Consider the following 72,089-nt stretch of genomic DNA (forward strand, 5'->3'; position numbering starts at 1 on the left):
GCAAATGCGTTCTTTACCAGTATTGCATATACCTTCCATCCAACAATAAGACTTGGTTGAATAGTTTCTCAAATTATAAAGTTTTTGACTGTTGTTAGAGCTCAGCAAAAGCAAAACGCGCTCTGTGCGTTGTGAAAATGTAATCTTCGAGGAATAAGATTGAGAGAACTCGAGAGAACCTTGTAAACACTTGTTACGTAGCTTGTTCATTATGAACTGTAACGTCGTCACGATAGACAATGAAAGTTGTGAGAACCTTGTTTACTAAAAATATATAAGTTAAAATGTTATCTCGTAGTAGTAAACTCATTATGCTATGAAATTGTTATGTAAATCAAGTTAAAACATACGTGGCAACTTTCGTTGCATGCTATCGATCAATTATTTTAAATAAATTCTACTATAAGAAATATGTGTTCCTGGGAAAATATATGTTCCTTAGAGTTTCTGGCATTGGCAGCCATGCTTGTAAAGCCTCCTAAACCGAAGAAAGCAAAAAAAAAATTGAAAAAATTTTTTCCAGGCAAACATATTTAAAATAGAAACAACAAACACAGTAAATTGAATTTAAGGCAATGACGAATAAAATTATAAATAGAATAGTGATGAATGTAAGAAGCTTGCTGCGAAAATGGAGTATTTACGTTTAACAAATGAAATATAATACAATGATTGAAAAATATTCCATTCAGATTTTTAAATTATTCGACAACCAAGTCAATTCATCGCTCAAAACAAACTTTAGTTTTCTAGAGTTAAAATTTCAGCTTCATCAACTAATTCGAACGAAAAATTTTTTCAACTAATTCTGTCAAATTGATGGATGAGGAATGGGCATTTGCAATCAGAAATGTTGCCATAACAACGTTTGTAGTTACGTGCTTCCTATAATTTTTCCTAATTACATGTGCATGCAATTCATTATTGGATTTTTTAAAAACAGGTGGTTTGTCAGTTTTTGTTTGATGAAAAAATTTAACATATGAGACCTGTCGTGTTAAAGTAAGAATTTGTTCGAACTAGTCGAACGACGTATGTAAATATTTGGTGATGTGTCGAAAATGAAAGCTATTAATTATAGAGATCGTAAGCTCTATTTAATGTATTATTTGGCCGTCACTAAAATATCTATACAAATTCATACCAACGGTAGATGTCATGTCGTTTTGAAATGAGCGATTTACAATTAGTATCATGCGATGTCTATTCATAAACGGCTTTAATTTTTTTTTAATTTCACAAAAAGCTCATTTGAAAGTTGTGTTAGCAATTGGTTTTCATCTTATTAGATTCTTTTAAAGAAGTTTAGCTTTTAAGCAGATCACTGTTTTGGCTATTGACAGGTTAAAACGTGCTTTGAATAACAGGTATCACTGAATTTCGGAAAAACGAGAAGAATAGTAAAGAAACACAGCGGAGGCTCCAAAGTTTCTTATAATTTCATCCATGTTGGGGATGTTAGGATCAACAACACCTAAGAAACAATTCTTCTTATGATTTCGCAGATCATTAACAGTCGTATGGAGGGATGCTGGATTCCACCATGACAGATAAACGTATACGTCCCCATTGCTCGTCTCGTTAATCTTCTTTTCCCCGCCTTTAAACCCGTTAGATCCAATTATGCCGCCCTTATTTGATGTGCAATGTACCAGGTTTTTGATTGGGATTCTATATCCTTGCTGTTTAGCACCCAGCAAAATATTTCATTTGTCTTTGTGAAGCTCACTGAGAGTTGGCTCTTAGATCTCATCTGGATAAGAAAAAGGCGATTCGTAGTCTGAGACGTAGATATGCCTTTCACTTTTCCAACTTCATATTCAGGATTCTTCCACTCGCTTTGCTTAACGTGATTTCCTGGGCAAATAAGTTCTTTACCATGCTTGCTTATACCGTTTTTTCATGTTTTTTTCCTGATTCTGCCATGGCTGAATGGATTTCAATGCTCTCTCAGTATAAAAGAAAATGCGAGTCAAAGAAGATTGGGTAAAATATATTATAATCCCTAATTTTAAATTCAAAGTACCTTTACAACTATGCCATTAGTTATGAATTTAGTAAGAAAAAGATTTGACCAATTGATGAGTTGTGTTCTAATTTATTTTGCTTAGTGAATGCAAATGCAATACGACAAATAAGAGTTTTGTTTGCGTGCTTCTAAAAATATAGTCATTGAGGAGTGAGGTAGAGCGATTAAAAGAGGATGTACTTTTAAACTAATATGTACACAATAGGTTTGCATTAAAGATGTATTATAGGATGTACAAATCAAATCCTTAAGAAGCTTTTATAGTGCTCTTCAAGCCTAATTTTATTTAAGATTGATCACTGCATACAGCAAACTACTTCTTATTTTTAACCCAGGAGAAATAGTTGTTTATAGCGAAATGTTGCTGAGCTTGGCGAATTTTTTTTGCGTGACAAATGTTTACTTATTGACTAACAGCAGCCAGTATACTGATTGGCTTCTGCTCACACGGAAATAATGTACGTCGTCTTTCAGAGTTTCACGTATATAGTCAGGCATAAACTGTAACGACGTACTCGTGAGAAGAGATCATGCCTTTATTTATAGTTGGTATTCAGGGCAACTTCAACTGATTCAAATGCGTGTAAATGTCATCTGTTGTTCTAAGAAAGTAGGTAATAGTTTCATGCATTTTTATTTACGTATATAAAAAATCAGACAGTGTTTTATACCTGGTAAATGATGAAACAAAACTATTGTTGAAGAGCAGTATGGATGAATATGTTTCATTTTGGCAGATAAATGTTTCATTTTGGCAGAAACACATTGGTAAGCAGACTCCATCCTGTCACGACAGGTATAGTTTATATAATAGAACCTTTTGATCTCATTATTTATTTGATTTATTACGGATGAAAGAGAACTTTCTTGAAAAGCGACTTCTCAACGATTATTTTACAGCTTTCATTTATTTTTTCACGCTTACGTGAAACATGCGTGTAACGTGTCACACTTGTTATTCTGTTGCAACAAATTGTTGCGTCAAATGTTTTTAGATGAGGACTCTTTTAAAAAGCTTTTACTTAGCTGCATGAGCTGTACCCGTACGGTTTAATGACACTTTTAATCATGATGCAGCTAATACTTCTTTGTTGCATATATATAATTGTTGCTTCTTTTTAACTACTGCATCTGCTAAAAGATCTCATTTTATGGAAAGGTTTCTCACAAGTTATTTTATATTATTACCTTTTGCTCGATGTGCACAAACAAATTAAGGAATTCGATTTGGCATTTGGCAGAAAAATTTTTTAAAACGTGGATAAGTCTTTTCAATATTTATAAGACAAAGGATATGTATCATTGGTTTCTATGAGTCATTAGCATAGTAAGGTATTTTAACAATAGAAAATAATTCACACCAACGTTGTATGCCCTTTTCACTAGACAAGTGCCCTAGAAGTTTTTGCCTCCTCCTGCAACTTAAACGGGTTTCCTGTGCCCTTGGCAGAATGTTTAAATGACGTAGTAAATTAAACGTGAAAGTAAACGCATCTAATTTGTTTCGTATGCTGACATTACAGAACGTTTAAAATTCCTCGGAAACTGGATGGTTTCCGCATTCATTAATTGGAAAATTTAGTACAGCTGTAAAAACATAGTATAAACGATGAGGCACACTCCGAACGTTGTAGGTGTATAGATATCAGACATGCACTCACGTCTTCCCAAGCTTCTGGTTGTTATTGCGACTTTCCTTCTCCAAAATATATAAAAAACGAAAGCTAAATTGATCATATAAACCATGTGCTTGATTCCATTTATTAAATTGCTAGTGAAATTTCTAAAATATTGAAATACTTGTTTGAAGTTCCTGTTGTAAGTTAAGCAGTCTATACATTATAGAAATCATGCGTTGCTCATGCAATGGCGATGTGTGGCGGTCTGAGTTTGTCTTTGTCACTGAGATTATATTTCATCCAACGTGTGCGCATTTTCTACACGTTATAACAAACCAAGTGTATATTAGCAATATTTATAAACTGTCAAACATACATATGATGTGTTTTCTGGATCTAAAGAAAATATTATAACGTACGCTTCTCAACGAGTTGATGTGTACAAATTTTAATTTTCACAGACCTTTATTACCTACAAATGATGATTACTCAGTATACTTTGTGAATGTTTGTGCTTCTTTTTTGTCTCTTTCGTGTTTCTACTTATCCCACGTCATACCATCTTATCCCATATTTCCTATCACTATTTCATCCCACCATGTAATTTAATATTATGTAAATAGCTATTATATATATATATCCCTCTATACTTGTAAGTTAATACTGTCTGATGATGTCTTCAGAGTCAAGACGAAACGTTACACTTATAAATAAATATTTTTTATATGTTATTTTGTATTAAATGGCTCTTTTAAAAGCACTTTGCTGGGCTCTGATATTTATATTAAGAATTCGCTTTCCGCCCGGTATATCCCTGGTCACAAGGATGATTAACTTTAAAAATTCGTAGGTCGCTTGGAAATGTTCTACTATCATTAAGGTTTATTCAGCTGATTTCTCAATTTTTGTTCACAATTTACGAAGCGATCACTGTAAAATCTTGATCAGAATTGTGTCTTTGAACTTAAAGATTTCTTCCGCACATCATTTGTGTGTAAATAGATTATTGTTTTGCATAGGAACGTGATGAAGCTTGCTTTGAATCACTGGAAAGTTTCGATTATATTTCATGTAAATGTGTTCCCAAGTTATTGATATAAAATATCTCTTCTTCTCGCACATGAAAGGCAAAAGACAAACAATCATAACGTCTATACTTGGGGAAAATCTTCCTGCTATCAAAACGCTTGATTTCATCCTTTCCTGTCGCCTGTGGATACCACTTCCATTTGCCTTCGTTATCTCTCTTTATCTCTCTTGTATGTGTGGGTATTGAGAAAATTCATTCTTCCCCGCGCTTTCACTGCATACTAGAACGTTGTATTCTACTTTTGTTGTGTATGTAAAGGTTCCCAATATTCGAAACTCCATCTTCTCATCGCCAATGTAATCTTGATAATATTCAAGCAAATCGTCGATTGAATATTGAAAGTAATAGCTACATTCTTTGCCTTGTCTGTTCTTAGAATACACGTGAAATGCATAGGAGATTCCAAACTGATCTTTAATGTCATTCCTTATGTTGATATCGTGATCAAAGGCAGTTAAGAAACAATTTTCCATGTGATCTCGCAAATCATTGACATCATCTTCTTCAATGCGTGGAGCCCACCAACACAGATCAACATAGACGTCCTCGTCGTTAGTCTCGTTGATCTTTTTTTCTCCTCCTATAAAGCCGTTAGAGGTAATTACACCATCCTTATTATTTGTGCAATGTACCAGATTTTTGATTGCGATTGCATATCCTTGCTGTTTGAAAGACTGCAAAATATTCAGTTCTTCTTTGCTGAGCTCGTCGAGATTTTGCTCATGGTTACCATTTGGCCATGGGTAAGAAAAAGGGCATTCGTAGTCTGATATGTAGTAGTATGTCAATCGTCCATCAAATCCTTGATTCCATTCAGGATTCTTCCACTCTTTTTGTTGTACGTGTCGTTTTGAACAAATACGCTCTATACCGCCACTGTTGCACACACGTCAATCCATTCTATCTGTGACATTGCCATGGCTAAACTATTTCACAATGTTCAATGCTCTTGTGTTAATACAAATTCCTAAACAAGCTACGTGCATCCTTAAAATATAATCCTCGAGGAGTGTTGTTTAGAGAAAAAGAGAAAATTTTATGAACTATAGGACGTACTAACCAATTCTTTTAGAAGTCTTTCACAATGTTTTTCCACTCACACATTTTAAATTTATTAATACTTGCACTGATCTAATCTTATTTAATACAAGTTTTTTTTTCAAGACATTTAACTCCGAATGGAAAATAATAGTTTCGTATTTTGTCTCTAACTGACAATCATTGCTTAGCACCACAAAAATGTTTGAATATATTGTGTTTTATACATAGGTTAATCTATTTTACGTTGATGCAAAGTTCAAAATTACTTTTTGCTTTCGAAAAGGTCTTGACTCTTACAATACATAAAAATGTAAATTTTCGCCTTCCTATAAGAATTGAATGTTTATTCTAATGTTTTGGGCGAGAAGTAGCTAATAACTAAAATTAGTATTTGCAGCTATGAAATTCTGAGAAATTCAATTGTTAAAGCAATGATCTTGCCGTCCTGACCAACTTTCTTGGAAATTAATACAAACATGTAAAGTTGCACTGTTTTGTATTTAAAACGTAGCAGCTTGTTCTAATATTGTGGTAACATGAAAGCGAAAGTGAAAGTGAACGCAAATGGTTTTGTTTTGTTTGTATGTTAAGTAACAGACGTTACATGTCAAAATTAGTATACATTTTGAACATCATATAGTAAATTAAATACTTTAAATTTTATGAATTTAAATTTTTAATACATATAAAGAAGTGCTATAGAAAAGCTCGACTGGATTAAATAGTCATGAAAATAACGCTACAACCGCTTACTACAAAAGAAACTCTTACAAATATCTTAATCCTGAGTACCTTTGAATAACTTTTTTTAGTTTTAATGTAAAATCTATGCCGAAAGCCTGATGTTATCAAAATTACACCATTAGACACCGGTTGTATTTAAATATTGCTGGACATGAGACGGCTTTTAGTTGCTGAATATATATATGTGCACATATTTATATTTGTGTGTTATTATGATGATGCTATACAATATTTGTATATTACAGGGGTTTTTGTAATGTTTGATAGCACTGAAATTGGTCTTCATCAAAAAACAATTTCGTTGATATGCATGCATCGAACGGAAAAAGTATTGTAATTTTATTGTTGTAAGGATAGTTTTATGTTTCCTGAGTGAGACATCAAACGTTGCTGTAAATGAGAAAACTTCTTTCTTGCATTTATGAATCTTTCATAAGATTTGGCAAATTTCACCGTATTCAGCTGTTGTACTCTCTGTGATGTTTAACAACAAACGCATTATGTTTAAAATTTTGTGCTCAATTAAGTTGAATGGCATTTGAAGTCCTACTGCTATTGGATTTTTTATAGGTTAACAATCTATTTATTTTTATATATAACCGTATCCTCAATCAAATTAACGCTTTTTGTCACCTCTTGTTCTCTGTGATTCCTAAAATTTTAAAACGTTCCTATTTTCCTCGAAGAAATAATTGGTCGACAATTTTTTGTTTTGCATGGTTTTCCTACCTAGCTTACCATTGAAGCTTTCCAAAAATTTGGACAGTAGCTTGCTCAAGCGATCTTGTAGTTTATCAGGATCGAAATTGCCAAGAAGCTTTCTTTTCAATGGAAAGAAACTCCACTTAATATTTATTGTCTATATACGTTAAACGCGTAATGATTCCAATCATTATGACAGGTGCAATGCATTATGCAAATTTTTAAAAGCAGTTGGTTTGTCGGTTTTTCGTTCGCTTGTCTATCTTTGAGACATATTTTAATACGGAAATTGCGTTGTACTTTACTTTTTTCTTTAATGCAAAAGTCCCGATATTCTGAACTCTATCTTCTCATCGCCAATATGATCTTCATTAAGTTGAATCAGTCTCGTCGATAGAGTATGACATGTAATGGGTACTTATGCTTAAATGCGAGAAGAATAGTCAAGAAGTGTATCGGAGGTTTCAAAGTTGTTTTTTGTTTGCTTGTCCATTATTTGAGTAAAATTTTAAATAGAAAGTTGCGTATGAAAATATTGTGTTTTATACATAGGTTAATCTATTTTACGTTTATACAAAAGTTCAAAATTACATTTTGCTATCGAGATGGTCTTGACCCCTTATAATATATAATGATTTTGGGCGAGATGTAATAAATAAAATTAGTATTTTCAACTATGAAACTCTAACAACTTTAATTGTTAATGCAATGAGCTTGTCGTCCTAACCAACATTCTTGGAAATTAATACTAACTTGAAAAATTGCACTGTTTTGTGTTTAAAACATTACAGCATGTTCGAATATCGTGACAACATAAAAGCGAAAGTGAAAGAGAACGCAAATGGGTTTGTTTTGTTCGTATGTTAAATAACAGACGTTGCATGACAAAATTAGCACACATTTTGAGCATGATGATGTTTAAGATCTATTAGAATACAATATTTAACACATGAATTCCTTCACCTTCATGTTAAAGTTACATGTGTTCGTGCGTTACAAATTGTATGTCTGTAGTAAGCGGAGAACGAAAGCCAGTTGATTCAATGACTGAGATATCGCTTTTCCTAGACAATTCCTAGAAGTCTTTGTCATTTTGAGTTATAATAATTTACTTTTGAAATCATACGATGTCAATCAAAAACAGCTTCATGTATTTTTAAACGGAAACTGTAAAAATCTTGATAGAATCATTGCTTTCAAGATAAAGGTTTCTTTGGCATCCATTTGCACGTAAATAGACCATTGTTTAGAGATAAACGGGAGAAAAATGATTCTTTGAACTACTGAAGTGGTCAATTGTGAAGTTTCTTTGAATGTTTATCGACATCATTGGTCTTAAATATTTCTCCGTGTCGCACATGAAATGCAAAAGATATACAATCATAACGTCTATACATAGGGAAAATCTTCCTGCTATCAAAACGCTTTATTTTTGTTCCTGTTGCCTGTGGATACCACATCCATTTTCCTTCGTTATCTCTCGTCACGACGCTGTTTCTTTGCGGTATAAGTGGGTATTTTGAAAATTCATCCTTCCCTGCGCTTTCACTGCATACTAGAACGGTGTGCATTACTTTTACCGTATATGCAAAAGTTCTCAATATTCTAAACTAGATTTTCTCGGCCCTGCCAAAATGTCCTTGATAGGACTCAATTAGCTTATGAATTGAGTAAATAAAGCTTTGGGAACATTTTTGACCTTGACTGCGAATAGTATATGGCAAGAATGCATCAGATGTTCCAAACTGATTCTTAATCACATCTATGTCATGCAGATTATTCTTTTCCAAGAAACAATTTTTCATGTGATCTTGCAGATTACGGACAGCATTTTTGTCGAATATTGGACTCCACCAGGAGAGATAAGCATATACGCTCTCTTCACTTGTCTCGTTGATCTTCTTTTTTCCGCCCAGAAATCCTTTCGATCTAATTATATCAGCTTCTTTACTTGTGTGATGTGCTAGGTTTTTTATTGGGATTGCGTATCCTTGCTGTTTGGCAGACTCCAAAACTATCCGTTTGTTTGAACTAAGTATTCTGAGATCAGACTTATGTTTTGAGAAAGGAAAAGGACATTCATAGTCAGAGATGTGGTCGTAAGTTTTGCGTCTACCAAATTCTTCATTCCATTTAGGCTGCCACTCTTGTTGTTGAATGTGACGTCCTGGACAAATGCGTTCTTTACCAGTATTTCTTATACCTTCCAACCAATTTATAGTCTTGGATGAATGGTTTCTAGACGTGTAAACTTTTTGACTGTAGTTAGAGGTCGGCAAAAGCAAAACACGCTGTGTACTTTGTGAAAATGTTATCTTCGAGGAATAAGATTGAGAGAACTCGAGATAAACTTGTAAACACTTGTTACGTAGCTTGTTCATTATGAACTGTAACGTCGTCATGAAAGACAAAGAATGTTGTGAGAACGTTGTGTACTAAAAAATGTTGTCTCGTAGTAGTAAACTCATTATGCTGTGAAATTGTTATTAAAATTAAGTCAAATCTACTTGGCAACTATTGTTTCATTCTATCGATATTCGATGACATTCCAAGTAGATTCTACAATAAGAAATATAGGTTCGTTATAGTTTCGGAACTAGCAACCAAGGTTGTTAAGTCTTCTTAACTGAAGAAGTAAAAAAAATCAGATTTGAGGCAGACAAATTAAAAAATGCAATCAACAAACACAGTAAATTGAAATAATGTAGATGAACACTTATAAATAGAAAGTTGACGAATGAAATAAGCTTGCTGCGAAAATCGAGTATTTACGTTTCAACAAATAAAACACCACACGCTGCAGACGTGAGCGTTCTACTCTACTATTTTTCTAAAATGCCAAATTCCCAATATTTTGAACTCTATCTTTTATCGCCAATATGATCTTGATTAAGTTGGATCAGTCTCGTCGATTGAGTACGGCATGTAATGGGTACTTATCCTGGAGTGCGAGAAGAATAGTCAAGAAATGCATCGGAGGTTTCAAAGTTGTTTATAACTTTTGCATCTTGAAGATGTTAGGATCAATAGCTTCTAAGAAAAAAAAAACTCATATGATATTGCAAATTTTGAGCAATTTTCGCAAGGAATATTGGTCTACACCAAGACAGATAGCTATACGTTCCCGACCTACTCAACGTGCCTCTCGTTGATCATCTCTGTCCCGTGTTTAAACCTGTTAGATCCAATTATGCCGTCCTTGTTTAATGTGCAATGTACCAGATTTTTGACATGGATTTGATATCCTCGCTGTTTGGCATCCAGCAAAACTTCTGTTTGTCTTGAGGAAGTTGGCTGAGATTTGGTTCGTCACTGTCATCTGGATAAGAAAAAAGAATTTGTAATCTGAGATGTGGGATGTGCTTCCACATTCCATTGAATCCCTAATTCCATTCGGGATTCTATCACTTGTTTTGCTGAACGTGTCTTCATTGGAAAATACGTTTTTTACCCTTCTTCCTTATATCGTCTTTCCATCACACGAACCCTTTTCTCTCGCACTTCCCGGGACTTTGATCATTTTAAGATGGAGATTTCAGTACTCAATGATAAGAAAGAAACAAACGTGCCAAATAAGAACAAGCAACGCCCTGAACAAGAGAAAGTAAGAACAAAAACGAAAGACCGACATTTCGCCTGCCCTATCATGCGAATACAACCTGAAAACGACTGCTTCCCTCTTAAATGATGAAACATTGTAACAAAAATCAAATCAATCTTACTGCTATCATTAAAATTAAGTTAAAATAAGCAAACCTGTCTGGGTGCGCTTTTGTAAAGAAAACAATATTTCGTTCCACAAATGGAAAGGAACGGTTGTTGTGGGCACAAACACCATTAAGGGTGGAATGTAAGGCAGTGGGATCAAGTTTTATTGTATGATATGATGAGTTAAAATTTTGTTTGCTGTAAATGGAAGATTTTTGTATAAAGAATGCCAGGTAAACGAATTTGGTGACTGCTGGGTGGTTCTGTGATGGTATAAAGAAGTGGCAATTTCGACTCCACCAAGACTGGAGCACTACAGTCCTATTGAAATGGACAGATATGAAGATGACGGATTTCTTGCAGGAAAAGAGAAAAAAACCATGGACTGAACTTAGTAAAGAAGACAAAATTGCCAGTAAGTTGTTGATATTTTATCTGATCAATTTAAATTCTCTTTCACTTGAAAACGCCAAAATATTTTGCCTTTTTGTGGGAGAGATCAAAATAGTTCAAAGTTCATACACAGGATGCTTAAAGTTTTAAATATTCAGTTTTATTGATTTTAGTATACAGAGCCTCGTTTCCTTACACAATCGAGGCAATGAACAACACAGGAGAGTCTTATACCAAAGAAATTGTTGGTGCTGTTGCCATGTTGTTGGCATTATCAATGTCATTTTTCTTGTTTCTGCGGAAATATGGTAAGAAAACCACATATAGTTTTTTCTGGTTGATGTTCATATTTTATATTGTTGACATCATTAGGTTTGATGTTTGTGTTTCTGTATGAAAAGGACTAGATGGAAAATTTTTTTGATTCACATTGATAGAAGGGATGTCAATTTGTTTTTAATGACAAAAGCCAAACTAGAATGAGGTGTCTTGAAGTAAAACCCATTCAAGTGTAATGTTTAGCACTTAACCAAGTCATCGTTTAAGATATACACTTCAATACACAACATTACCTAATCATCTTCTAAGATATACACTTAATTATACAACATTACTGTCATGACACATTTCTCGACATGTACATTAAAGTTGCATTTCTTTTGTTTGTCAAAAGTGTGAAATTTTTACATGTGAAAGCAATGTTTTGAATGTGACTTCATAAATTTAAACATTAATGGTTCTCAATGCATTTGAATTTTATAACTGGGAATTGTAAAACATACTACAACAATGTTTGTTGCGATTCAATAATGAAATTCTCTTCCTCCCAAGAACCCTACTGTGCTTACTCATAGGCCTTTTGTACTTTGAAAATTCTGAGTGCTAGCAAATAACTTGATGTTATAGTTCTTACCTGATAGTTGCAATTGACTTAACTGCAAGCATATCAATACACATGTAAGAAGAAGGACCCAAGAATCTGATGACTTTATCTTTTTTAGTATCAGCAGAAACTCCAAGAACTGTGAATGAAGAATGGGCAAAGATTACAGTTGAGAAACTTAAGAATATCAGGCCAATCCAATTACTGGCATTTCCTCCAAATAAGATCTTCGAGATGTACACTGTCATTAGTTAAGAAGAAGATGGTGCTTGAATATCTTTGTGATAATTCACATTGACTTGTTAAGCTTAGAATTACTATTGCGACATAAAAAATATTACTTTCCCATTAATTTTCAATTTTATTTTTTTGTTATTGTTTTCAATTTCTTTGTCTTAGATGGGTTAGTACAGAACGTGAATGTCCTTGAATTTAAGTTGAAAAATTCAAAGCCTTAAAAGTACTTCAATTCAATAAGATGTGCTTGAAAGTGCTCGAGTTCAAACATTTTTCTCAGTACCGGTACTTTCTTTTCAAAAGTTTAGTTGAAATTGTATTTTAAACCCTTTATTGCAAAAAATAACTATTGTGCTAAAGGGTTAAAGTGAGTAGTTTGAAGTAATCTACCAACATAGCAGTTTTCAAGTCATGAAAACACACCATTTGCTCTTGATTCATTGCAAAAAGTTCTTTTGTTTTAATTTCGATCATGGTTTTAATGATTTCTTTCAAACTCTGAGTGTGACGCTTATGAGATTACCATACTGGCTACCATTCGTTTTTAATTTCTCACCTTCGTACACAGTCGTATAGGAACTCTGGCATTACGTCCATTACTAATTTATTAATACTGTGATATGTTTCTGTGCGTCAAAAATCACACAATTCTATCGTATTTGGAAGAAATAAATTAACAACTCGGTATTTGTTATCTACTATCCTTTTTGAAAAAGAGATTATTATAAAGTGCACAATTGCCCTTTTAAATCGATTTTAAACACGTCGTTTGGACGCAGATAGAATGCAAAAGCCACGTTTTCCCAGAGAGCATGCTCTACATCATCCTCATCAATTTTGGAGAATCTTTTGAATCGTTTGATTTTCTTTCTGGTCGTTGCCTGTGGATACCACATCCAACGACCATTATCATCTCTTGTTATGATGCTCTCTTTCTCTGGTATTACTGGATATCTGGAAAATTGCTCATGACCTTCTATTGCTTTGCTCCATACTAGGACGGCGTGCATTATTTCTTTTTCGTAGAGGAAGGTCCCAAGGATGCTGAACTGGACATCGTTTTCCAGTCCTATGTAATTTCTATAGTGACGTAAAATTGATTGGATGGGAAATTGAAAGTAACATTTCCTATGGCATTTTTTTCTTGTTCGAAACGCTTGGGATGTTGCAAACTGACTTCTTATGCTATCAAAATGGTCCACCCCTGTCTCAGCAAACTTGGACAAGTGTTTAATTAAGTGGTCTTGTAGCTTTTCGGGGACATCGTCAGGGAAAACTGGACTCCACCATGACAGGTTGGCAATCACATCTCGCTTTCTTTTCATGTTTATTTTCTTCTCTTGAGCTTGAAAACCTCCGTCTTCAATGATCGAATTCGAAATGTTTTCACTCGTGAAATGCGCCAATTTCTCAATGGGAATACCATAGCCTTGCTGTTTTGCTTTCTGCAAGGCGTTCCACTGCGTTTGACAAACGCCTTTTTTCCATAATTTTGTCATATTGATGGGATGAGGAAAAGGACATTCATAATCAGAAATATAGTCATAACGACGTTTTTTCTTGCTTCGTAAGTCTTTGGTCAAAGTAGGACACCATTCTGCTTGGGTCACATGTCTCTCTAGGCAAATTAGTTCTTCACCTTTCTCATTTTTTCCCCAATTAACCACTTTTTCATTGTGCCGTGCTTTCTTTTCATTGTAAAGAAGTCATGCGCAGAAACGTCTCTGCTTTCAATAACGGCAAACCTTTAAAAGCAGACAATAACATCAAATTTATCGTTAGTTTGACGTAACTCGAGTTTATGACTTTACAACCATGTTCATTCAAATAACCGTAGCGAACGTATCAACTCAGAATGATGATCATATAAATTACGAAAGTAATTTGTGTTGTTCAAATTTGTGTTATGACGTCAGTTTTCCTTAACTTTACATGACGATTTTTATTTGGGGACAAGACGAAACAGCTCTAGATCTTATTTTTAATGTTGTATTCTGGAAACCGATATATAGGCTATAATAATTTAATATAATATATTTATAACGATAATGAAACCTGTGACTTTCATGTTTAGTATGACTCTGTGGTGAGTGTGGTTGTAAATGTAAAAGGTACTCGTATTTGTGGAGTGTACATGGACATGTACAAGTTTGCAAGATTGTTTTGAAGTTTGGAAATTAATATGAATTTTGTTGCCACTATCGGAAATTCACTGGTGTAAACCTTGCAACTCAGCAACCAACCTCAGAAAATTTGGCAAAATTTGTGTGAAATCAACTGTAAAGCGGCCATTATTATGCACATTAGGACTATAGACATACCTCAAATTAAACGACTATGATCGTAACAATTTCCTTACAATTTTAAGTTAGAGTCATGGAGGGAATTTTAGAGTCGTCAGAATGTTACCGAGTTTGTAGAAGCAGAAATATTGTCGTTAATTAGGTTAATGAATGGAATTTATTTGTCTTTGTTACGTTGACATGCACTTCTTATGTCAGACGTCATTTAGTTCTTTACCGAGACTTTTATCTTTGAGCTGGTTTGTTTTGTTGCTGTTTACTGTTTAGTTTTCTGTTTGGGTGATCTTAATTTTCGGCGATTATTGCGAATGAGTCTGTTTTCTCATAGTGCAATGAAAGCTTTATTTACTTGAATTTTTTTAAAAAAACTTCAAAGGAAATCGCGTAAAATGCTCTTGGATCGTTCATAGTATAAATTATATTGTTACCGGAACATACCTTTGAAATTGAGTAATCCTCGAAATTATTTCACGAGCAATAGATATAGGCCAGTTATTGCTTTCTCATAGGGTTGCAGTAAAATAACACAATCGTCATGTATGAATGCTACAATTATATAGTAAATCAAATACTTTAAATTCTATCAATTTAAATTTTAATACATGTAAAGAATTGCTATAGAATAGCTCCACAGGATTAAATAGTCATGCAAATAACGCAACAACCGCTTACTACAATAAGAAACTCTTAAAATTATCTTAATCCTGAGTACTTTTAAATAACTTTTTGCAATTTTAATCTAAACTCCATGCCCAAACCCCAGTGATATCAAAATTACACCATTAGACACCAGTTTCTATTCGAATATTGTAGGACATAAAACGACTTTTAGTTGTTGAATATACATACATATATACGTACACATATTCATATTTGTGTGTTATTATGACGATGTTACACAATATTTGTATATTGGTCTTCATCACGCATCGATTTGCTTTTGCGTGCATGTACGATTGGAAAAAAAGGATTTTAATTTTTATTGTTGTAAGGATAGTTTTAAGTTTCCTGCGTGAAACATCAAATGTTGCTGTAAATGAAAAAACTTCTTTCTTGCCTTTAGGAATCTTTCAGAAGATTTGGCAAATTTCACCGTATTCAAGCTGTTGTACTCTCTGTCATGTTTAACAACAAACACTCTCTGTTTAAAATTTTGTGCTTATTATTACTTTGAATGGCATTCGAAGTTCTACTGTTGTTGGGTATTTCATTGGTTAACAATATATTTATATCTATATACAATCGCATCCTCAACCAAATTAATGCTTTTTGTCATCTCTTGTTCTCTGTTATTCCTAAATTTTTAAAACGTTGCTATTTTCCTCGACGAAACAATTGGTCAACAATATTTTTTGTTTAGCATGGTTTTCCTACCTAGCTTTCCATTGAAGCTTTCCCAAAATTTGGACAGTAGCTTCTTCCAGCGATCTTGTAGTTTCTCAGGATCGAAACTGTCTAGAAGTTTTATTTTCAATGGAAGGAAACTCGACTTAAATATAAAGCGTCTATATACGTTAAATAACTAATGATTCCAATTCTTATGATTGGTTCAATTCATTATGCGACTTTTTTAAAGCAGGTGGTTTGTCGGTTTCTCCTTGGCTTGTCCATCCTTTGAGTAAAATTTTAAATCAGAAATTGCGTTTGGAAATATTGTGTTTCATACATAGGGTAATCTTTTTTCCGTTGATATAAAATTCCAAATTACTTTTTGCTAGAAGGTCTTGACTCTTATACTATATAAAAATGTAAATTTTCAAATTTCCTATAAGTTTAAATATTTATGCTAATGATTTTAGACGAGATGTGATAAATAACATTAGTATTTGCAGCTATGAAATTCTAACAATTTCAATTTTTAATGCGATGATCTTGCCGTCTTGACCAGCTTTCTTGGAAATTAATACTAATATGAAAAGTTGCACTGTTTTGTGTTTGCAGCATGTTCAATATCGTGGCAACATAAAAGCGAAAGTGAAAATGAACGCAAATGGTTTGTTTTGTTCGTATGTTAAATAACAGACGCTGCATGGCTAACTTAGCATACTTTTTGAGCATGATGATATTTAAGATCCATTAGAACAGAATATTTAACCCATGTACTTCTTTAATATTAAAGTTACATGTGTTCGTGCGTTACAAATTGTATGTCTGAAGTAAGCGGAAAACGAAAGCCAGTTGATTCAATGACTGAGATATTGCTTTTCCTAGACAAATCCTAGAAGTCCCTGTCATTTTGAGTTGTAATAATTTACTTTTGAAATCATACGGTGTCGATCAAAAACAGCTTCATGGATTTGCAAAAGAATTTGTTAAAACTGCCCTTTCACTAGGGAAATGCCCTAGAAGCTTATGCCTTCTCCGTAACTCAACATGCTTCCTACGCCCCTGCTAGAATGTTAAAATGACGTTGCAGCATAAAAGTGAAAGTGAACGCATATGGTTTGTTTTGTATGTATACAAACCGATCAATGTTTCTTGGATCCTGGTGCGCGTTCATTAATTTGGAAATTTTGTAAAAAAGATAGTACAAACTATCAAACAAAAAGCAAAATCAAAGCAAATTATTGAAATAATCGCTTGAAGTTCCTGGTGTAAGTTAAGCAGTCCATACATTATATGGAAATCATGTGTTGTTTATAAAATGCCGGTGTGGCGGTCTGAGTTGATCTTTGTCACTGAGATTTCATCCACTGCGTGCGATGCTTCTACACATTATAAAACACCAAGTGTGTAGTAACAATATTTACAAACATTATACATATGATGTGTTTTCTCGGTCAAAAGAAAATATAACGTACGCTTTTTGAGGAGTTGACGTCTACAATTTTTTTATTTTAAGAGATCGACCTTTATTACAAATGATGATTAACTTTAGTAATTCGTGCGTCGCTTGAAAATATTCTCATATCATTAAGGTTTTGCTCAACTGATTTCTCAATTTTTGTTATATTTGCGTAAAAGAGGAAGCTTGCTTTAAATCACTGAAAAGCTCCTATTATATTTTATGTAAATGTGTTTCCAAGTTATCGATATAAAATATCTCTCCTTCTGGCACATGAAAGGCAAAAGACACACAATCATAACGTCTATACATGGGATATTTACTGCAATCAAAACGCTTGATTTCGTTTCCCGTAGCCTGTGGATACCACCAAAATTTGCCTTCGTTATCTCTCGTTACGACGTTGTTTTCTTGCGGTACGAGAGGGTATTCAGCAAATTCATTCTTACCTGCTCTTTCACTGCATACTAGAACGTTGTATTCTACTTTTGTTGTGTAAGCAAAGGTTCCCAATATTCTAAACTCAATGTTTTCATCGCCAATGTAATCTTGATAATTATTAAGCAAATCGTCCAGTGAATATTGAAAGTAACGGCTGCATTTTTTGCCTTGTCTGTTCTTAGAATACACGTCAAATGCATAGGAGATTCCAAACTGGTCTTTGATGTCTATTGTTATGTTGTTATCGTGATCAAAGACTTTCAAGAAACAATTTCCCATGTGATCTTGCAAACCTGTGACATCATCGTCTTCAATGGTGGAGCCCACCAAGACAGATGAGCATAGACGTCCTCGTCGTTAGTCTCGTTGATCTTTTTTTTGCCGCCTATAAAGCCGTGAGAGGTAATTATACCATCTTTATTATCTGTGCAATGAACCAGATTTTTGATTGCGATTGGATATCCTTGCTGTTTGTCAGACTGCAAAATATTCAATCCATTTTCGCTAAGCTCGTCGAGAATTGGCATATGGTTGTCATAAGGAAAAGGGCATTCGTAGTCTGATATGTAGTTGTACTTCCACTTTCCATCGAATCCTTGATTCCATTCAGGATTCTTCCACTCTTTTTGTTGTACGTGTCGTTTTGGGCAAATGCGTTCTTACCACCACTGTTGCACATACCGTCAATCCATTCTTCTGCGACATTGCCATGTCTAAACTATTTCACAATGTTCAAGGCTCTTGTGTTAATACAATTCCTAAACAAGTTACGTGCATCCTTAAAATATGATCCTCGAGGAGTGTGGTGGAGAGAAAAAGAGAAAATTTTATGAACTATAGGATGTACTGACTAATTCTTTTAAAAGTCTTTCACAATGTTTTCCTCTCACACATTTTAAATTTATTAATACTTGCACCGATGTAATCTTATTTAATACAAGTTTTTTCAAGACATTTAACTCCGAACGAAAATAATAGTTTCGTATTTTCTCCCTACTGACAATCATTGCTTAGCGCCACATGAACGTTTTTCATTGGTCTACAGAAGCGTTTATATTGACATTTGCCTACACGGAAGTAATATACGATATCATTTTCTAAGAAGTCTGATATAATAACACGCACAATGTAGTTGAAATTTTTTCAACTATAAAGTCATATGTTGGATTGCATAATTTATTTTCCTAAAATATAAACAATACAACCCGTGCGTTGATTGGTCTTTCGTTGTGTTTGCATTAGCTTGTGCAGGCCGATCTGATCTGAAATAGAATTCACGAATCAATCATCAATGCTCGTTGAAATACAAACACATTTGTTTCGCATTAGCATTGCTTTATAAAAGAAATCAAAGATTTTTATGTTTGCACTGGCATACGCAAACCTCGGACATGTTTGTGAAAACTCTCCACCTGCGGTCGACTTGCACTGATTTGATCTCTAGTGCTCCCAAACGTGTCCTCGGTTTAGACACAGTACGCATTTTCAATGCGTACTGTGCAACTTACACAATACGGATCAAGTTGCAACTTGCCCTTCTGCGTGTTTCATCTTTACTGAAACAAAACGGCTTTCTTCAAATATGCAAATCAGATTGTAGATATAGTGTTTAAAAATTAGCATATATTTCTGGAACAATTTGATGTATAAGAAAGAACCTGTGTAAATTTATGCGTAATACCGTAGTTGTGTTTAAACGGAACACAACTACGGTATTAGTGGCCACGAAATATCCACAATGAACCAGCTAGTCAATAAGATCGGGAATTGATTCAATGTAATGTATTGTGATTGGTATTCACTAAAATATTGATGCCAATTGTAGATGTCTATGTCACGTTTTGAAAATTTACATCTCAAACTATGCGATATCGATGGAAATCAGCCTATATGCTTTCGTTTACAATTTATCAAACAATCACTGTAAAATCCTTAACTGAATTATGGCTACAAACTTAGAGTTTTAGATACAACATTTTCTTTTTAAATTAAAGTCAATCTTTAGAAAATGAGAAAGCATGCACGCTTTAGAACGCTCAATTAAATAACTTGATTTTATGAGAATGTTTTTCCAAATCATTGGTCTTAAATATCTCTTCTTCTGGCACATGAAATGCAAAAGACACACGATCATATATTCTATACTTTCACTGCTATCAAAACGTATAATTTCACCCTCCTGTCGCCTGTGGATACTACATCCATTTGCCATTGTTATCTCTCTTTACGACGTTGCTCTCTTGAATGTCTAGGTATTGAGAGAATTCCTCCTTCCCTGCACTTTCACCGCATACTCTACTTTACTTGTACTATACTTTTTTCACAATAATTGTAACTTGCTTGCAGTTTTTACTTTTTGTAATGCCTCAAATTCTCTCACGCCTCGCTGAATATCGGTTGGCCGTGGGATCATGTATTCAGCCTCTTAGGAAGTATGAATCACGAGAAGGAGGTTGAGAAAACACGACAGGATGTATTTGTCAAGATTAATAATAGAAATTTTTCAGTGCGTTTTCAGCTCTCTATATTTTTAATTCATTACAACATGCAGGGACCTATTTCATATTTGATACAAGTTTTGTAACTCGAAAGGAAAATATTAATTTTAGCATTACTTTAGCGATGGGTATTTCTTAATATAAGTGTTCGCTGATTGGCCGACATCAACCATGTAGATTAAGTAGTAGATCTTGTCAACTTGACTTGATATTAATATCTTGAATTGATGTTCCCGGCAACTTCAACAAGAGAAGATCTACCTGAACTTTTAGTTAAACAATAGGAGAGCTCTATATCAATAATAAGCTAATCAAATGAAGAATTTAAAAAATATTTTTTAAGTGACTGCATTCGTTACGATTGGTAACCAGCAAATCAAAATGGCATATAATGTTTTCTGAAACTCTCAACTTGAGAAAAATCTCTAGGAAAACTCAAGTTAACTCCAAATCAAGTGACAAAGCATTTCGTGAGCATATAGGGATGTGTTGAATATTGGTAACACGATTAAAATCACCATAAAAATGATTAATTTCTGTCTATTGTTGATAAACGTTATGGCGATATTATATTCACCGACGACACTAATTGTAAAACGTCAAATCATTGTGTCAGTCAATTTGTACAAATGTTGTAAAAATGCCCCTGATTGTGCCTTTACGCAGGCTAGCAAAGGCAATTGCGCAAGAGGAAAGAAGTATAATTTGTACTTCAAAATTTCATATCGAATGGCGACATTACTGGGGAAGTTTTATTTTAATACTTGGCGAGTTTTACCATTTAAACACCAATATCGTTTGGGATTATATAAGAAAGAGGTTTGTGCACGACATGTTGCTTCTGACTTTTAAAGATACAAATATGTTTTGTCTGAAGGGACTTGTCCAGTTGTCCTGTCAGTTAGATTACATAATTTGTCTTGAGCAAAGATTTTTTGCTTCGCTATCACACATCAACGCTTGCCTATCTCCATATGAGCACTCTTGTGTTTATCTACAAGTTTGGCAAACTTTCAATCTTGCCCTGTCATTGATCTTAATCGCGTTTTCTTGATTGCATTCCGAAGTCAGACTCAGACTGTCAAGGTCCTGGAGTTGGCTACCTCACCTGTCGTGCTTGGCTTAGGTGTATGTAACTGAATTTTGAACAGCTAAAAAATTAGATTTTTTGGTGTGGGTAAAATAGGCCTCAAAATAGCTTTGCTGTAATATGAAGCCAGTTCAATGCCTTGTCTTTTGTTGTGGTAATATTCAACCAGAAACGTTTGAAATTTATTCATATGATGTTTTAAATCAGGTATATCTTTGTAATTGGGCCTGATTGGCAATGCTTATGGATTAAAGATGAACAAAGTTAAAGCATGGATGTTCTTCCCCTTCAATTATTTTACTAAATTGATAAAACTGACCTCCCTTAGTTGATGTTAGGATACTTTTAATCTACACATTTATAAAATGGTAGTTTATAATCATTATATAGGTTGAATGTTTGATTTTGAAAAGCCAGAAAGCATTCTATGCCAATGTTATTGCCCGAAATGAAGAAGAAAGACGGATAGCTGAAAAGATTAAATCAAATCTCAATGCTTCAAAAATTGAAGTAGAAGACATATCAGGCATGCTATGAATTAACCATATATTTTTTTAATTTCACCATAGAATACACTCTATTGATGTAAACTGCAAAGTTGGTCTCTCACAAGTTTCTTAGACTATTCACTGTCATTGTTTTGAGATCTGCATGATTGGTAGAGGCATTTTACCAACAGGCATCCACTGTTTGAAATTTAGCATTTTATTGATTATGGCTGTAACTGTTTTCAGCAAATGTAAAAATCTTATAATTTTTCTACACAAGATTACTTAAGAGTTTGGACTCGGAGACTTGACTCAACTTGTCCCCTCTCAAAACTGTCAGGCAATGTACCTGACCTTTTAGGGGTTTGAAGGAGCTAGGCATTTAACATGCTTTTTACATTTGAATCTGCAGTATGTTTGGACAGCAGTTTAAATCAAAAGGTTTGTAACACTACTTCTGCACTTTAGGTGGCTGTGGTTCCATGTACAGAATATTAGTGGAGTCGTCAGAATTTGAGGGAAAGCGCACCATACAACAACACAGAATTATAAATGATGTAAGTCTATGTTTTTAAAACTTGTTTTTGGCTGGCTTTTTCTTTCGTTATTATCTTTCCAGTAGAATATAAAGAATTATTGTTCATCAAGGCATTTTATACAGCTGTATTGCAGTCTGTTTTGTAATGCAAAGTCAGTTCTCACAAAAACTGACTTTGCATTATCTTTAAATTGTGTTTCATGGAGTATTGATGAAATACTGATGGGAAAGTGTGCCCTGAATCTGATTGGTTGAACAATCTTATAATATTTAAGTTATAGCAGTTATACTTGCCAGGGGGTCTCTTTTCACTTTGGTTGCCTGGACCAATTGATCAGTTCATTATAATACCTGTTCAAATGTGAGCTGGGATTATTGTTTAACATGATAGTCAGCTCTGCTGCTGTAGCCATAGGACTAGTTAATGTTGATATTTTTATACTTATTTTCAAGCCATGCAAAATTTTCACTTGCTTCTTCTCTTGCTTACCCATTTCGTTTTCTCAAGTTTCTTTTCTATTCACCTTTTCTACTTAAGACAAAACTAGAGCTTAAAACAAACTTTTTCCTTAGATATTGAAAGATGATGTAAAAGACATGCACGGACTGACATTGCAAACATCTTCTACGAAATAGCTCGCCGCATACAGTTGGCTGCTAGAGAATAAGTCTCAAGGTCATGCTTAGTCGCTTAGCCCTTATGGTTTCACACCCGAAGTTTCGTATGAAGTGTACTTATTTGCATATAGCAAAATACGAAAGCCGTTGTTTTTAGAATCCCCAAAATGAAGTTAACCAAGCGCGCAAAGCATGACTTTAAGACTCATAATTTTGTACTTGAACAGTAAAAGGGTTTGCCCTAAAGGCTCTCCGAAACTCTCAGATATTCTTTGGCTGTGTTAGTCAGAAATAAGAAAAGGAGAGCGATGCATCGAAGCTCAAACGAATGTTCGAAAGCTCTGAAGGTCCTAGTACATCTCACTTGGCACGCCATTGTCATGTCATGTCATGTAATGCCAAAATGAAGTTAACCAAGCGCAAAGCATGACTTTAAGACTCATAATTTTGTACTTGAACAGTAAAAGGGTTTGCCCTAAAGGCTCTCCAAACTCTCAGATATTCTTTGGCTGTGTTAGTCAGAAATAAGAAAAAGGAGAGCGATGCATCGAAGCTCAAACGAATGTTCGAAAAAGCTCTGAAGGTCCTAGTACATCTCACTTGGCACGCCATTGTCATGTCATGTCATGTGTTAATAACTAAATGTATCTTTTTCACAAAATATTGATGAAATGTTTTCCAAAGATTGATATTTATTTAGAAAATGTTTGCCACCCTTTTTACTCTCACTAATTAGTAATACCAAATTTTACCAATCACAAATCACGATATAAACTAAAAGCTCCATAATTTGAGTGTCTGATATGTTATCCTTTACGCATGCGTGTGTTTGTGCGTGAAAAGCATGCGACAAAACAAATAGCTTTGGAGGCCAATATGTCACTGCACCCTTTCTCCTACACAGATCTCTATGATATTCTAACAAAAGACTTAAGTTTGATTTTAAAATAAAAATGTTGTCAAAAAGTATAAGTTGCCAAAGTAAACAAAGATAAAATCCAAGGACCATGTAAAGTTCACCAAATGTTAACGTCATATCTCTTCCAATTCTTTTTGAATTGTGGTCGCTCGTGTTTTGTGTACGGCGCTTACTCAGATCAGCAAGGTTCTTCTGAGGATATTTGGTATGCAGCAGCGTAGACCGTGATGGCATTTTCTTGACTTAACAAGTGCTCCATTGTAACATGAAGTTGCACAGTGTCCAATTACTTCCATCTCGTTATCCATAGGACTGTAGCATGTTGTACAATCCGCTGGCCAAGCTTGTTCACCTAACAGCAGGAGCAGAAGAAACCAGATCCTCTTGTCCATTGTGCGAGCTTTCAAAGTCTTATCTGCGAGGGAAAAACGATGATTTTCAATAATTGTATATCGTTCGGGTGTTCATAATGAGCAGCGAGGAGCGAGCTTTCTTGCTGTCCAAGGCATTCGACATTGCGAAAGTTTATGTCTTAAATGGCATTTTGGCAGCTTTGAAGGCTATCAGATTGAGCGATGAAATAATTGTCAGCAATATGCATTTGCATTTAATCGCGCTTTACATTCAAAAGCTTACACGAAATCGAGGCGACCTGTCAACGTGAAGCGCAACGTGGTGTTTGTTTTTATCAATGCACGCTATAATTTTTTTTACGGTATGTGTTCCTGTGGATGAATGCCCAATTGCTTTCAATAGCTCTTGGGAAGTGGAAAAGGATATGGGTTTTAAATTATTTTTCCCTATTTCATGCAAATATTACCAAATGCAGACTCTGCTTGCCTTAATTTTTCAACTTTTCAAGTCTCATCTCATGAAATTTGTAAAAATTTATTCAAACGCAGTTTGAGTCGTTTAAAAGTATGGTCATCGCTCTCTATATGCTTAGAGAAATCAAGCACTTATTTATTGTCATTGTATGGATAGCTATGGATAGCTATGGACATCTATGGACATCTACAGAATACAAATAACTAAAGCTAATGTTGCACCTAATGTTGAACACTGAAAAATGGTCTAATCTCCCCACAGATTGTGTTAAAGTAACATCTCATTTTTTCAAAAATTCCAGAAGACTTATAATGTGACGGTGGCCTATTACATTGATTGTGTAATATTGGATGAATTTGGAATTTTCCTTAGCACCTTCCTATTTTTCATTTCACATTTGACTATGTCGCTTTTATTTTACAGTTCATTTCGTTTTCATGCGTTGAAAATACGTCAATTCGATAAAACTGAACTCGCACATATTAATCTTACTCTCTGATTAAGTTTAGATTAATCGTCGAGTGCACGAACTTAATTAATTAAGTAATTTCAAAATCGGCAACAATCCCAAAAACTCAAAGCTTCTAACTCAAATTGCGTTGATGATGGCAAATTTTACGACATTTGAGATGTCCCAAGAGGTACAAGGTACAAGCATGTTACAAATAATCGCTTGATTGTTCAAATAATTAGCAACATGTGTGAGAAGATGTTTGCACGAATTATCGCAAGATTCCGTAGAGCATTATCAGATTGGACTACTGCTGCTGTACCGGCTGCTAAACTGGCTTTTTGTGCATGCAACACAGTCTTTTACAGCAATTTTTTAACCGTTTTGTAAAGTACGAATTTTTTAAGCACGCTGGTCGTGCAAAATCAATGCTGTGACGTCCTTTGTGCGGACATCAATAAGCGTCATGTAAATTGCAGAATACATTACTAAACATTACCTTGTTTCGTAAGAAAACTACTTAAAATGAAGATTTCTTCTTTTTCTCGAGTTACTTGTCCAGCCGAGTGTCAAGTGAACTCTCTAATTGAGCGGTCGGTAAGCGAATGCCGTGTGTCCACCGTTATTTCTGTATCCAATATAAGTGTGAAAGTCCCGCATTGCAATAATTCCATTCATCTTTCGACGTCAATTTAAATTTGAAATTCCAGTCGGAAGGTGCAATTACATATTACATACTTTGATGACTCGCCGGCCTCACGTTTTGCGTTTGCAGATTTAAAAATGCTTTCGAAAGTCGGAAGAATCGAATCGAGAATTCTCGATTTTTCATTAATTTTTTCAAGTTTTTCTGCGGGAACATATTTTGAGATTATGAAATTTGAAAAAATCAGTCGAGCACAGCAATAAACACCCCTTCCAAAAACGTACAAGTGCCACCTCATGGTGTCGAATTTAATTTTTTATGAATGTTTATAATGCTAACAACAAAACTCTTTGTGGGTGTATTAAAGAATTTAGGCACCAATTATTTTTTAATTAGCATAGGATAATATCCATCTAGTAGTATAATTACCAATGAATATCTGTCCCGTGTGCGTCATGTTTGTTCATTTGCGTTTGACGTGTCGTAGTCGTGCCGAATAAGAATTTAAATTAAATCATGGAAGGCCGGTGCTGTTAGACCTCACCTGTAAACTTTCCATGACAAAAATTCCCTTCCCACCAGGAATTGTACTTAAAAATGTTATTTTAGTCGGGTTTGCAATTGTCAACGTGAAGTAAAGAGTAAATCACAATGGGTAAGCATTAATTAGATCAATATATACTGAGGATTGATCATTACCCATTCATAAAAAAGTTGTAGAAAATTAATGATCGTACTAGGTGGAAGATCGACGTTTATAATAGTACCAAAGTCAACAACACGCAATGAAGAAATGAGAAGCGTAAGATTGTTTTTCTATCCTTAATACCTTCGCCATTGATGGATCATGTGTTGTGTGAATATTTGTGCGTGACGATTTTGATGTCGATGTCTGACTCCGTGGGACAGGTCAAAAGCTACCCGAACACAAACATTTGCGTTTCCCGTTTGTGCTTTGCATTCTTCGTAGAAAAGGAAGCCATGTAAACTGCGAGAGTGTTGAAAAAAAAGGAAACGACACAAACGTTTTGAAATGAAGAAATTTTTGGCTTTGCAATATATAATTACCAGGCTGCCAGCATGTCATGGGTATAATATGCCACGTGACTGTAACCATGAACCATTGTCTAGGATTAAAGAATGATGTCTCAATAATTAATTAAATACAATATTACACAAAATGCCCCATTTAAATAAGATCAAGACTTGACTGCGTTAATTTAGGAAGATGAAGACGATTTAAGCTATTACGGATCGCCCGTTCAACAACCTGATCATGAAGAACAGGCCGCACTGCAAAGTACAAACTGCTAAAAATCAACATTGATTCGTACATCGATGGACAAACGTGCGCAAGGATTGTTTTCTGGCAATCAAACATGACTACATCTTTATTCAATTCATTACTTGTTAATTCTTTTTCATTTCTTGGCCGACCGTCGATTTACCAGACTTAGCAGTTGAAGTAGACTTATCACTGCATTGACAACCTAATGTAATGTAGCCAGTGAGTGTATCGCCATTTTGGGGTGCCTCTGAACTGGCTGCCTGTGCATGGCTAAGCGCGCAAAGCATTACCGTGTAACTTATTCTTTAATGGATCAGCTTTTTCTTTCACGACTGGCCCTTCAACGGGGGCGGTAGCTACAACGTTGATTGGGGTGCATATTCATTTCAAAAAATTCAGTAGGGCACAACTGTATATATGATAATGCACACCCCTCCTCCAATTAACGTTCTAGCTACGCCTCTGGACACAGTTACACAAATATTTTTATTGTTGAAGGTGAAAAACTGTCATGACTTTTCCTTCGTATGTTCTTTGGCTTTTCAGTGGCGCTGGATTCTTGTCGCATTGTATCCTAATTGGTCGCCTGTTGCAGTGCGTTCATAAACTTATCTATAAAAGACGATACGACAATTTAATAGGCTATAACTTTCAACGCGCCTATAAAACAGTTGTAATTCCGTAGTCTTAATCTATATAGTAGCGAGCCTAAGCAAAGACTACGAGTAGAATACGAATTACGTCATTTTGGCGCGAAAACATTGCTGTGACAACAAAACATGTAACCGTCATCAATCTGAGTACGATGAGTACAATTTAATAATTCAAGAAGTTCCCTAATAGTGTGCAAATCAACCATTGTTTGAATTTGCTCTTCCGAACATAACGAAGTACTTTTATGGGCGCTACGCCATACTAAATAGCGTTGTGGTTGAGAAATCCTGCTCAGAAACGCACCCCCCTGTATAAATTAGAGCACTCTTGAATTATTAAAATTAGCCAAATGTAACACGTGAACACCGCGTGCCTTTTTTTCAAATGTTTTGTGCGTGCTGTTTTTCGAATTTGTTAAGTGTTTCTTCCCATTGGAATTGTTAACTTAATATTATGTCTGAGCCACTTCGTTTTAAATTTATGTTTGTCAAATGTTTAGTGGGAGCGTTTGAATTTTTTTATCATTGGGTTCGAACATAAATTTAATATTTGAATGCATGAACAAACTTTCGTAATATTGACTGATTCGGACAACCATAACACGTGGTAGAGCTGGTAAGAGCACCCTGAATTTGACTTCCCCATCCTTGGATAGTGACGGAATACATGAATATGCAACTGGGCGTGGCATATGGATAACGCTTTCTCTTTGTTTCGATTAGAATTTTTAGATGGTGTTATCCATAAAATGAATGGTCAATTCTTAACAAGCATTGATTCGTCGCCTACAAAAGGATTACGGGTTTATAATTTATCTTTGTTTTAAGCGTCATGACGTCATCTACAAATTTAGAGATGTGATGAACATTTGTTTTTTTTGTTTTTGTTGTTGAGGATCGCGTGCATTTCACGTGATTGACACTTTGGGATTATTACAGAAGGGGGAATTGTTGTTAACATTATAGATTCGAGATGTTGTTATTGAATTGTGAAGTAGTTTTCTTAGAGACGACTTCTTTGTATGATGAAAGTTCAAAATTAAATCATTTGAACTAACGTCAATGTCAAAATTATGTGCTCGAGATAAATATAACGGTTTTATCGTGCAACGTGCAAACAGAGATGACGTTAGCTTTTCTTACTATTAACTGTTGCATGATTTTAATTTTATTTAGCTGACGTTAACACCTGATGAGTAGTCTGCTGAATGCCTAGTAGCCAGCTTTAGCAAGGACTACGAGTACGACTACGGGTATGAATTACGCCATTTTGGCGCAAAAACATTGTTGCGACAACAACAACACGTAGCCGTCAATCAATCTGAGTACCATGTTTTGTAAAAAATTCGTAGTCGCGACTACGATGTCTTTTCGCTAAGAAAGAAAGTAGTTATTTTTTCATTGTGTAAGAATTTAGTTTATAGTACTATTTTTAAGTATCCGGTTTTTTTTAGAACCGTTTTTGAGCGCAGATGTACATTTAAAAGGAAAATATGACCTTGAAAACTTTCATGTATTTTGTACTCAAAGTGAACGGTAAACAAACAATAAAATAGCATAAATATATCGTACATAAAATTTAAAACAGTGAAGATTTTTCACTCTAAAGAGTCATATGTTCTCCACAAAACCAGTATTACCGATTACTTGATATCGTTATTGACAAATAGAGCCGTAGCTGCTTCAAACGTCGGTGTTCTTCACAATAAAAGGCTCGTTCTGTTGTTAAACCTCTCTTTGACGAAGGGACAATGACAACAAACTTCCTCGTGCTATTCCATAACACGGTCAAACTTCGTACTCGTTGTCGTAGTCGTTTCTCTTGCTAAAGCTCTCTAGTGTCTTTCCAGTGCTGTAGAAGTGGGGGCGCTGGGGAGCCCCTTCTACCTTGAAATGGCTAATTTTAAAAGGGCACTATTAACAAAAACGTCAAGAGAGGCCCCATCTGATAAATTTAGTTCTACAGCACTGTGTCTTTCAACTTTAAAACAGTTCTTTTATAACTATTGAGTTAGTGTTCTAAACATTTTTAAGGACTATTATATTGTTATTTCGACCTTTCACCATGGTATTTACTATTTTTCAATGAAAAAAATTTAGAATTTTATTATAAGGATAAAGTCCCTATTTTACATTACAAACCTTTTCGACTAAATTGTGTAATATGTGCTCTATATCCCGGCTATTAAACGAAATATATGCATTCTAGATGCGAACCGATAAATATGTTAAATGAAAGCGAATAATAATTGAGGCCCTTCATTGTTTCAATCTATGAATTTTTATTGAATTTTTCTAATACTTGACGTACGTCAGAACTTAGAAATCTCTTTCGTTTAGAATTAAACGAATTACGGATACCATGCGATGTCCACCAAGACCGTTTTATGTGGCTTTGGCCTACGATTTACTGAACGATTACCGTAATATATCTTTAACATACTTTAGAATGGGGATGATGTTTGTACTAAATTTGGCTGTAAGTAAAGCGTCGTGAGTAGGCTTTTGTGAATTATGCAATTGGTAATTTCTTGACTTTATCTTTCACACATTCTGTTTTAAATATCTCTCCTTTTTGCACATGAAATGCAAAAGATACACGATCATAACGTCTGAACTCTTTATAATTTTGGTAGGTGTAAAACGCTTGATTTCGGTTCCTGTAGCCTGTGGATACCACCGAAATTTGCCTTCTTTATCTCTCGTTACGACGTTGCTCTCTTGCGGTACGAGCGGGTATTCAGCAAATTCATCTTTCCCTGCGCTTCCACTGCAAACGAGAACGTTGTACTCTACTTTTTGTATGCAAAAGTTCCCAATATTCTAAATTCCATCTTCTCATCGCCAATATGGTCTTGATAGGATTTAAGCAGCTCGTCGATTGAGTATTCAAAATAACATTCACATTCATGCCCTTGTTTGCGATAAGAATAAAGAAGAAACAATCGGATTTTCCAAACTGCTCTTTAATATCATTTATGTTGTTGATTTGATCATCGGTAAATTGCGAGAAATACCCTTGCATTTGATTTTGCAGATTTTCGCCAACATCATTGCTGAATCTTGGACTCCACCAAGACAAATAAGCTTTTTGCGTACTATTGATCTTCTTCTCGCCGCCTTTAAAGCCTTTATCTAAAATTATTCCATTCATGTTAGGAAATGGTGTGCAATGAACCAGAATGTTGATTAGGATTGGATCTCTTTGCTGTTTAGCAGCCCGCAATTTTCTTTTGTCAGGCTGAGATTGGGCTCGTGTCTTTCTTTTGAGTAAGGAAAAGGGCATTCGTAATCTGAGATGTAGTCATAGTGGTTAGGAAATTCACAATTCCATTCTGGTTTCCATTCGTGTTGTTGCACATGTCTTCCTGGGAAAATAAGTTCTTTACCTCGATTTGCCACTCCCTCTATCCATAGTATCTCTGGCCCCGCCATGACTGAACTGTTTCTGAATTTTCTAGTGTGAATAAAATGCAAAACATGAGGTTGCGATTAACTGGGTTGTTGTACTAACTTTTAAAAGTTTTTCAAGTGTTCTTCAACTCTTACATTTTAAACTCGAAACTATGCAGCCAACTTTCTTATTTTATAGAAGTAAGCTTTTATTACATTTAATCCCAAAAATATTAGTTTTGTAATTATCCCTGACTTCACGCTAAGCCTTGCTTAGCTAATGTCAAACAGCATCAACAGCAGTCTTCGCTTCTGTTAAAACGTAAGTGATTTATGTTATATTACAGTTAAATGTAAGAAGTCTATAGCTTATAAACATCTTTAAGCATTAAAGTACGCAGAGCCTTATTAAAAATAGTTTGTGTGTTTTTTTGTTTTTTTCGTTATACGGTTGATTTTTGTTGTGTTTGTACTTAATAAAAGCCTACTGTGTAAGACGTGCCCGGTAACAGGTGTACACAGTGAAATAAGAGCCTTCTGTTTAATGTGGGCGTGCTGTTTAGTTTCAATGTTTCTTGTTGCTACTACTAACACCATTATTATCATTTACACCAACACGTAAAAGTTGTGGGAAATTCATGTAACGATGTTATTATACAGACGTTCCAATTTTAGAATTACTTTAAGAATACTTCTAGCTTTATAGAAACATTGATTAAATATCGTCGTCAATGACGTGGATAAATGAATTTTTACTCTTCATTTGTCTTTGTTACGCTGGCATTTTTAGGTTAAAATTCACCTAGTTCCTGACTGAAATTCATTGCTTATGAGTTTGTTTGTTGCTCTTCAGTTTTCTGTTTCGTGATGTTAATGTCCAGTGGTTATTGAGAATGATTTGTCCTTGTTGTGGCGTATTTGCTTTGAAATTATCTCAATGCAGTATTTCGTTTTCGTCTGTTGTTTAATAAACAAACAAAGCACTTGTTCCGTATGAATTATGCACGAATCTTTCAGACTACAGATAATAAAATTACCAGAACCTACCTTTGAAAATGAGTGCGTTTTCTCCGTCCTCGAAATTATTTTTCCACCAAAATATACGCCTGTTAAGTTGACCGGTCGCAATTATGTTGTTAGTGACCTTAGGTTTAACGACGCGCTCATCTACAACGCGAGCGGAAATGAATTTTAAGCCAATGCACATGTGCGTGCGTCGTTGAGTTTTGTCGTCATAGATATAATAGAACTAGATTGCTAACGAGTGTTGTTGTTGAGGATCGCGTGCATTTCACGTGATTGACACTTTGGGTTATTACAGAAGGGGAGTTGTTGTTAACATTATACATTCGAGATGTTGTTATTGAATTGTGAAGTAGTTTTCTTAGAGACGACTTCGTTGTATGATGAAAGTTCAAAATTAAATCATTTAAACTAACGTCAATGTCAAAATTATGTGCTCGAGATAAATATAACGGTTTTATCGTGCAACGTGCATGACAAGAGATGACGTTAGCTTTCTTACTATTAACTGTTGCATGATTTTTAATTCTTATTTAGCTGACGTTAACACCTGATGAGTAGTCTGCTGAATGCATAGTAGCCAGCTTTAGTAAGGACTACGAGTACGACTACGGGTACGAATTACGTCATTTTGGCGCAATAACATTGTTGCGACAACAACAACACGTAGCTGTCAATCAATCTGAGTACCATGTTTTGTAAAAAATTCGTAGTCGCGACTACGATGTCTTTTCACTAAGAAAGAAAGCAGTTATTTTTTCATTGTGTAAGAATTTAGTTTATAGTACTATTTTTAAGTATCCGGTTTTTTTTAGAACCGTTTTTGAGCGCAGATGTACATTTAAAGGGGAACTCCACCCAAAAACAATGTTGGTCTTAAAACTTTGTCTGTCCCGTGAAAATAAATATGCGGCAATTTTTTTGTTTGTTTGATTCAATATTTTCACAAAAAATGAGTTGAAATGCTGCAGCTAGGGCATCCGGTGCGTGGGAGCAGAAATATGTCAGCGGCTTGTATTGACGTCATATCGTCAATTGCTCCTCAAAGCTTTATGTAAAGTCATTGCACAGTCATAATAAACTTGCGTCAAAATGCTTCTCCTAATCACAAAATGTTTCTTTTCGAAACGTCAGAAATTTTATTCAGGGAGTTATTTTGCAAGTATTGAGCTGGTTTTTGTATTCTGTTTTAATAGAACGGTTTCACATCCATAAAGGCCATTACGCACAGTTTCCGCACTCATATAGAACTTGAATGTCGATTAATATTATTTTTAAAAATACGAAGGTTTCTTTGTGTGGAAACTGTGCAATGCCGTTTGCTTGTCCTCGAATTCAACCTTAACAACAGTTTCCACTGATGTGAAACCAATCTATTGCCCTTAATAAACATTGAATAATAATAAACATGGTTGTGTAACTCATTACGGTTAGAAAATAATCCTACATAAAACCATTGTAAAATAGCCTTTCGTGCATAGAATTAAGTTGTAGTTTCCTTGACGTAAAGTATGAACTTATAGTTTCCTAATTATTGTACATAATTGTATAATAATGGATTGCTAGAATACGGAGAGAAAATCTACCTCCTCTCCAATACTGTTACGTTTGCAGCGAGCACTTTGCTCCCGATTGTTTTGAATCGGACCTAAGACAGAAACTTACACCATGGCAACCTTTAAAAAGGCGACTGAAGCGGGATGCAGTACCATCGATCTTTTCATTTGGCCCTCAACCCAGTAAAAAGCGTCTGTCTAGCGAGCATCGTACAGAGAAACGTCAGGCTGATCAAGACAAGGAGGAAGTTAGTAAAAGCATTTCTTGTTAAATTTTAATCAAGAAGAAGTTATAGCCTAAAGTATATTCTAAATATTTTATTTTATTTTCAGCTTTCAAATATTTTAGAACAATGTTCCTCCACAAGTACAAATGTTTTCTCAGTGGTTGAGCCTGAAGCAAATAACAGTTGTGATTTGGGTGCGTCTGACAGTCCTGAAGCATTGCCAACTAATTATTGCAAGCCAGAAACCAAAGATGCATCAACACAGTGTTCATTTGTTGTGAGGAGTTTACATGCCATGGAAGTCCAAACTACACTGTCGATGCTGAATACTGTGGATGCAGAGGCTGAAAAACAAACACCCTCATATTGATCACCAATATGATGTGTGACATTTGTCTAAATCTGTCACAAAAAAACTAACAAAGAAGGCTAACATTAAGGGAAATGATGACTTGACCCATTGGATTAAGTCCATTTCTAATCATCTTTGGTGGTGCTCTGCAAGTTGTAACAAGAATGCAGAAGAATTGGTGGAAAAATGGAAGTCTGTCCTTAACCACATTTCCAACAAGCATTTCTGGAAGGGGAACACATATTTTCATCAATGTTGCCACCAACAATTAACAGAAAAAGAAACAAAGCAGAAGAAGTGGTTATCTCCTATTCACAAGCATATATCGCTGCCGAGAAGGTGATATGTGACAAGAGGCTTCTAAAAGACCTGCCCAAAGCGAGAGCATTTTCCATTTCCCGGGATGGTAGCCCACACTCAGTTAGCAGCATTAGATCACAACAACAATATTAAACGTGATAAAGCAGTCATTAAGTCAGGGACAAACAAAGGGCAAGACCGTTACAAAATGTTGTTTGCTAAAACACAGAAGCAATGGGTTGTAAAAGCAATGAAAGAAAAGAAAGAGTACCAGTACATTGATAAACTACTTGCGGAGGTTGTGAATGCATGCAAAACTGAGGAGATTGAACTTGTACATCATGGCGAGAATCTTCCAAAGAACATTTCTAAATCATGTCCACCCAGGAAAGAAGTACTTGTAAAGGAACATCAGTCTAGATTTGCATAAAATGTCAGTGGTGATGTTAGCTATGGCAATAGGTTTTGCCATACCCATATAATATGACGTTGAATCAGTGAAGACAACTTTTGTACTACTTAAAAAATGTTCATTCTTAAATATTAACATAGCAAAACCTTTTGCTATAGCTAGTTTCACCACTGCATTACACAAACTATTCATGTAATTAATTATAGTTATATTATAACCAGTGTAATAGCCAAGCCACATTTATAATCATTTCTTTGTAAATCTGTTTTTTGTAATAAATTAATAATAATAAATGTGCATAGCATGACCTATAAATGAGCTGGCTATGCCACTTTAATATTGACATACAAAGTAATTGTAATGGGTATACCTATATCATAATAAAATACTTCATTCATCAACATAGTAAAAGCCTTCAAATTGAAATTCTTCTGCAAGGTCAGGTGGAGGAAATGTTTCTCTAATGCGAGTAACTGCACATGATGGCAAGATGACTCTCACTTCTCTACCCAAGACACCCCAGCACCATCTTGCCAACTGTCTATATGCAATATGGCGATACAGTTTGTCCTCGGGCCCATCATATGCTACCTCATATTGCTGCTTGTACTGGTACCAAGCTGTTTGTAAAACCCACCTGTTAAGACAAACAGGCTCAAAACCAGGATGTTGTGTAATGCACAAAGGGACTTCGGTGGTCTCATTCGTTTCTACTGCCTCTAAATTTTGTCACAAATATTGGAAATCTCTTTGCAGCATAAACATTCCTCGTTATTATCCATTATTTGGCAGTTACCACATTGACACCTGAATATGTTAAAAGAAAGGATCTTGAAAAGTAAATGTCAAAACTTCAATAAAATTGTATCTTACAATAAAACTTTAAAATCTAAAGTATTATGTGTGTGTGGACGTGGTCAACTTCAAAAACTGAAAACGTACTTTTGAGATAGAAACAATGGTCTAGAATAATATAACATTTTACTACCCACCATTCAAGATTGTCGCGCCGAGATTCATCGTCAATATACAAAAATTCCTGTTCTTCGTTATCCTCAAACTGGTGAGCTTCTTCGTGTTCATCAGCCGGCCATTCGGGCTCAAACTGATATGGCCGAATATTGTTTGTTGGATTGTCTTCCATTTCACTATCGATTGGTGAATTAGGCCGAGGTTCTTCCAAAAAAGCCATTATAAGCGATTGTTTTGTTTTTGTGCTAGGCTGTGCGTTATTATTTTACTTTGTTGTAAACTCAACTCCAAATCGGTTTGACGATATGACGTCAAAATAATTTCCGCTGACGCTTTCTGTGCCCACGCTGCTAAGCCTCAAAACAGCTCAAATAGCGCACTTGAAGACGCGATTTTGTCAAAAATAAAATAGCTGATGTAAAAATTTCAAAAATATAGTAACCTTTGCATAAAAATGGAACTTTTAAGACCAACATTATTTTTGGGTGGAGTTCCCCTTTAAATGTACATCTGCGCTCAAAAACGGTTCTAAAAAAAACCGGATACTTAAACGACTACGGGTACGAATTACGTCATTTTGGCGCAATAACATTGTTGCGACAACAACAACACGTAGCTGTCAATCAATCTGAGTACCATGTTTTGTAAAAAATTCGTAGTCGCGACTACGATGTCTTTTCGCTAAGAAAGAAAGTAGTTATTTTTTCATTGTGTAAGAATTTAGTTTATAGTACTATTTTTAAGTATCCGGTTTTTTTTAGAACCGTTTTGAGCGCAGATGTACATTTAAAAGGAAAATATGACCTTGAAAACTTTCATGTATTTTGTACTCAAAGTGAACGGTAAACAAACAATAAAATAGCATAAATATATCGTACATAAAATTTAAAACAGTGAAGATTTTTCACTCTAAAGAGTCATATGTTCTCACAAAACCAGTATTACCGATTACTTGATATCGTTATTGACAAATAGAGCCGTAGCTGCTTCGCAAACGTCGGTGTTCTTCACAATAAAAAGGCTCGTTCTGTTGTTTACAGCTAAACCTCTCTTTTGACGAAGGGACAATGACAACAAACTTCCTCGTGCTATTCCATAACACGGTCAAACTTCGTACTCGTTGTCGTAGTCGTACTCTTGCTAAAGCTCTCTAGTGTCTTTCCAGTGCTGTAGAAGTGGGGGGGGGGGGCGCTTGGGGAGCCCCCCTTCTACCTTTGAAATGGGTAATTTTAAAAGGGCACTATTAACAAAAACGTCAAGAGAGCCCCCCATCTGATAAATTTAGTTCTACAGCACTGTGTCTTTCAACTTTAAAACAGTTCTTTTATAACTATTGAGTTAGTGTTCTATTTTTAAACATTCTTTTAAGGACTATTATATTGTTATTTCGACCTTTCACCATGGTATTTACTATTTTTCAATAAAAAAATTTTAGAATTTTATTATAAGGATAAAGTCCCTATTTTACATTACAAAACCTTTTCGACTAAATTGTGTAATATGTGCTCTTCGCCATATCCGGCAACGTATGTTTTGTTCGAACGAAATATGCATTTAGATGCATAACCGATAAAAATGTCAAATGAAAGCAAATAATTGAGGCGTTTCATTGTTTCAATCTATGAATTTTTATTGAATTTTTCTAATATTTGACAAACGTCAGAACTCAGAAATCTCTTTCGTTTAGAATTAAGCGAATTACGGATATCATGCAATGTCCACCAAAACCGTTTTATGTGGCTTTGGCCTACGATTTACTGAACGATTGCCGTAATATATCTCAAACAGACTTTAGAATGGGATGTATTTTTGTACTAAATTTAGCTGTAAATAAAGCGTCGTGAGTTGGCTTTTGTGAATTATTCAGGTGGTATTTTCTTGCCTTTATCTTTCACACAATCTGTTTCAAATATATCTCCTTCTCGCACATGAAATGCAAAAGATACACGATCATACCGCCTGTACTCTGGATCAATTTGGTAGGAGTGAAAACGCTTGATTACGGTTCCCGTAGCCTGTGGATACCACCGAAATTTGCCCTCATTATCTCTCGTTACGACATTGTTCTCTTCCGGTACGAGCGGGTATTCAGCAAATTCATCTTTCCCAGCGCTTTCACTGCAAACGAGAACGTTGTACTCTACTTTGACAAGGTATGCAAAAGTTCCCAGTATTCTAAATTCCATCTTCTCATCGCCAATATGGTCTTGATAAGATTTAAGCAGCTCGTCGATTGAGTATTCAAAATAATACTCACATTCATGCCCTTGACCGCGATAACGACCAAGATAAAATGCATCGGATTCTCCAAACTGCTCTGTAATATCATTTATGCTGTTGATTTTATCATCGGCAAATTGCGAGAAAAACGTTTGCATTTGATCTTGCAGATTTTTGCAGACATCATTGCTGACACGTGGACTCCACCAAGACAAATAAGCTTTTGCCTCTTATTGATCTTTTTCTTGCCGCCTTTAAAGCCTTTATCTGAAATTATTCTATTCATGTTAGGAAATGGTGTGCGATGAACCAGAGTGTCGATTAGGATTGATCTCTTTGCTGTTTAGCAGCCCGCAAATTTTCTTTTTTGTCTGGCTGAGAATTGGCTCGTGTCTTTCTTTGAGTAAAGAAAGGACATTCGTAATCTGAGATGTAGTCATAGTGTTTACGAAATTCACGATTCCATTCTGGCTTCCACTCGTGTTGTTGCACGTGTCTTCCAGGGAAAATAAGTTCTTTACCTTTATTTGCCACTCCCTCTATCCATGGTATCTCTGACCCCGCCATGACTGAACTGTTTCTGAATTTTCTAGTGTGAATAAAAATGCAAAACATGTTATTTTCTTTCCCAAAACATAATTCTGGAGTGAGGTTGAGATTAATTGGGTTGTTCTACTAACCAATTCTTTTAAAAGTTTTTCAAGTGTTCTTCAACTCTTGCATTCTAAACTCGAAACTACATGCAGCCAACTGTTTCTTATTTTATAGAAGTAAGCTTTTTATCACATTTAATCCAGAAAATATTACTTTTGTAATTATTCCTGACTTCACGCTAAGCCTTGCTTAGCTAAGTTCAAACAGTATCAACAGCAGTCTTGGCTTCTGTTAAAACGTAAGTGATTTATGTTATATTGCAGTTAAATGTAAGGAGTCTATAGCTTCTAAACATCTTTAAAGGACAATGGCAATGAAATTTTTTTTCATACGTTTATTATAGATAGCTATGGAATACTTAATTTCGTGTTATCGTGTCTCTTTTAATTTTGCTGTTGAGAAAATTTGACCTAAAGTTGAATCCTTATCCGCCTTTTTGGAAAAAAAGCCTTATGCTAAATTTTGCCGGAATACATTACTGACGTCATTGCCTGGTATCAACTGAATGACACAATATAAAATAATAGTATTAGGATAATATATAGCACATTTGTTCACTGGAATTTTAAAACAAAAACAACAGTCGGCGGTTGTTAAGATTAACAAAATTGTGTAGTATATCACGCTTATATACTTTTCCAATATTTAGTCGTTATAAGACGTAGAAACGTTTATTTTAGCAGATCTTACAACTAGGCTTTCGCGACATACCAAGTGTAAGCCCAGACAACAATAAGCGTGTTTTGTACACTGAACATTTCGTGCAATAGAAATATTTTATTTTCCCATATTACAAACCTGTGACCAACAAAGAGTTATACATTTAATTAATTATTTATATACATAAGAGTCTTTGCGAGATTATGTAGTTTTATATAGGTGATAAGCTATAAGCCACTATGTTTTGTTCATGATTGTAGAGTTGCGTTTATTCGTAATGTTTTACGTGCGTGTTTGCGTGCACAATGTACAAGTACACTTTTCAATTAACTTTATAACTTATGAATGAATACAAGTTTTGGGTGAATCACTCATGCATTTTCCTTTTGCGCAGTTCGTGCAATCCTTCGACAATGATATGGCATCGCAATTGCAGGTCATAACAAAGAACATCAAAGAGCGTCTGTCTAAGACTTTAAATTTACGGTCTTTCGTGATAATATGCGTATTTAAAATGTGTATAAAGTCCGTCTGGTGACGCGAAGCGTTTTCGTATGTTAGCATAAACACAAGCAGGAAATGGTCTTCGATGTTTATTCCCTAAAATTTGAAAAATCCACCTAGAACATCTTTGATATGCGACTAATCCAGACAGCTTGTGTATTCTCGCCAGCTCCTCATCAGACAGGGGCCAGTTTTTTTCAAAATACCGACACACGTCAATCTTTAACACACTTTCAAATAGCATATTGTCCCTAAATTCTTGGTGTTGTCAAGCAATACTCTCCTCGAGTTTCTGTTTGGCCTAGCAAAGCCTCATACTCATCGTATTCAAGCGCTTTTTCGAGGCAACAAAAACACTCGATTGCCTTTTTTGACAAAGTACAATGTCCACACTTACACCAACTAAGAGTTTGAAGGCGCCAAGCATTTGCTTTCTCAACTTCAGCATCTATTTCATCCTCCGACGAGGACAAGTCGCCCCGCTCACTCTCCTGTTCGGAACCGCTTTCTTCACTTGTTTCGGCCTTCATTTCAGGTTCATATTGATAGGGCAGAACCTAACCCGGTTGATTTTCGCGTATGTCATCCATTACAGCAAAAAAAACCGTAAAATATGCTTTAAATGTGTTGCAACGCCGTCAATCACAAAGCACAGAATGGATAACGTAACAGAAGGGCCACTTAGCGAAAAATGCGGTCCTAAATTTTAATGCGCATGCGCTTATTCCGCCATGTTGGCAGCAAGATAAACTTGCTACACTGAATAAGAGTAGCAATGTACAACTCAAAAATCTTGGCGTTACTACTTGAAAAGTTGAAATATTCATCCTGAGACGACTAAATCAAAGCTGTGGTTAATAAAGGCAATCAAGACCTACCCTCAGCATCGTGCTGAAATGGGAACAAACAATCAACATATTTTATGCTTTTCATGTACAACCAATGTGTACAATTCTATCGAGACCTGTATGAGAAATGCTGTGCCGTGGCCGTGTGGTCAAGGTTATTCGTATTTAGTTATTTGTAAAGAACGGAAGCGGAGAAGCGCTTAACGAACGTCTTTAAATCAGAAACAAGAAGGAACAATGTGAAATTTATCAACGGACGGGCTACACTAAAAAAGATACTTCGTATGATATTGGATTTGGTGCTTTAGAATTCAGACAAATTTAGTCATATCCCAAACACTCGATAAATGCTCATTGAGAAATTGCAAACTTGTGCAATTGTATTTAATGCCAATGCCATATTGTGTTGGGAAAATTCTTATATTGTATGATTGTAGCTAACTTCCAGATGCTCTTAACTATATGTTCCTTATATTTGTCATGTTTTAGATAATTTAAAGTATTGATTCCGTTGTAAGGAAATAAAATTGTCCTCTTGCTTCTACTGATATATATATATATTGTTATTTTCGTTACATCGCTGTCGCTGCATTAATTTTCAGATTAATTTTCAAGTTAAATGTGCTACACAAATATTCAGCCACACCGTTGCTGCATCGATTTGCACATATTCATCAATTGGAGCACTACCACCATCAGCCTTGGGTACAGCTGAGTTGCTTTTCAAATTTGATTCGCTTTTCGATTGAGTCAATAGTTTCACATTGAAATCAGCAAAAGAACAAAGAAGTGCAATAAGCAACAGCAATAGTCACATTGCTTTTCTCAAAGAAGCAATGTCCTTTATACAGGGAATCAAAGTGGTGAAAATGGTAAAAACATCACAGGCAGAACCAAATCACTGAAGGGATGGCTTATATCTATAAAGGCCATTATCTGTTTCTGGACCTATTTTCATACCTCACATAATTTTGCATTCTTGCTTATCAGAAGATTAAACACAGATGCTCTAGAGACTTTTTTTTGGAACAATACGCCATCAAGGAGGTAATTATGACAATCCCACGCCAAAACAATTTATCAGAGCTTTTCGAAAGGTTTTTTTCAGTTCACTTTTGACCTCTTCCAAAGGAAACTGTTCTAAAGATATGGACACTCTGCTAACACAATTTTCAAAAAAAGCCCAAACCATTTAGTATGCCACTTACCCATGCAAAAGCTCCAAGTAACTCAGTGTTGATTGGTGAAAATGACTACCGAGAACAAAATATTAGCAACAATTTATTGCTCAAAAATGCTGCTGCCTATGTTTCAGGATATTTGCTAAGCAAAGCTTTCAAAATCCACAGCTGTATCCAATGTAAGAACGTTTTGACTTCAAATAACATAAACAATGATGTTAATTTGCTTTCCTATTTCAAAACATATAAAGAACTCAACTTTGGTGGGCTGACTGCTCCTTCATCGTGCTATTTAAATTAGATTATGCAACTTGAAGACACCTTCGTGGATTGCTTCTCTGTCACAACCAAAAATCTGAATGTTGGAAAGAGCATCTTGAAGAGTCTTAACATGATACCAGTGCCATTCCGTACATGTTCACAGTTTCCCCGGCAATATTTGGTCAAACTTTTTTAAGAATGCGAATTTATTACGGCATCAAATTTGCAAATCGCGAGTTTTCCTCTTCTAATAAAAGATCGCGAAAGTACATTAAAGTCAAACATTTGTAACATTCTACAAACTTACTACAAGGAAAATTCCATAGACAAAGTTGATGATCCTTTTCATTGTAACTCGCAATACAAGCATAACCATGATTGAATGTTGGCAAGTTGGCAAAAGCATCAGACCACAACAACAAATTTTGACTCTAAAACGTGTATTCTAACGATGCGATTCGACCTAAGTTGTCAAAATTACCTTCTTTGACATTGCTCGCGATTGCATACACAAAACAAAAATGTAATAGCCATATAATTGTCGAGGACGCGCCGAACTGTTTCTCATTACTATATTTTCTATTACGAACTTGCTGGAATTATTTTGCTGCGAACATGGCGGCGATGCCTGATTGCGGGCTAAAAGTTGACAACAAAATCTTCATAGGCTCTGACGACAGTGGCCCTTCTGTTACGTTATCTATTATGTGCACAAAGTATATTGTATTGTTGTTTTGACTGCTTACCAGCCAATGACGTCACTACCGCTCGAGATAATTTTATCAAAATTTTATCCAAGATGTCGAAATTTATAAAACTTTTGCTGCAAATATCTCAGCGACAAAATATTTTTGAAAAAAAGATTTTGCTATTTTAGTTGTTAGACATCACAAATGTTCAAAAATATGCCATAAAAATTTTCGCTGCCAATGTCCTTTAACTGAAATTCTGTGACGTGTCATTATTTTGATTCATCTTGTTGATTTTTTAATTCTGCCGTTGTTCTGTTCAGGTGCCATGCATGATGCATGCTTGGGCTACCAATTCTGCCGTACCAATGATATTTGAAAAGACTAGCGAAATTAATTGTTGCTGATAATGCAAGAAAGGTCAGAATTTTGTATTGATAAATTATGCAATGTGTTATTGGAAAAATCCCACCAAAGTCAACAGATGTGTCAATATAGAACATATGAAGTGCGAATCTCACCACCAAAATGACATTCCATTTTTTTATGACAAATATGACAAAATTTTATACATAAGAACATATAATGACACTATGATAGGTAAGCTATTCAATCAACATACATTAACAAATTTCGAAAGATTAAAGACGACGCAACCAACTACGTGATGTCTTTGTTTCTGCTTGATAATAAAGAAATTGGAATGTTCAATAAATGTTCAATTTTAATCACCTGCTGTTTTTATTGTAAAATATTTAATTCTGTTCATACCCAATTAAATATGAAATGCAAATTTTTTACTTTAGCTATGACTGAAGTAAAAACAAAGAGTTTTGACTTGTAAGCTTTATGCCAATAAACCTTTCACAATTTACTATTATTTACTTCAATTATTGAACATCCTGACTTACATGGAAATTAACTGAAACAATCATGAAGTAAAACGCGGTTTCCAGCTTTTTACAGATAAGATAGCTCAATAAATTAAAGATTTAGAATTTAGGAAGTTAAGAAAATCGATAAACAGAGCTTCTCTGAAATTGTCAGCGTTCCAACTTTGAAACGCGGTCAATGAAGTTTTGTCATTTTGTAAACTTTTGATCCGGATAAACAAATAATTTGATCAGGGGCTTGAGAAGCAAGTATATGATGGGGGGCTCAACATTTTAGGAGCAATCTTTAATTAAAAAGGGAATATCAGAGTAATTGATCTCAAAGTCTCTAATTTAGAATAGTTTTGTTACATCTCAGTAATCAGAGATACTTCAAAATTAATAGCGTTTGTTCTTGACAGTTCATCATGTAAAGTTTTGTTATTTTGTGAACTTTTGACGCAAACAAATATTTTAAATAGTCTATCTTACAACAAGTTGAACAATTATAGACCAGAAAGAAAGCACGTGTACTATCACGTGAAAAGTGACCTTTTACTCCAATTACGCGCAATTTTAAAGTCATACCTAGCAAAACGTTTTATGTCATCATCTGTGTTACGAATAAGATAAATGCATGTATGACTGTATAAAAGAAGAAAAAATTCTTCTTGATAAAAGCCATGTTAGATAAAATTAAAATCATTCTGCATTTATGATATGCATAACTGAAATTCTGTGACGTGTCATGATTTTATTCATCTTGTTGATTTTTATCCCTGCCGTACCAATGATATTTGAAAAGACTAGTGAAATTAATTCTTGGTGGTAATGCAAGAAAGGTTAGTATTTTGAAATGATAAATTATCCTATGTGTTAATGAGAAAATTCCATTAAAGTCAACAGATGTATCAACATAAAACATATGAAGTGCGAATTCCACCACGAAAATGACATTCCATTTTTTTATGACAAATATAACAAAATTCTATACATAAGAACAACAATGATACGATGAAAGGTAAACCTTTCAATCATCATACCTTAACAAATTTTGAGAGATTAAGGACGACGCAACCAAATACGTGATGTCTTTGCTTCTGCTTGATAATAAAGAAATTGGAATGTTCAATAAATGTTCAATTTTAATCACCTGCTGTTTTTATTGTAAAATATTTAATTCTGTTCATACCCAATTAAATATGAAATGCAAATTTTTTACTTTAGCTATGACTGAAGTAAAAACAAAGAGTTTTGACTTGTAAGCTTTATGCCAATAAACCTTTCACAATTTACTATTATTTACTTCAATTATTGAACATCCTGACTTACATGGAAATTAACTGAAACAATCATGAAGTAAAACGCGGTTTCCAGCTTTTTACAGATAAGATAGCTCAAAAATTAAAGATTTAGAATTTAGGAAGTTAAGAAAATCGATAAACAGAGCTTCTCTGAAATTGTCAGCGTTCCAACTTTGAAACGCGGTCAATGAAGTTTTGTCATTTTGTAAACTTTTGATCCGGATAAACAAATAATTTGATCAGGGGCTTGAGAAGCAAGTATATGATGGGGGGCTCAACATTTTAGGAGCAATCTTTAATTAAAAAGGGGAATATCAGAGTAATTGATCTCAAAGTCTCTAATTTAGAATAGTTTTGTTACATCTCAGTAATCAGAGATACTTCAAAATTAATAGCGTTTGTTCTTGACAATTCATCATGTAAAGTTTTGTTATTTTGTGAACTTTTGACGCAAACAAATATTTTAAATAGTCTATCTTACAACAAGTTGAACAATTATAGACCAGAAAGAAAGCACGTGTACTATCACGTGAAAAGTGAGCTTTTACTCCAATTACGCGCAATTTTAAAGTCATACCTAGCAAAACGTTTTTATGTCATCATCTGTGTTACGAATAAGATAAATGCATGTATGACTGTATAAAGAAGGAAAAAATTCTTCTTGATAAAAGCCATGTTAGATAAAATTAAAATCATTCTGCATTTATGATATGCATAACTGAAATTCTGTGACGTGTCATGATTTTTATTCATCTTGTTGATTTTTTATCCCTGCCGTACCAATGATATTTGAAAAGACTAGTGAAATTAATTCTTGGTGGTAATGCAAGAAAGGTTAGTATTTTGAAATGATAAATTATCCTATGTGTTAATGAGAAAATTCCATTAAAGTCAACAGATGTATCAACATAAAACATATGAAGTGCGAATTCCACCACGAAAATGACATTCCATTTTTTTATGACAAATATAACAAAATTCTATACATAAGAACAACAATGATACGATGAAAGGTAAACCTTTCAATCATCATCCTTAACAAATTTTGAGAGATTAAGGACGACGCAACCAACTACGTGATGTCTTTGCTTCTGCTTGATAATAAAGAAATTGGAATGTTCAATAAATGTTCAATTTTAATCACCTGCTGTTTTTATTGTAAAATATTGAATTCTGTTCATACCCAATTAAATATGAAATGCAAATTTTTTGCTTTAGCTATGACTGAAGTAAAAACAAAGAGTTTTGACTTGTAAGCTTTATGCCAATAAACCTTTCACAATTTACTATTATTTATTTCATTTATTGAACATCCTGACTTACATGGAAACTTACTGAAGAAATTATTAAAGAAGACGGGGCAGCCAGCCTTTTACAAGTGAGATGAATAGTCTTGTATCTCCTTTCCACTTCTTCTGTTGTAGTTTCAAGCAATTCAGCTATTCGTCGCCAGCAGTTAGCTTTCTTTCGTTTGTCATGAAAACCGTTTGTTCGCTTGTCGTATATCGTGGGAAAGTCACGAATAATTTCCATAAAGCTTCTATCACTGTAATTTGCTTTAACAGCAAGAATATTTAATGCTTGCACTGAATCGAAGTCTGTTGTGTTCGAGTTGCTCGCCATATCTCTTTCTTAGTATACTCTATAACTTCAGTAACAACCACGAGTGAACTTAATGATCGAACTGATTTTTATTATTTTACAGAGAAGTATTTATACTCTTTATTACAAACAACAAATATTATTATTGGTCGGAGTAGTTCCTCTGTTTAAGCTATATATGGTACATAAGGAAATTTAACTAACGTCAATAACCCTTCCTTGGCTCTTAGCTGTGTGGGAACGGATACATTGATAAACTAAACTACAAACTACGCACATACTATTTCCTTAACATGTTTTTGTGGTTTATGAGCATGACTCAACAAAGTCTGATTCTTCGTCATTTTCAAAAGCAGCCATGTTGGACTAGATTATGGAAAGTTGTCGGTAATGATCGGCGATGATCGCAAGAAACAAACCATTTTTTTTCTTGCGATGGCAGCGCCGACGCTCGGCGATCGTCAAAAAAATCGGCGACATAATTTTTAAAGCGTTCTCATTAATAGTAAGCGCTCGCCGACGTCGCAAAAGCTTTATCGCCGACGTTTTGCGATGAATGAGAACTAGGCTTAACAGACGTTGCATATCAAAATTAGCATACTTTTTGAGCATGATGATGATAAAGACCTTTTAAAACAGAATATTTTACCCATGAACTCCTTCATGTTAAATTTATATGCAAAAGTTCCCAATATTCTAAACTCGATTTTCTCGACCCTTCCAACATGTTGTTGATAGGAATCAACTAGCTCATCGATTGAGTAAATAAAGCTATGGGAACATTTTTCACCTTGATTGCGAATAGTATATGGCAAGAATGCATCAGAAGCTCCAAACTGATTCTTAATCACATCTATGTCATTGAGTTTGCGATTATTCAATTCCAAGAAACAATTTTTCATGTGATCTTGCAGATTACGGACAACATTTTCGTCAAATATTGTACTCCACCAAGAGAGATAAGCATATACGCTCTCACCACTTGTCTCGTTGATCTTCTTTTTTCCGCCCAGAATTCCTTTCGATCTAATTATATCAGCTTTTTACTTGTATGATGTACTAGGTCTTTTATTGGGATTGCGTATCCTTGCTGTTTGGCAGACTTCAAAACTATCCGTTCGTCTGAACTAAGTATTCTTAGATCAGATTTCTTGAGAAAGGAAAAGGACATTCGTAGTCAGAGATGTGATCGTAAGTTTTGCGTCTACTGAATTCTTCATTCCATTTAGGCTGCCATTCTTGTTGTTGAATGTGACGCCCTGGACAAATGCGTTCTTTACCAGTATTGCTTATACCTTCCAACCAATTTATAGTCTTGGATGAATGGTTTCTAGACGTATAAACTTTTTGACTGTAGTTTGAGCTCGGAAAAAGCAAAACGGGCTGTGTGCTTTGTGAAAATGTTATCTTCGAGGAATAAGATTGAGAGAACTCGAGATAAACTTTTAAACACTTGTTACGTAGCTTGTTCATTATGAACTGTAACGTCGTCAAGAGAGACAATGAATGTTGTGAGAACGTTGTGTAGTAAAAAATGTTGTCTCGTACTAGTAAACTCATTATGCTGTGAAATTGTCATGTAAATCAAGTCAAATTTACGTGGCAAATTTTGTTTCATTCTATCGATGTTCGATAACATTCCAAGTAGATTCTACAATAAGAAATATATGTTCTTGTATTTTCTGAATTAGCAACCATGGTTGTTAAGTCTCCTAAACCGAAGAAGTAAAAAAAATCAGAGATTTGAGGCAGACAAATCAAAAAATGCATTCAACAAACACAATAAGTTGAAATTATGTAGATGAACACTTATAAATAAAAAGTTGACGAATGAAATAAGCTTTCTGCGAAAATCGAGTATTTACGTTTTAACAAATAAAATACAATGCAGTGCAGACGAGAACGTTGTACTCTACTTTTTTCTTAAATGCAAAATTCCCAATATTCTGAACTCTATCTTCTCATCGCCAATATGATCTTGATTAAGTTGGATCAGTCTCGTCGATTGAGTATGGCATGTAATGGGTACTTATGCTTGAGTGCGAGAAGAATAGTCAAGAAATGCATCGGAGGTTTCAAAGTTGTTTATAACTTTATGCATGTTGAGGATGTTAAGATCAATAACTTCTAAGAAACAATATCTCATATGATATTGCCGATTTTTGGCAATCTTCGGAAGGAATATTGGTCTACACCAAGACAGATAGCGTATACGTTCCCGTCCTACTAAAAGAGCTTCTCGTTAATCATCTCTGTCCCATCTTTAAACCTTTTAGATCCAACTATGCCGTCCTTGTTTAATGTGCAATGTACCAGATTTTGACATGGATTTGATATCCTCGCTGTTTGGCATCCAGTAAAACTTCTGTTTGTTTTCAGGAATTTTGCTGAGATTTGGCTCGTTGCTGTCATCTGGATAAGAAAAAAGGGATTCGTAATCTGAGATGTGGGATGTGCTTCCATATTCCATCGAATCTCTAATTCCATTCGGGATTCCATCACTTGCTTTGCTGAACGTGCCTTCATGGTAAAAATGCGTTCTTTACCCTATTGGCTTATACCGTCTATCCATCAGAAGTACCCTTTTCTCCTGCTTTCCCCGGACTTTGATCATTTTAAGATGAAGATTTCAGTACTCAATGATGAGAAAGAAACAAACGTGCCAAATAAGAACAAGCAACGCCCTCAACAAGAGGGAGTAAGAACAAAAAACGAAACACAAACATTTCGCTTGTCCTATCACGCAAATGCAACCTGAAAACGACTGCTTCCCTCTTAAAGGATGAAACAAATTAACGAAAGGTCAAATCAATCTTACTGCTATCATTAAAATTAAGTTGAATTAAGCAAATCTGTCTGGGTGCGCTTTTGTAAAGAAGACAATACTTCGTTCCACAATAAGAAAGAACGGTTGTTGTGGGCACAAACACCATTAAGGGTGGAATGTAAGGCATTGGCATCAAGTTGTATTGTATGATATGATGAGTGAAAATTTCATTTTGCCGTAAATGGGAGATTTTTGTATAAAGAATGCCAAGTAAAAGAGGTTCTGAATTTGGAGTTGTTTCCATTGTGACTTGTGGGTGGTTCTGTGGTGGTATAAAGTTGTTTTAGATTGATTAAGTCGGGTAATTTGCTTGAGGTAAAGGAATTCTAGTAAGAGTAGTGACACTCTTTATTGCTATGACACGAAACATCATCTATAAAAAAATCATTCGACAGAACTTTATTTTTCAATGAAGCAAATCACACGTTAAAGAATTGCCGAATGGTGTCTTTAGGATTATGGAAATTTTGCTTCCCCACACGGTTGAACCTGAAAGAAATTGATTTGCTTTCTTACCTTGTGCATTTGTTGCTGCATATTTATAAATGTTGCTTCCTTTAATTATCTACTGCATCTGCTAAAAGATTTCCCAATAGTTACTTTATATTATAATCACAAGTATATGGAAAAGCAATAAAATAACCTTTTGCCCGATGTTCCCAAACAAATAAGGGATTTGATTTGCCATTAGAAAACCGCAAAAGAATTTGTTAAGCCTGCCCTATTCACTAGCAAATGCCCTAGAAGCTTATGCATCCTCCCGCAATTTAACGTGCTTCCTACGCCACTGTTAGAATGTTTAAATGACGTAGCAGAATAAAAGCAAAAGTGAAAGCATATGGTTTGTTTCGCATGTTTACACACCGATTAAAATTTGTTCGATCCTGGTGCTCGTTCATTAATTTGAAAATTTGGTAAAAACGATAGTACAAACTATCAAACAAAAAGCAAAATCAATGTTCTTTCTATAAAAAACACCCTCTTTCCAAAGTTGTAGGTGTACGGACACCAAGACACGCACGGCTTCCCAAGCCCCTGGTTGTTATTGCGAGTTTCAGTGGCGGATCCAGTGTACGTCAAAATAAGTTATAGTTACTCAGTTTTTAATTCAAATTACATTCAGAAAAACAATAAATTAGTTTCTAAAGGATATAATTTTACCAATGGATTAGCCTCTAAGGCGTTTAGAAATGTAAATATACGCCAAAACGTGCTGCAGTTATTTATTTTGACGTAGTCTGGATCCACCACAGGCAAGTTTCTTTCACCAAAATATGTGAAAAATGAAAGCAAGTAATCATATAAACTGTGTGCTTGATTTAATTAAATACATCACTATTGAAATTTTCTAAAATATTGAAGAAATTGTTTGAAGTTCCTTGTGTAAGTTAAGCAGTCTATACATTATAGAAATCATGTGTTGTTCACACAATACCGGTGTGGTGGTCTGAGATTATCTTTGTTACTGAGATTTCATCCACTGCGTGCGTTGCTTCTACACATTATAAAACACATTGTGTGTAGTAACGAAATTTACAAACATTATACATATGATGTGTTTTCTCGGTCAAAATAAAATATAACGTACGCTTTTCGAAGAGATGACGTCTACATTTTTTATTTTCAGAGATCAACCTTTATTACAAAGGATGATTAACTTTAGTAAATCGTGCGTCGCTTGAAAATGTCCTCATATCATTAAGGTTTTGCTCAGCTGATTTTTTAATTTTTGATATATTTGCGTGAAAGAGAAATTTTGCTTTAAATCACTGGAAAGCCACGATTGTAATTCATGTAAATGTGTTTCCAAGTTATTGATCTTAAATAATTTTCCTTCTTACACATAAAATGCAAAAGACACACAATCATAGCGTCTAAACATGGGATCTTTACTGCTATCAAAACGCTTGATATTGAAACCTGCGACTTTCATATTTAGTATAACTCTGTGGTGATTGAATGTAAATGTGAAAGGTACTCGTATTTTTGAGTGTACATGGACAAAGCATACAAGATTGTTTTGAAGTTTAAAAATTAATATGAATTTTGGAAATTAATATGACTTTTGTTGCCACTATCGAAAATTCATTGTTGTAAACCTTGCAACTTAGCAACCAATTTCCAAAAAATTTGGCAAAATTTGTGTAAAATCGACTGTAAAGCGGCCATTTTTATGCACATTAGGACTATAGACATACCTCAAACTAAACGACTGTGATTGTCGCAAGTTAGAGTCATGGAGAGAAATTTAAGAGTTCTCAGAATGTTACCGAGTTTGCAGAAGCATAAATATTGTCGTTATTTAGGTTAATGAATGGAATTTATTTGTCTTTGTTACGTCGACATGCACTTGTTATGTCAGACGTCATTTAGGTCTTTACCGAGACTTTTTTCTGTGAGTTGGTTTGTTTTGTTGCTGTTCACTGTTTAGTTTTATGTTTGGATGATCTTAATTTTCGGAGGTTAATGAAAATGAGTTTGTTTTCTCATAGTGCGTTCGAACATTTTACCCGTCGCCATGCAATGAAAGCTTTATTTACTTAAATTTCTTTAAGAAACTTCAAAGGAAATCGCGTAAAATGCTCCTGGATCCTTCAAGTATAAATTATATTATTATCAGAACATAGCTTTGAAATTGAGTAATCCCCGAAATTATTTCACGAGCAATAGATATAGGTAAGTTATTGCTTTCTCATAGGGCTGCAGTAAAATAACACAATCCTCATGCATGAATGCTACAATTATATAGTAAATCAAATACTTTAAATTCTATCAATTAAAATTTTTAATACATGTAAAGAAATGCTACAGAAAAGTCCACAGCATTAAATAGTCATACAAATAACGCAACAACCGCTTACTACAATAAGAAACTCTTACAAATATCTTAATCCTGAGTACTTTTAAATAATTTTTTGCAATTTTAATCTAAAATCCATGCCCAAAACCAAATGATATCAAAATTACACCATTAGACACCGGTTGTAGTTTAATATTGTTGGACATAAAACGACTTGTAGTTGCTGAAATAATATACATATATATGTTTGAAAATTGATAATCCAGGCATTTAATACATAAAAAATAAAAGTTTCTCCGGATTGTTCTAAAAATTATTTTTTTGAGCTTTCGACTCGTTGCTTCGAGCCTTCATCAGAATAAGGAAATAACTACTTACATGTGCTTTTAGCTTGTAGACGCTTAGAGCGTCTAATTGGATTAGCGGATGGATCAATGTGATTGAATGGGGTGGAATGCGTTGCCATGGGTCTAGGTGTATATATGAATATGTGCACATATATATGTATGAAAATGAAAGTTTCTCCGGTTGTTTTAAAATTATTTTATTGAGCTTCCGACTCGTTGCTTCAAGCCTTCATCAGAATGAGAAAATTACTACTTACATGTGCTTCGTGATTATTGATGATTGATAGGGAATGCGTTACCATGGGCTTAGGTTTATTGATAATATGATTGATGTTAACAATATAACACTGATCATATTAATAATACACCTAAGCACATGCCAACGCATTCCACCCCATCCAATCATATTAATCCACCCGCTAATCCAATTATACGCTCTAAGCGTCTACAAACTAAAAGCGGATGTAAGTAGTAATTTCCTCATTATGATGAAGGCTCGAAGCAACGAGTCGAAAGCACAATAAAATAATTTTTAAAACAATCCCGAGAAACGTTCAATTTTTACACATATATACGTACACATATTCATATTTGTGTGTTATTATGATGATGCTATTTAATATTTGTATATTAAAAGGGTTTTGTAATGTTTTTTGGAAGTATGCGGAGAACGAAAGCTAGTCGATTCAATGAATTGGATTTTGCTTTTAAAGTTCACTAAAATATTGAAACAATTCCTCGAAGTCCGTTAATTTTGAGCTATAGTAATTTACTTTTGAAATCATACGATGCCGATCAAAAACAGCTTCATCTATTTTTGAATTCACCAAGAGGCTGTTTTAAAAATATTGATAGAATCATTGCTTTAATAATAAAGGTTTCTTTGCCAACCATTTGCATGTAAATAGATCATTGTTCAGAAATAAACGGGAGAAAAAGGATTCTTTAAACTACTGAAGTGGTCAATTGTTAAGTTTCTTTGAATGTTTATCGACATCATTGGTCTTAAATATTTCGCCGTGTCGCACATGAAATGCAAAAGACACACAATCATAACGTCTATACATAGGGAACATCTTCCTGCTATCAAAACGCTTTATTTTTGTTCCTGTTGCCTGTGGATACCACATCCATTTTCCTTCGTTATCTCTCGTCACGACGCTGTTACTTTGCGGTATTAGTGGGTAGTTTGAAAATTGATTCTTCCCTGCCCGTTCACTGCATACTAGAACGGTGTGCATTACTTTTACCTTATATGCAAAGGTTCCCAATATTCTAAGCTCGATTTTCTCGGCCCTGCCAACATGTTGTTGATAGGACTCTACTAGCTCATCAATTGAGTAAATAAAGCTATGGGAACATTTTTTACCTTGATTGCGAATAGTATAAGGCAAGAATGCATCAGAAGTTCCAAACTGATTCTTAATCACATCTATGTCATGGAGTTTGCGATTGTTCAATTCCAAGAAACAATTTTTCATGTGATCTTGCAGATTACGGACAACATTTTTGTCGAATATTGGACTCCACCAAGAGAGATAAGCATATACGCTCTCACCACTTGTCTCGTTGATCTTCTTTTTTCCGCCCAGAAATCCTTTCGATCTAATTATATCAGCTTCTTTACTTGTGTGATGTGCTAGGTTTTTTATTGGAATTGCGTATCCTTGCTGTTTGGCAGACTCCAAAACTATCCGTTCGTTTGAACTAAGTATTCTGACATCAGACTTATGTCTTGAGAAAGGAAAAGGACATTCGTAGTCAGAGATGTGATCGTAAGTTTTGCGTCTACTGAATTCTTCATTCCATTTAGGCTGCCACTCTTGTTGTTGAATGTGACGCCCTGGACAAATACGTTCTTTACCACTATTGCTTATACGTTCCAACCAATTTATAGTCTTGGTTGGATGGTTTCTAGACGTGTAAACTTTTTGACTGTAGTTGGAGCTCGGCAAAAGCAAAACGGGCTGTGCGCTTTGTGAAAATGTTATCTTCGAGGAATACGATTGAAAGAACTCGAGATAAACTTGTAAACACTTTTTACGTAGCTTGTTCATTATGAACTGTAACGTCGTCAAGAGAGACAATGAATGTTGTAAGAACGTTGTGTACTAAAAAATATAAATTAAATGTTGTCTCGTACTAGTAAACTCATTATGCGGTGAAATTGTTATGTAAATCAAGTCAAAATTACGTGGCAACTTTTGTTTCCTTCTATCGATGTTCGATAACATTCCAAGTAGATTCTACAATAAGAAATATAGGTTCTTGTATTTTCTGAAGTAGCAACCATGGTTGTTAAGTCTCCTAAACCGAAGAAGTAAAAAAATCAGAGATTTGAGGCAGACAAATTGAAAAATGCAATCAACAAACACAGTAAATTGAAATTATGTAGATGAAGACTTATAAATAGAAAGTTGACGAATGAAAGAAGCTTGCTGCGAAAATCGAGCATTTACGTTTCAACAATAAAATACAATACAATGCAGACAAGAACGTTGTTCTCTACTTTTTTCTTGAATGCAAAATTCCCAATAATCTGAACTCTATCTTCTCATCGTCAATATGATCTTGATTAGGTTGGAGCAGCTCGCCCAATGAGTACGGCATGTAATGAGTACATATGCTTGAGTGCGAGAAGAGTAGTCAAGAAATGCATCGGAGGTTTCAAAGTTGTTTACAATTTTATGCATGTTGGGATGTTAGGATCGATAACTTCTAAGAAACAATTTCTCATATATTTTGCAGATTTTGGGCAATCTTTGGACGGAATATTGGTCTACACCAAGACAGATAGCGTATACGTTTTGGTCCTCATCACGCCTTGCGTTAATCTTCTCTTTCCCGTCTTTAAGCCTTTTAGATCCAATTATGCCGTCCTTGTTTGATGTGCAATGTACCAGATTTTTGACATGGATTTGATATCCTGGCTGTTTGGCATCCAGCAAAACTTCTGTTTGTCTTGAGGAAGATAGCTGAGAGTTGGCTGGTGGCTTTTATCTGGATAAGAGAAAAGGATTCGTAATCTGAGATGTAGGATGTGCTTCCAAATTCCAACGAATCCCTGATTCCATTATGGATTCCACGACTTTCTTTCCTGAACGTGTCTTCCTAGGCAAATACGTTCTTTAGTTCTTTACCCTACTTCCTTATACCGTCTATCCATGAGAAGAACCCTTTTCTCCCGCACTTCCCGGGAATTTGATCATTTTAACATGGAGATTTCAGTACTCAATGATGAGAAAGAAACAAACGTGCCAAATAAGAACAAGCTACGCCCTGAACAAGAGGGAGTAAGAACAACAACGAAACACCAATATTTCGCTTGCCCTATAACGCAAATACAACCTGAAAACGACTGCTTCTCTCTTAAAGGATGAAACAAATTAACAAAAGGTCAAATCAATCTTACTGCTATCCTTAAAATTAGATTAAAATAAGCAAACCCGTCTGGGTGCGCTTTTGTAAAGAAAACAATATTTCGTTCCAAAAATAGAAAGGAACGGTTGTTGTGGACACAAACACCATTAAGGGTGGAATGTAAGGCAGTGGGATCAAGTTTTATTGTATGATATGATGAGTGAAAATTTTATTTTGCTGTAAATGGAAGATTTTTTGTATAAAGAATGCCAAGTAAACGAGATTCTGAATTTAGAGTTGTTTCTATTGCGACTTGTGGGTGGTTCTGTGGTGGTATAAAGTTGTTTTAGACTGATTAAGTCGGGTAATTTGCTTGTGGTAAAGGAATTCTAGTAAGAGTAGTGACACTCTTTATTGCTATGACACGAAACATCATCTATAAAAAAATCATTGGACAGAACTTTATTTTTCAATGAAGCAAATCACACGTTAAAGAATTGCTGAATGGTGTCTTTAGAATCACGGAAATTTTGCTTCCCCACACGGTTGGACCTGAAAGAAATTGATTTGCTTTCTTACCTTCTGCATTTTTTGCTGCATATATATAAATGTTGCTTCCTTTAATTATCTACTACATCTGCTGAAAGATTTCCCAATAGCTACTTTATATTATAAGCACAAGTAAATGAAAAAGCAATACAATAACCTTTTGCTCGATGTGCCCAAATGAATAAGGGATTCGATTTGCCATTAGAGCACCATTGAAAATTTGGTAAAAACGATAGTACAAACCATCAAACAAAAAGGAAAATCAATGTTCTTTCCATAAAAAACACATCCTCTCCAAATAATGCAGGTGTACAGACACCAAGACACATACGGCTTCCCAAGCCCCTGGTTGTTATTGCGAGTTTCAGTGGCGGATCCAGTGTATGTCAAAATAAGTTATAGTTACTCAGTTTTAAATTCAAATTACATTAAGAAAAACACTAAATTAGTTTCTAAAGAATATAATTTTACCAAATGATTAGCCTCTAAGGCGTTTAGAAATGTAAATATACGCCAAAACGTGCTGCAGTTATTTATTTTGACGTAGTCCGGATCCACCACAGGCAAGTTTCCTTCACCAAAATATGTGAAAAATGAAAGAAAGTAATCATGTAAACTGTCTGCTTGATTTAATTAATTAAATCGCTATTGAAATTTTCTAAAATATTCAAATAATTGTTTAAAGTTGCTGTTGTAAGTTAAGCAGTCTATACATTATAGAAATCATGTGTTGTTCACACAATACCGTTGTGGCGGTCTGAGTTGCTTTTGTTTGCATGTATCAATCGGAAAAAATGTATGGTAATTTTTATTGTTGTAAGGATCGTTTCAAGTTTCCTGCGTGAAACATCAAACGTTGCTGTAGACGAGAAAACTTCTTTCTTGCATTTATGAATCTTTCAGAAGAATTGAGAAATTTCACTGTAGTCTAACTGTTGTACTCTCTGTGATGATTATTAACAAACACACTGTGTTTAAAACTTTGTGCTTATAAGTAAGTTGAATGGCATTCAAAGTCCTACTGTTGTTGGTTATTTCATTGGTTGACAATCTATATATATTTATAAATAACCGTATCCTCAACCAAATTAATGCCTTTTGTCATCTCTTGTTCTCTGCCATTCCTAAATTTTTACAACGTTCCTATTCTCCTCGACGAAACAATTGGTCGACAGTTTTTTTTGTGTTTTGCACGGTATTTCTAGCTAGCTTACCATTAAAGCTTCCCAAAATTCGGACAGTAGCTTGCTCAAGCGATCTTGTACTTTCTCAGGATCAAAATTGCTAAGAAGCTTTCTTTTCAATGGAAAAAAACTTGACTTAAATATATAGTGACTATATACCTTAAATGCGTAATGATTCCAATCATTATGACAGGTGAAATTCATTTGTTGGTTTTTCGTTCGCTTGTCCATCAATTGAGTAAAACTTAAACCGGAAATTACGTTTAAAAATATTGTGTTTTATACATTGGGTAACCTATTTTACGTTGATACAAAGTTTAAAATTACTTTTTGCTTTCGAGAAGGTCTTGACTCTTATAATATAGAAAATGTAAATTTTCGCTTTCTTATGAGAATTGATTATTTATGCTAATGTTTTGTGCGAGATGTAATAAATAACATTAGTACTTGCAGCTATGAATTTCTGGCAACTTCAATTGTTAATGCAATGATCTTGCCGTCCTGACCAAATTTCTTGGAAATTAATACTAACTTAAAAAGTTACACTGTTTTGTGTTTAAAACATAGCAGCATGTTCAAATATCATGGCAACATGAAAGAGAAAGTGAAAGTAAGCGCAAATGTTTTATTTTGCTTGTATGTTAAATAACAGACGTTGCATGTCAAAATTAGCATACTTTTAGAGCATGATGATATTCAAGATCTTTTAGAACAAAATATTAAACACATGAACTCCTTCATGTTAAAGTTACATGTGTTCGTGCGTTACAAATCGCTTGTCTGAAGTATGCGGTGAACGAAAGCCATTTGATTCAATGACTGAGATATTGCTTTTCCTAGACAATTCTTAGAAGTCCCTGTCATTTTAAGTTATAATAATTTACTTTAGAAATCATACGATGTCAATCAAAAACAGCTTCATGTATTTTTGAATTTACCAAACGGAAACTGTAAAAATATTGATAGAATCATTGCTTTCATCATAAAGGTTTCTTTGGCATTCATTTGCATGTAAATAGATCATTGTTTAGAGATAGAGGTGAGAAAAAGGATTCTTTGAACTACTGAAGTGGTCAATTGATTAGCTTCTTTGAATGTTTATCGACATCATTGGTCTTAAATATTTCTCCGTGTCGCACATGAAATGCAAAAGATATACAATCATAACGTCTATACATAGGGAAAATCTTCCTGCTATCAAAACGCACTATTTCTGTTCCTGTTGCCTGTGGATACCACATCCATTTTCCTTCGTTGTCTCTCGTCACGACGCTGTTTCGTTCTGTTATGAGTGGGTATTGAGAAAATTCATCCTTCCCCGCGCTTTCACTGCATACCAGAACGCTGTGCATAACTTTAACTTTATACGCAAAAGTTCCTAATATTCTATACTCGATTTTCTCGGCTTTTCCAACATGTTCTTGATAGGATTCGACTAGCTCATCGATTGAGTAAATAAAGCTATGGGAACATTGTTGACCTTGTTTGCGAATAGTATATGGCAAGAATGCATCAGAAGTTCCAAACTGATTCTTAATCACATCTATGTCATGGAGTTTGCGATTGTTCAATTCCAAGAAACAATTTTTCATGTGATCTTGCAGATTACGGACAGCATTTTCGTCGAATATTGGACTCCACCATGAGAGATAAGCATATACGCTCTCACCACTTGTCTCGTTGATCTTCTTTTTGTCGCTTAGAAAGCCTTTCGATCTAATTATATCAGCGTCTTTACTTGTGTAATGTGCTAGGTTTTTTATTGGGATTGCGTATCCTTGCTGTTTGGCAGACTTCAAAACTATCCGTTCGTTTGAACTAAGTATTCTTAGATCAGACTTATGTCTTGAGAAAGGAAAAGGACATTCGTAGTCAGAGATGTGATCGTAAGTTTTGTGTCTACTGAATTCTTCATTCCATTTAGGCAGCCACTCTTGTTGTTGAATGTGACTCATTGGGCAAATGCGTTCTTTACCAGTATTGCATATACCTTCCAACCAACAATAAGTCTTGGTTGAATAGTTTCTCAAAGTATAAACTTTTTGACTGTTGTTAGAGCTCAGCAAAAGCAAAACGCGCTGTGTGCTTTGTGAAAATGTTATCTTCGAGGAATAAGATTGAGAGAACTCGAGAGAAACTTGTAAACACTTGTTACGTAGCTTGTTCATTATGAACTGTAACGTCGTCACGATAGACAATGAAAGTTGTGAGAACCTTGTTTACTAAAAATATATAAGTTAAATGTTATCTCGTAGTAGTAAACTCATTATGCTATGAAATTGTTATGTAAATCAAGTTAAAACATACGTGGCAACTTCCGTTGCATGCTATTGATCAATTATTTTAAATAAATTCTACTATAAGAAATATGTGTTCCTGGGAAAATATATGTTCCTTAGAGTTTCTGGCATTGGCAGCCATGCTTGTAAAGCCTCCTAAACCGAAGAAAGCAAAAAAAATTGAAGAATTTTTTCCAGGCAAACATATTTAAAATAGAAACAACAAACACAGTAAATTGAATTTATGGCAATGACGAATAAAATTATAAATAGAATGTTGATGAATATAAGAAGCTTGCTGCGAAAATCTGTTCCTTAGGATATCCTTGCTGTTTGAAAGACTGCAAAATATCCAGTTCTTCTTTGCTGAGCTCGTCAAGAATTGGCTTATGGTTACCATTTGGCCATGGGTAAGGAAAAGGGCATTCGTAGTCTGATATGTAGTCGTATACCCACTTTTCATCAAATCCTTGATTCCATTCAGGATTCTTCCACTCTTTTTGTTGTACGTGTCGTTTTGGACAAATACGTTCTATACCACCACTGTTGCACACACCATAAATCCATTTTATCTGTGACATTGCTATTTGCTAAAATATATTTCACAATGTTCAATGTTCTTGCATGTGTTGATACAATGATTTTTTATTTGGGGGCAAGACGAAACAGCTTTAGATCTTATTTTTTTATGTTGTATTCTGTAAACCTATATATAGGCTTTAGTAATTTAACATAATATATTTATAATGATAATGAAACCTGTGACTTTCATGTTAAGTATGACTCTGTGGTGAGTGTGGTTGTAAATGTAAAAGGTACTCGTATTGTGGAGTGTACATGGACATTTACAAGTTTGCAAGATTGTTTTGAAGTTTGGAAATTAATATGAATTTTGTTGACAATATCGGAAATTCACTGGTGTAAACCTTGCAACTCAGCAACCAATTTCAGAAAATTTGGCAAAATTTGTGTGAAATCGACTGTAAAGCGGCCAATATTATGCACATTAGGACTATAGACATACCTCAAATTACACGACTATGATTGTCGCAATTTCGCAAATTAGAGTCATGGAGGGAAGTTTTAGAGTCGTCAGAATGTTACCGAGTTTGTAGAAGCGTAAATATTGTCGTTATTTAGGTTGATGAATGGAATTTATTTATTCACCATTTAATTGTTTTCGTTACGTTGACATGCACTTGTTATTATGTCAGACATCATTTACCTCTTTACCACTGATCTGATAATAGACTGGATATAGCTTCTATAGGTAGCAAAAGTGAAGCCTAATTATGTATGCAAAATGCACTTCCGGGTACCACAAGAAATACAAATTTCTATAGAAATGTGTGCCGTATAACTTTTATATACAAGGATTTTCGGATATTTAAGGCATTTCGTGACCTTTTACTTATCTCAAACATCTGTCATGGATAAAACAAGTTGTGTTAATCAATTTGACATCAAAATGATACCGATATCTGCAAAATATTGGCGCTCGTGTTCAATTGAAAATTGCGCGTGCAAGAATCGAATTTACCCCATCGTTGCAAAGGCAAGATAATTCACAGCTCATTTTCCAAGTTCAGAGGCTGTTATAATCTAGAATGAGTTTCGATGCTTAAAAAATTCGTTTTGTACCTTTCTTTTATCATTTTTTATTATCTTGACATTGTTGTATGTTACTTTTGAAGTGACTTCATTAGCAGGGTACTTTTGTAGTAGGAACAAGACAAATTTACTAAGCTTTCTTCCTCACTTTATCCTTATTTTCATTTCCGTTTTTATTTTACAGAGGTAATGTAATCACCACGCCTTGCTAATACATTTGGACATGGCCTTCATCAATGAGTGAGTATAGTTGTTAGTGACATAACTTGTGCATCAATTGCATTGTATACAAAGATTCAGCAACAGAATTTGCATTCCCGTAAAATAAACTACCATCAGAAGCTGAAAACACCCTCCTGTCTTGTTTCATGTTGATATAACGATAGCTGTTGGTTTGAAACAAATCACTTCTGTTTGTAGACAAAATATATACTGTGATGATTATCAAGATTATAGTAGTGCACACTGCTTTTTCATTTGATAATGGTTTATCAAAACGGTTAGATAATGTATTCAACAACAAATGGCACAAGTCAGCGAAGCAATGAAGCAAGCAGACGACTTGACGCTCTTGCACAACCATCCTAATCCGACCCTGTTAAAGCGAAAGTTAACTGGAAAAGCAGTGCAAAGCTTAGTGGATCTGGCCATTCACCAAACTCTAGAAACTATTTAGTAATTTTTTTATAAAACAACAACTGGAGGGTAGTGTCGTCAGTTTTATTTCAATAATCGAATAGATGTAAGCTAAATATTGTCCCAAGCAAATGAAGCCGTAAAATTTAGTAAACAACGAAGTCAAGACCATGAAAACGTAGAATTACAGGCAGGTTATTGATTTTAAAAGTTTAGTAAAAATCACCAATCTTGATTTAAGTTCATATTTATATTGCCAGAAATTCACTGCCTGAATGTCAATTCAGGTAGCTAAAGAAATCATCTTTGTTTTCAGACTTCCTTAAAATTCTTATGACATTTCATTTTCCGTTTTTAAATGACCTTATCCAAAAACGGGCATCGACCAATCAGATCTCGCATTTTTCACATGCCTATTTGATGATTAAAGCTCGTGTGATCTTTCGAGAAATAGGTTATACAGGCCTTAAAAACTGATACGCTGATGAGCTAGCTGAATTTTGGAGACAACTGACCTTTCGTCCACCTATGATCTTGCTTCCTTATGCTTCAAAAAAGAGCTAGATTGTAGCTAACAAATGTGTCTTTTCCGAATGAGTTAATTTAGTTTTTAAATTGGGTTTGCAACTATGGGAAAATGTAAAATTCACAGTATATGATAAATCGTTTTTAATTTCATGCAGCACTTTTTTGTAAAATTGTTTGTATTTATTCAAGGTGACACGTGAACTTGGACTGTATGCAGCATTAATATCAGCGATGGTAGTTTCAGCAATTGGTGTCCTCACTAACGGTGTCCTTATTACAATCATTCTGCTTGATCGTCTTCACAAACTGAAACGAGGACCGTGGATTACCATCTTAAGCCTATCCACAGCCGAATTTATGGCATCTGTGTCAGAATTTATGGCTGCTTGATGGGAAGACAATTATTTTGAAACACATAAGCCAGAAGCAATTTCTCCGTATTCTCTTTTCTTCTGGAGCTTTGTTGTCATAGGGTCATTTTTGCACTTGGCATCACTCACAGTTCAAACTATTAAGTACCTCTTATTTTGTGCCGACAGATTTTGTCACGGAAAAAGACCTTCATAATATGCGCAATAGTTTGGTTTGTGGCTTGTGCCTTAACATTCTGTGCGATTGCATCAAATTTCACTCAAGATTTGGAGGAGTTAATGTTAATATATATCACGCTTCCTTTCGTCTTGGTAATCTTTATTTTTCTTCAGGTCATGTTAAAGTTTGCTATAGTTAAAGAAGTAGTGCAAAGTCAACGAAACACGCATGTGAATGGTAGCCAGCATAAAAACACCAACCATCTTCAAATTGCAAAAACAATCTTCATGCTAAATATTCTTTTGCTCGTTACAGCGTTTCCTTATTTTGTACACAGAACACTTGAGTTCATATTCCTTAGTAAAGTACAAAATAGATTTCCTTGGCGTTTATGGTACTACTATAAACCAGTAGTCATGCTTAATTTTGCTGTCAATCCAACTGTAAATGCATCGCGGCTTACCGATTATCGAAACAGTTTAAAGGCTTTATTCAAAAAGAACAAGTTTGTTCCTACTTCAGTATAACAATGACACCATCGTGTTGCTGCATATCAGTTACCTTTGAAAACATGACATGTGCACTGATAAAAAACGTATATAGTCTACTGTAGCTTGATTGCTTTTTTTTGCACTCAAAAGAAAAAACTTCCACGAAAATTTCCAGTGGACTGTTGGTTTTGACGAAATCCAAACTATACGTAACTAACATAAAACGTTGAAAAATTAAATATATACTAAATGACTTTCTAAACGGTAACAATGCTAAGCAACAATAGCTATCTAGTAAAACAAAACATTTGCGTAAACCTGTAACTCTGCTATACCGGTCACGAGCCCGGGATACGTTAGTGTTTGCTAAAAAGACGAGTGGAAAATTTACGCAAATGTGATTTACCAAGTGATTGTTGTTTAGCACTGATTAGGTTTAAGGTCATTTAGTATTGAGATCTTCAATACCCTGACAGAACTTGCCGAAATTTGTAGGCACGAGTCTATGACTGAGTTTGTATTGAATAAACCAATTTATCAGTTTTTAATTTTGCTTTCTTTTCCCTCGTGTTCTGTGTGGTTTTATTTTATCCTTAATAAACTCATAACTCTCATGGTAACTGACACAACATGCATGTGATTCAATGGAATTTGCCAACAATTCAGTGTTTAAAGTAAATGGTTTGGACCGGGGAGTATTGTTACATGTTTTTAAATGTAGATCGTCCAGGTTGGAATAGTCCTGAGAAGGACTGTTTTTGTTGTTGTTGACTGACGTTTCGACAACCTTATTGGTAGTCATCTTCAGAGTCAAATGAGGAGTAAACGTCAGGTTAGCCGTATTTGTTATCTGGTTCTTTACCGTTCTCGGACGCTCTACACAACGAAAACAACTATCTTAAACGTCTTTTTGACAAAAACAACTAACTCTGACTTTATCAAACGCAACACTTACAAACCCAACGCTTACAAACCCAACGAACCCAAAGAACCCAAAGAAACGAACAACTCAGTGACAACAGCAACGATACCTTACATCAAAGGTACGTCTGAGACACCATTGACACCCAATTGACACCCACGTCAATTTCAAGACACCATTGACACCCACACATTACAACTTCACACTAATTCACAATGACAAGACACCATTGACACCCACACATTACAACTAAAAACATCACACCTAAATCACACATTACAACTAAAAATGATTCACTTCACACTAATTCACAATTGCAATACACAATTGACAGCCACACATTTCCTGTACACACAATACAATGACCTAAGAACCACATAACAAATACGGCTAACCTGTCGTTTACTCGTCATTTGACTCTAAAGATGACTACCGCTAAGGTTGTCGAAACGTCAGTCAACAACAAGAAAAACAGTCCTTCTAAGGACTACACCAACCTGGACGATATACATTTACGAACATGTAATTCAGTGTTTAGTTAACTTGTTAGTTTTTACATCATAGAGCTTCCGAGAAAAGGCAGAGCTTGGGTACTATGCAAAAATTGGTTAGACGGTGTTGAGTTTTGATTCAATTGTACATTGAAAACAACATTTTTCATCTGATGCTTAGCAATGGCCTGTTCATGTGCATTTAACTTCTTCGACTGGCAGGCAACAAGCATTCCAAATAAATCATTTTCATCTTTTACCACGTGTTTGTTTTCGTTTTGATGCCTATTTGCTTTTTGCATTGTACAAAGAAACTGTATTTCTTCTTGCTCAACATCAACTTTTGTCTTTGACCACTTTTTATCTCCAGTTGTATCAGATATATCATTAATGCTTTCATCAAATACTTTTTCTGGCTCTATTTGTTGACAGTCATTGTCTTTATTTAGTAAGCTGACATGCTTAATTTCATCATCGGTTAATAAACTACAATTACTTGTCGAGCTGCTGGTAGTTGATACTGACAAATTAGTTTTTGTTGCTCTAGCCTTTATGTATGGTACTAGCCACTGTAGAAAATTATATTCATCCAATTTTGTTTTAGAGGAAACAACAGCTGACAGAGATGTTCCAGATTTATTTACTTTTTTGAAGTCATTTCTTTGCTTGCTGAATCTTTTTTTTAAACAATTTTCAAACAATTTTCAAACAATTTTTTGGCTCACTCACCAAGAAGTAAAAAATATATCCTATACAGTATTAACATTTTTGACATCAAAAACATTAAACCTAATTAGTGTTAGTTTTAGAGTAGACGTAAATAGAAAAAAATTGATAAATTGAAACTTGTATATTTTATAGCAGACTGCAGTCTCTACACCTTTGAAATCTGACACTCAAGCACACCTATATTTTGCTTACATTGTTTTACTTTCCAATAGATTCACATTTTTGGCCACTTTCTGCCATATTTGCTACGACAAACTTGTCTTTACAATCCTTACATGTTTTGTCATATAAGCATGGAATCTTACGCACTTCCTCGGCCAAATTTTCATCAAATTTAATAGTTTCTGGATTAAGTGATTGAACACATGTTGAATCCGCCATTTTAAGTTCCTAAATTTTCATTCAAGATGACGTCAATTTGGCAATCAACCGGAATAAATATTCAAAATGTTCTGTTAATGCTTTGAGTACAATTTGGATTTGATTACTAAATGTTTACAACAAAATATTGAAATCAACATGCCACTTTCGAAAAATTCCAAATTAATGTTTTTTATAAGGTAGTACCGGAAGTAGAAACTTAAGTACAAAAAAATAAGTAGTACGTATCATTTCTTGTTACAAAAGACGTTTTAACTTTCTTTTGGTAGTCTCTCGACAATTTCAATCGATGTTCTACCTAGTCAATATTGCGATCCTGCCAGACAGAAATGAAAGACATATTAAATATGTCAAATGTCATATCAAGCTGAGTGTTTACATTACAATTGTAGACTTCTGTTACTTTATTCGACTCCAGATTTTCCGGAGCAGGCAGAAGTCTTTCACATTTTTCTCTCACTCCTATATCGACGTTTTGCTCAGCTGAATCAACTAAACACGAGACTTCTCCAACCTGTCTCTAATGGTTTGGAAATATTGAAATACCATAATGTTCCCCACCATATTGTTGTTGAAAAGAATACATATGATCAGTTAGTATCTTTCATATGAACACATCATAGGGAGCAAAAGATTCTTTTGTTCGCCTATACGGTGAGTATTGGAGTTACTAACGCAATTGTTGCATTTATGTGACATTTGAACAAGTTAAAATTTCACGTCGCTGAGGACTTTCAATAATTTATTCATGCCTTAGCTGTCTCTAAATCTTACAAATAGATTCGACATCTACATACATCAAGCGCGAAACTATAACGTTAAGTAGACGTGATTATTCATTTATTTACCTCTACCCTGCTGATTTGTTTTGAAATTCTAATCGCTAACAAACCAAATCAGTGAATCAGATTGATAGTTATGCGGATTAATTTCTGTTTATATTGGGAACGAATAATATAGTTTGTATTGCAAAAAATAATTTAGTTGATATAGGAGATATTATAATCCTTATTGTATGGTGATGAATTGTCAGTACAATGAGATGTTTTTCTTGCTTTCTATCTTCAGTTACTTTCCGTTAAAAATAGTTTGATTTAATCACATGTAGACTACACTATGTGGCACTGTTTTGAAATCACTTTAATTTAATCAGTACATTGTTGTTTCAGGAATGTTTAATGATAGGTGAGTAAGCTCCATTTTTTTGTTTCGTTTAACTTCGAGTAGATCAAACCAATTGGACGATTGTGCTTTTTCCTGTTGAAGCATAGCCGGCGTTTGTTCTCCTAGCTTGCTGAGGTCGAAGTTTATTGCATTACGATCGTATATAAGTTTCATCCATTCTTTTGCCCAGTCTTCAAGTTTGTAAAGAGTAGCCTGAGTAGATAAAGTTTTTTCACGATTTAAGTCGTGCATGCTGCTGCTTTTAATTTGAAAATCTACATCTGTTTTGTCGAGTTTCTTAATATGCATTACTTGGTCTTTCTTAGCGATAACTAGGTACATTTGTGGATATTGCTGACCAACTCTGAGCTTAAGTAAGTCATATTGTTCACAGTTGATATATAGGTTGTTGATGCGAAGTCTCAGCTGGACGATTTTGTCTGCATCACTTTGAAATCCACCGTAATTTCCATCGATGAATGTTTGAAATGGATCAAAACTCTGTTTACTGGCGATTCCTCCAGACTCGATAAGAGTACTGACTTGAAAGTCGTAAAATGGGATCATAAAACCTTTGCCACCAAATGACAAGCCTTCGTTCATCGATCCTTCACCAGAATAAACCACTGGGATAGTCGCATATTTCATGATGGCATTCACAAGAATGTTTTTGAAATAACCCTGAACAACAAATGCCTCCCTACCTGACTTTGTTGTTATGAGGAACTGTTTGTACTCGCTGCCATTCAAAATAAAAGCTTTTTTCGAAGTCAGTTTGACGCCCACTTCACTTGCTTGTTTTGACAGAGATTCTATGTTACTGGTTGCAAGAATTATTGGTTTATCGACGTCTGATTGTTCTGTCATTGCTTTAAGAATAATGGCAAGTACCCGCTTGCCCACACTCAAGTTTTGCCCTTCTTGAACGTCACAATTATCGTAAAATTTTCGCTGATTGATCACTTGAGAATTTTCACGCGCCATCATAAGAGCAAATCTTTCTTTTATTATTTCTGCAAATGACGTTTTACTTAAAGGTTTTTGACCAAGGACATTATAAAGAATACCAGATAGAACTTTTTTGATATCTGTATTGTTCAGATCCACACTAACTGCAGGAATGCCAAATCCTATTCCTCCACGTGATAAACCAGTGAAGTATGCATCATCAACTAAGCTTACACCGGCCATTCCTCCGATCTCGCCAATTCTAAGAACGTTTCTTTCTTCTGCAACCGTTTTAAATACTGAGCCAACATTATACTGAATTTCATACTGTGGCTGGCGAGTTTTAGCTACTTCTGACACCAATTTATAGCTATAGTTAGGATCCCATTGACGATTTGCATTATTGTGTGTGATGACTTTGATGTCCTTACCGAGTAGTTTTTTTATTGTACTGTTGGCGATTGAATATCGGTAAAAATGTGCGTACGCATTGATTCGTTGTTTGAGCTCTGGGTGCTTGGTAATAATTGTTTTATACAACATTTGAAAATTTACAAGATCACCAAATCCAGCAATAGCATACCCTGTCATGAGAATTTGTCCTTTGCTGTGTAGTATTCTTTCAAAAAATTGCTGCACTTCTTTTCTGTTCTGTTTTGTGGAAGAATGTTCGTCTTTATGTTGATCAAAGTTATTTATGTTGTATTTTTCAGTTAGGAATGCATCTTCTTCGTCAAGTTTACGTTGGGTTTTAGTATCGAAAGCAAGAAAAATTCCCTTGTGTATGACAAGAACTTTTTCCTCGTGTAGAAGTCTGTTCTCTTCTTCTTCAAGATTTACTGTCATATTTATCATTTCTCCACCGTATTCAAAATGGGCTCCAGAGTTGATGTAATTCTGTAATTTTCTTTCAACGTCTTCATCTGATGTATGAGAATGAATGCCAATTTTTTCCACTGTTTTTAGAAAAGAAGCTAAACGGAAGAATTCTGTTTTTTCTTTTCTACTGAAATTCAAAAACGCCCCCGATATCGCTGGTTCCATTAGCTTTTCTTCCGTTGTTCTTAGTTCAGGAAATTCATCTATACCATAGTGAACAATTTTTACTGATGTGCCCCATTTATTTAAACGTAAACCTGCATAGGTCCGGTTGGTTTCTTCCAAAAACTTGAACAGCAGTCTGGTACCTAGAGTTTCATCATCAGACGAACCCGTGGACTGAGACTGAAACTGAGCTCTGATGTCGTTTTGAAGTGTTTTGAACTCATTCGCTGTTTTTATAACAGAGTTTTGCTGAGTGTAATAATAGCTGGGAATATTTTTTGAAGAACTGTGCGTAAAATGTCGCAGATTGTAATCTTCGTATTTGCTCGTATCGAGCTGGTGTGATTGCAGCAAATTGTTCCATTTGGCGCGCATACTTCTGATAATGTCTGGTGTCAAACATATACCATTAATACTCGGTAGTTTTCTCTCTCACCTGACGCACTATTCACATTTTTTTTGCATCTTGACTGTTCATAAGTTGCTTGGTTGTTCGATGAAAAAATGACATGATTGTGTTTGGAGATTTGAATTGTTTTTCTTCGATAGGATGCAGCTGGCCATTTTGTATTGTTTATGGTAGCTGTGAAAGTAACGTTTGGCGCTTTCAGGATATTTCTTTTGTTTATCCCAATAGCTATGCCGCGTGATTTCATCTGAAAAAAATTCATCATAATGTATGAATGTTTGATTTCGTTGGGCTTGAATAATAAGGTCCTGAGAAGGACTGTTTTTGTTGTTGTTGACTGACGTTTCGACAACCTTAGCGGTAGTCATCTTCAGAGTCAAATGAGGAGTAAACGTCAGGTTAGCCGTATTCGTTGTCTGGTTCTTACGTCATTGTATTGTTTGTACAGGAAATGTGCAGGAAATGTGTATTGTCATTGTGGATTAGTGTGAAGTGAAATATTTTGTTTTTAGTTGTGATGTGTGATTTAGGTGTGACGTTTTTAGTTGTATTGTGTGGGTGTCAATTGTGTATTCTCATTGTGAATTAGTTTGAAGTGTAATGTTTTTAGTTGATCGTTTCCTTGTATTGTGAATAAGTCGTTTGTAAGGTGCCGGTAATTGCTGTGATCTGTTCAGGGGGGTTTGTTCCAAGTTGGTATATCAACTTTCTAATGTAAGCCGTTGTCTATAGTCAGTACTGTAAGTGATCCATTTTGCCGAGTCCCAGTCAATGTTGTGCTTTGTGATTCGGTGATGTTCGGCAATGTGATTAGTTTTGTCTCGTTTCTTAGTAGCTCATTTGTGCTCAGTAAGTTTTATGTTTAAGTTCCTGCCAGTTTCCCCGATATAGGAGGCGGTACTCCCGGGAGAGGCGATACTCCCGGGTTCAAACCATTTAACGGCTAACCTAACGTTTACTCCTCATTTGACCCTGAAGATGACTACCGCTAAGGTTGTCGAAACGTCAGTCAACAACAACAAAAACAGTCCTTCTCAGGACTTTATTAACCTGGACGATCATCATTTACAAACATATAACGATACTCCCGGGTTCAAACCATTTACTTTATTGAATAATAAGGGTAGACAATCTTATAACCACAAAATAACAGCTTGATTCCATTATTCAAAATTTTTCTTGCACAGAATCTTCAGACATTACTTTATGCAGAACATTTTATGATGTCATGTTTATTTTTGTTATAGAAAATGTGGGTTTTAATTGATTTTGGGGTATAGTAGCATTATAAAGCATAAGGTATGAAACTACATGTTATTCGCTAGTGACGTGTTAGTGCTCTTTGAGTACTACCTGATGATGGCAGCTTGCAGGGCTGTGTTTTACCAGTTTGGATGCCAAAGTCGCAAGTATGATCAAGTACAAAGAAGTCTTTATACTTTGAATTCCCCACAATATCGTAAAGACGATGTATAGCCAAGTACAAACTATGAAAATTAGTAACCTTGCCGTATCACAATTCAACTTTTGCAGAAAATTAGCCATGGAATATTCGGTAATCTGGTTGAGGCTATCCATTGGATAAAAGGCCATCATCATAAACTCTCTTTAAAACGACATATTTTTGATGTTCCTCTTATTAAATACTGGAGAAAAAAAACATTAATGTTAGACAGGGGCAGTTTGACGAACCCAAACGTTACTCAAACGACAAATTACTTCATGTGAAATAAATTTGTGCGCACTTAGTATACGTTTGAGCAGCTATTTAATAATTGCACATAAGAAAATTTGTGTAATTATTGAAGCCCGCTAAGTTATCTGCGTCCGGACACC

General features: G+C 34.8%; 3 protein-coding genes and 5 long non-coding RNA genes across 13 annotated transcripts; 3 read left to right on the forward strand and 5 right to left on the reverse strand.

The window, feature by feature from the left end:
- The first annotated feature begins 11,086 nt into the window (after nucleotides 1-11,086).
- On the forward strand, nucleotides 11,087-24,599 carry LOC124436635 (uncharacterized bolA-like protein C4B3.11c). 3 transcript variants are annotated; one of them, XM_046986608.1, is made up of 5 exons: nucleotides 11,087-11,093; nucleotides 21,163-21,292; nucleotides 21,954-22,089; nucleotides 22,520-22,608; nucleotides 24,437-24,599. In XM_046986608.1, exons 2-5 carry the CDS (start codon nucleotides 21,203-21,205, stop codon nucleotides 24,569-24,571), a joined length of 450 nt encoding a protein of 149 aa, XP_046842564.1. In that variant the 5' UTR covers nucleotides 11,087-11,093; nucleotides 21,163-21,202; the 3' UTR covers nucleotides 24,572-24,599. The 3 variants fall into 3 exon arrangements, with proteins under 3 accessions (XP_046842564.1, XP_046842563.1, XP_046842565.1); XM_046986607.1 differs by lacking the exon at nucleotides 11,087-11,093 and having other exon boundaries at nucleotides 21,095-21,292; XM_046986609.1 differs by lacking the exons at nucleotides 11,087-11,093; nucleotides 24,437-24,599 and adding an exon at nucleotides 23,163-23,269 and having other exon boundaries at nucleotides 21,095-21,292.
- Nucleotides 11,242-12,669, forward strand: LOC124436636. Its single transcript, XM_046986610.1, has 3 exons — nucleotides 11,242-11,348; nucleotides 11,500-11,634; nucleotides 12,328-12,669. Exons 1-3 carry the CDS (start codon nucleotides 11,273-11,275, stop codon nucleotides 12,462-12,464), a joined length of 348 nt encoding a protein of 115 aa, XP_046842566.1. The 5' UTR covers nucleotides 11,242-11,272; the 3' UTR covers nucleotides 12,465-12,669.
- LOC124436637 lies at nucleotides 14,100-16,248 on the reverse strand. The gene is made up of 3 exons (XR_006945411.1): nucleotides 16,124-16,248; nucleotides 15,188-15,295; nucleotides 14,100-14,191 (listed from the first exon to the last, which is right to left on the reverse strand). It is a non-coding gene; the product is annotated as an uncharacterized LOC124436637 (long non-coding RNA).
- On the reverse strand, nucleotides 23,871-26,003 carry LOC124436639. The gene is made up of 2 exons (XR_006945413.1): nucleotides 25,905-26,003; nucleotides 23,871-24,541 (listed from the first exon to the last, which is right to left on the reverse strand). It is a non-coding gene; the product is annotated as an uncharacterized LOC124436639 (long non-coding RNA).
- Nucleotides 26,004-27,077: 1,074 nt separating this feature from the next.
- Nucleotides 27,078-27,703, reverse strand: LOC124436638. The gene is made up of 2 exons (XR_006945412.1): nucleotides 27,459-27,703; nucleotides 27,078-27,178 (listed from the first exon to the last, which is right to left on the reverse strand). It is a non-coding gene; the product is annotated as an uncharacterized LOC124436638 (long non-coding RNA).
- A 6,180-nt stretch (nucleotides 27,704-33,883) lies between these two features.
- LOC124437006 lies at nucleotides 33,884-34,831 on the forward strand. Its single transcript, XR_006945563.1, has 2 exons — nucleotides 33,884-34,212; nucleotides 34,298-34,831. It is a non-coding gene; the product is annotated as an uncharacterized LOC124437006 (long non-coding RNA).
- Nucleotides 34,832-38,821: 3,990 nt separating this feature from the next.
- On the reverse strand, nucleotides 38,822-47,128 carry LOC124436332. Of its 4 annotated transcripts, none has more exons than XM_046986244.1 (3): nucleotides 46,744-47,128; nucleotides 46,455-46,514; nucleotides 38,822-39,036 (listed from the first exon to the last, which is right to left on the reverse strand). In XM_046986244.1, the coding sequence occupies exons 1-3, from the start codon at nucleotides 47,041-47,043 to the stop codon at nucleotides 38,971-38,973; spliced, it is 426 nt and encodes a 141-aa protein (XP_046842200.1). In that variant the 5' UTR covers nucleotides 47,044-47,128; the 3' UTR covers nucleotides 38,822-38,970. The 4 variants fall into 4 exon arrangements, with proteins under 4 accessions (XP_046842200.1, XP_046842202.1, XP_046842201.1 ...); XM_046986246.1 differs by lacking the exon at nucleotides 46,455-46,514 and adding an exon at nucleotides 45,160-45,216 and having other exon boundaries at nucleotides 46,756-47,127; XM_046986245.1 differs by lacking the exon at nucleotides 46,455-46,514 and adding an exon at nucleotides 45,160-45,219 and having other exon boundaries at nucleotides 46,756-47,127.
- On the reverse strand, nucleotides 41,465-43,186 carry LOC124436335. Its single transcript, XR_006945326.1, has 2 exons — nucleotides 42,322-43,186; nucleotides 41,465-42,253 (listed from the first exon to the last, which is right to left on the reverse strand). It is a non-coding gene; the product is annotated as an uncharacterized LOC124436335 (long non-coding RNA).
- Nucleotides 47,129-72,089: the final 24,961 nt, after the last annotated feature.

This window comes from Xenia sp. Carnegie-2017, unplaced genomic scaffold (assembly GCF_021976095.1).
Source record: "Xenia sp. Carnegie-2017 unplaced genomic scaffold, XeniaSp_v1 HiC_scaffold_16, whole genome shotgun sequence".
Classification (NCBI taxonomy): Eukaryota; Metazoa; Cnidaria; class Anthozoa; order Malacalcyonacea; family Xeniidae; genus Xenia; species Xenia sp. Carnegie-2017.

What these genes read in the sequence shown, in the direction of transcription:
- LOC124436636 (XM_046986610.1), top strand. Translation starts at nt 11,273, where the DNA reads ATGAAGATGACGGATTTCTTGCAGGAAAAGAGAAAAAAACCATGGACT. An exon ending in TAAAGAAGACAAAATTGCCA is followed by an intron (nt 11,349 to 11,499) that starts GTAAGTTGTTGA and finishes TATTGATTTTAG; the next exon opens with TATACAGAGCCTCGTTTCCT. An exon ending in CTTGTTTCTGCGGAAATATG is followed by an intron (nt 11,635 to 12,327) that starts GTAAGAAAACCA and finishes TATCTTTTTTAG; the next exon opens with TATCAGCAGAAACTCCAAGA.
- LOC124436635 (XM_046986608.1), top strand. Translation starts at nt 21,203, where the DNA reads ATGGCGACATTACTGGGGAAGTTTTATTTTAATACTTGGCGAGTTTTA. An exon ending in TGGGATTATATAAGAAAGAG is followed by an intron (nt 21,293 to 21,953) that starts GTTTGTGCACGA and finishes ATCATTATATAG; the next exon opens with GTTGAATGTTTGATTTTGAA. An exon ending in AACACAGAATTATAAATGAT is followed by an intron (nt 22,609 to 24,436) that starts GTAAGTCTATGT and finishes CGTTATCCATAG; the next exon opens with GACTGTAGCATGTTGTACAA.
- LOC124436332 (XM_046986244.1), bottom strand. Translation starts at nt 47,043, where the DNA reads ATGGCGAGCAACTCGAACACAACAGACTTCGATTCAGTGCAAGCATTA. An exon ending in TTTCTTCAGTAAGTTTCCAT is followed by an intron (nt 46,515 to 46,743) that starts GTAAGTCAGGAT and finishes TTTATTATCAAG; the next exon opens with CAGAAGCAAAGACATCACGT. An exon ending in ATCTCTCAAAATTTGTTAAG is followed by an intron (nt 39,037 to 46,454) that starts GATGATGATTGA and finishes TATTCACACTAG; the next exon opens with AAAATTCAGAAACAGTTCAG.